The following is a 72,089-nucleotide window of genomic DNA, read 5'->3' on the forward strand; positions in this document are numbered from 1 at the left end:
AGCCAGTGGTTCAAGTGGGGAAATGCATTGCTTGTGGAGGAAAGCATGAATAGCACAACAGATCAAGGGATGAAGAGGGTTGGCAGAAATTATTTATACTTTTCTTATACTTTTGGTAAAAATGAAAGTCCTTGGCTGACGCCTGACCTATAAATTACTACAGAGATCTGACATGCCTGTTTGGCTAACCCCTTATTGGAGTTTTATATAGAAAAGCAGTCTGATTTCCAAGTTTCCCTTCTGCTTGCCTTCCCTTTGCCAATAACAGTGAATGATTACCCTTGCACAGAAAGTAGTGTGGGATAAGAAGCTGGCTCAGTTTTTGGGTCAGATATTTATTGTTAGACCCGACAGCCTTAGAGTTGTCATCCCTCAACTTTTTACCTACCTCGCTCCATTTTTCCGACCTTGTTTCGGCTTGTTTCAGGACTCTGCACATTTTATCACTGCTGTCCAGTGCTAAAGTGCATATGCTCTCCCCACTAAACATGGTAACGTTGGTTCCTACCTAATTGGCATATTTAATTTATCTGTAAGTCCCTAGTAAAGTGCACTACATGTGCTCAGAGACTGTATATTAAATGCTACAAGTGGACCTGCAGCACTAAGTGTGCCACCAACATAAATAGCCCCTTAACCATGTCTCAGGCCTGCCATTGCAAGGCCTGTTTTTGCAGGTTCACTGCCACTTTGACTTGGCATTTATGACTACTTGCCAAGCCCTAAACTTCCATTTTTCTACATATACGTCACCCTTAGGGTAGGCACTAGGTCATAGGGCAGGGTGCCATGTACGTAAAAGGCAAGACATGTACATATTTGTTTTTACGTGTCCTGGTAGTGAAAAACTCATAAATTTGTTTCCACTACTGTGAGGCTTGCTCCTTTCATAGACTAACATTAGAACTCCCCTTATATACTCTTAAGTGGAAGATTCTAATCTTGGAGGAGTAGCCATGTCTTGTCTGGTATTGCCAGAATGGTAATAGAAAATCCTGCTTACTGGTAAAGTTGGATTTAATATTACTATTTGAGAAAGTGGTCATTTCTCTGCGCTTACTGCCATCTGTGCCTTACAGCCTGTCTCCAATCCACGTTTAGTCTGTGCTGGTTGACAGCTCCCCTTGTGCATTCCACCCAGACAACCATAAGCACAGGACACTCAGTCACATCTGCAATCATCTGCATACTAAATGGTTCTTCCTGGGCAGGAAGGGTTGAGGGGCTCACAACTCACATTTCAAGGCCAGCGGCCTGCCCTCACACAAAGGACTGATAACCCCCCAAAGGGATCCTGGCAGACAGGGCTGGGCTGGAAGGGGAACTTGTGCACTCCAAAACCACTCTTTGACGTTTCCCCCACTTCAAAGGCATTTTGGGGTATATAAACTGGGTCTCTGATCCCACCAAATCAGACACTTCTGAACCTACAAACTGCATTCTGTCAGAGGAACTGCCTGGCTGCCCAAAGGACTCACCTGGACTGTTTTTCTGAGAAGGACTGCTGCCTTTATTGTTTCCCTGCTGGCCTCTGACTCTACATATATACCTATACATATACACATTTACATATATGACTCTGCTGGAAGGACCAGGCCTTCCCCCTGGAATGCTCTCCAAGGGCTTGGATTGAGCTTCCCTCCTGTTTCTGAAGTCTCAGGGCCAACAAAGACTTCACCTCTTCACTAAACTCCTTGTGCGCTGACAATTGACGCAATGCCTGCAGAAATCGAGGCAAAGGCTGCATTGCGGCTAGGAAATTGTCGTACCCCCGACCGGAATGATGCAGCATCGACTTCCCAACAGAGAGTTTGGCACAGCACCTGCCTTGCAACTAAAAATGTTATGCATTGCCTACTGAATCGATGCAGCGCCTGCTCCTTATACAAGCACATCAAGGATTTTCAAAATATCCCCTCATCACAGTGAGGAACCAAGACTCTGTGCCTGAAAAACAACGCAAACCCTTCCAGCGTGGAAAGAAACAATGCATCGTCTGTGCTGTGCCATAAAATCTGACGCAACACCTTCATTTTTCACACATCTCCTCTACGGTACCCATGTGTTGTTATTTTTGACACACTTCAGGTACTGTGTGTAACGAAGAAACAACTGTTGGTTTATAAGGATTGAGAAACCTTTTAAACGTGATATTTCAACTTGTGCTTATTGGATCTTTGTTGGTTTTACCATATTTTTATTCAGATATAATATCTTTTTCTAAACCAGTGTGGTGTGGTTTTCTGGTGTTTTCACTGTGTTACTGTATGATTTATTACACAAATACTTTACATATTGCCTTCTAAGTTAAGCCTGACTGCTCAGTGCCAAGCTCCAGAGAGTGGGCACAGGATAATTTGGATTGTGTTGTGGCTTACCCTGACTAGGGTAGTAAATAGAGCATGTACTTCTCAAGTTACAAGTAGAGTTGCTATTTGTTCACGTTTCGCTGTACTATCAGGGCGAAGTGCTGAAAATGTTTTGTATTAAATGTTTGATATTCTTTTCGAGCATTCCAATTATCTCTCTGCTTTAGCAATCAATTAAAATTATTTAGATAGCTATCAGAGTTAATGAATGGCCAAGTGGGGGAATGGGTTTTGGGTTGGGAACAGCGGGGAAGGAAACCTGTGGAAACAAGAGTTAAACAACACAATTGCAAGATTAATCACAATGATTTTCAATAAGTTTTGTTTCAAATAAACACTTATACTGAAAGCATCAATGGTCCTAAGGCTTCAATATAACTAGGCCTCAAGAATCTAGGTACCTGGAAATCAAGAAAAGGTTATACAAGGTTTTCATATGAACATTCCAGAATTACCGTATTATATTTTTGAACAATAAACGCTCTCCAAATAGTTCTTAGAGTAGTCACTGTATTGTAACAAGAATCACAGAACACATGGTTATTTCTCTGCATGAATGAACTGTACTAAATTCATGAATAACACGTCTACGTCACTCTCTGATTAAGAGTTCCAAGACTCAAATGTTCAGGAAATATTAAGCACCTTAATCAAACTTGCACTTCTAGATTTCAATGTCTAGAAATGATCGCGCATTCTGCTGATCTGTATTTCAAAGGTTAAATGCCTGTTTGATTATCAAGAACCAAATGCCATGAAGTGATCGCACACTCTGCCTATCTGAATGCCAAGAAGTAAATGCCAGGATTGAATCGTGCACACTGTTGCCGATTCGGACTTCACAATACAAATGCCATGAAATGATTGCGCACACTGCCTATCCGAATGTCAAGAAGTAAATGCCAGAATTGAATCGCGCACACTGTTGCGAAATCGGACTTCACAATACAAATGCCATGAAATGATTGCGCGCACTGCTGATCTGAATGCCAAGAAGTAAATGCCAGGAATGAATCGTGCACACTGTTGCCGATTCGGAATTCACGATACAAATGCCATGAAATGATTGCGCACCCTGCCGATCTGTATGCCAAGAAGTAAATGCCAGGAATAAATTGCGCACACTGTTGCCGATTCGGAATTCATGATATAAATGCCATGAAATGATTGTGCGCACTGCCGATCTGAATGCCAAGAAGTAAATGCCAGGAATGAATTGCGCACACTGTTGCTGATTCAGAATTCACGATACAAATGCCATGAAATGATCGCGCTCACTGCAGATCTGAAAATCAAAAATTAAATGCCAGGAAAATAATCGCACATGCAATGTCAACTTTAGGCCCAAAACTCGAGTGTCACTGGAAACGGAGTCGGGGGCCTAACCCGACCTCTGCCTTACCGCCCTGCTGGAAGATCACCAAATAAACGAGGGCAGGCCTGGAAATGACTGGATAGGCCTCCGGGACAGGAACTCTGGAAAATGCTGCTGCTCTGCACCGGGACCTCTGAATAGTGAGCACGTGGAGCTGGGCTGGCTCCCTTGTATAGAGCTAAGCTCCCCCATGAGCCACACCCAACCATGCTGCAAGAAGGACTTCTAGAAGGTCTTAGAATAAAGGACCACACCATGTAGTCCTGCAAACAAGCCTTGCAAATGAACAATGAATTACAAACAGCATTAATGACTTTTCAAGGTAGAAGCTCTGCAATGCAAAAAGTTAACCTTCTGCATAGGGACACAATACATGAAATATGCCTTTGCATAAGGACTGGGTTTTGGCATTTACGTCGCCCGTAGAGCGTGCACTGTCCTGATGTTAACATTGTGAGGTAATTTTAGCATTTACACTAGTACAGCACAACCAAGTGTGAGGGACTGAGTCTGATCCCACACCTTGTGACAGCTGTTGGCCTATCCCTTCTGGCTAGCTAGCATCACCTCAGCAGTACAAAGGGTAAGAGTGATTTGTGACAGTCTATCACATAACACTCAGACTTCTCAGGGAAGTCGTGGCGGAACAGATCGTATCCCTTTCTCGCAGAACAAAAGAAGGATCTTGGGTCAATAGTTTTTTTTTTTAAGTAACTGTGACCTATATAAAAAGGCATGAATTGCAATTATGAGGATACTGAAGCACAGCATTATTACAGCAGTGACCAAGAAAGTGAAATACAAGAAGAGCCCCACCATAGTGTCACCATAGCATGTCTAACATCCCTACCTACACTACAAATTTTTTACATGAGAGCAAGTAGCAGTAGTAGCCATAAACCGCCCATCTGGTCCCGGGAAGGAAGCCCAACACCAATACCTGCTTCAGAGGTGAAGAACAGGTCTGTTAGTCTGCCTGGAGTCCTCCGACGTAGACGAAGAGGAACCAAAGGGTTTCAGCAGAAACTGTGATGACGTGTAGCATGAGATGGCAGGCTGGCTGGAATGTTCCCTTTACCATGGTTTGGCAAAGTGATGTTTTATAATGACATATCTGTTATTTCAAGAACTGCCCTAACATTCATATTTTTCTGTGTAGGGTAGACAATATTCTTTTTGGACCGGTAATACCCAGTAAATATAGTGTAGAGTTTTGGGTTGAGCACAGGATGAAAATGTTGTGCACAGAAATTAATAACAAATTCTGTATGGTAGGGCAACTGATAAAAGAATGAAAAACATCTCTACGAAAATGAAGCTTTGCTAAAATTTAAAAAAAAGGAAAAAAACAAAATGTAACTAGGTGAGAGGACATGGACCTCAGGCCCAGGACTAAATAATGTGCCTATGGGTTCCACGGTGCAAAGGTCTACACCAAAATCAAACACCAAAATCACATTAATCACTAAAAAGAAGCTAAAATATATTGATAGAGATAAAATGTCCATGTTGACAAGCAAAACTGGCCAGATCTGACCCAAATTAAAATGGTCAGTTTAGAATTTCCAAAACTCGAACATCAGTTAAGGCCAAATGTCAGCAAATCAACAATAATCATGATCTTTCACAAAATCGCCAATATCATCAACTGTTATGGAATCCAGGAAAGACCCCACTTCAGGACATAGTAAAGTAACCAGTTACTTGACAAAGAAAACGAGAGAGCGCTCCTGTTCCGTTGCCTCAGCCATAGCTCAGGCTGAGGCAGCAGTTTCCCGTTCAGTGCCAGATGTTGTAGGACCAAGAACCAATTTATTAATAAACTGTGCCTCATAGGAGGCTTCCTGTAGCAATCGCAATCTCAATGTGATGTCTGGGGATGAACCCTCATCGAGAACACCAACAGACCAGGGTCCAAAGAGGGTATGCGCTGCATGGTAAGACACACTTCCGGTGCATGTTCGAATGGGTTCCACAAACATCGAAAGACGGGATGCACGTAATTGGATCAGTTGGATTCTGGTTCTTCCAGGAGTGGTACTCCAAAATACTGCATCTTGCGATCACAACACAGTTGGGCTGGTGAAAGCACCATCAGTCCTCCTTGAAGAGATGGGGCCGACATTGTGAATGAAAAGTTGCAACAGCAAAATGCTGCCAATTAACACCAAAGTAACAGGTAATCCCCCAAAGACACTCAAAAAAATAGAGTGTATGGCCAAAGGTTTGATTCCAAACATAGAGAAGAAGGCACTGACAAAATTAGAACCATCTATTTAGAAACACTAGGAGCCACTCAACTTAACCCTCTAAAGTCTTGATTAACTCACCATAGAAAAACTAAATACTGACTACAAAGGGATAGATCCATACTTCTTTTTGTCAATAATAATATCTCAATTATTAATCCCTTCGGTGCCAGGCCTTTTCCCCTCCAGTGCTGAGCCTTTTTTTGGCTATTTGGGGCAGTTTGCTCTTAGGCCCTCATAACTTTCTCCCCACATAAGCGAACCATGCCAAATTTGCTTCCTTTTTTTCCAAGATCGTAGGGATTCTAGAGGTACCCAGACTTTGTGGGTTCCTCTGAAGAAGACCAAGAAATTAGCCAAAAGACAACAAGAATTTCGTTTTTTTTTTTATAAATGGGAAAAAAGGGCTGCAGAAGAAGGTTTGTGATTTTCTCCCTGAAATTGGCATCAACAAAAGGTTTCTGGTGCTAAAATCACCATTTCCCCAGCTTTCAGAAAAAGGCAGACTTGAATTAGAAAACCCCATTTTTCAACACAATTTTGGCATTTTACTGGGACATCCCCAATTTTTACTATTTTTTGTGCTTTCAGCCTCCTTTCAGTTAGTAACAGAAATGGGTATGAAACCAATGCTGGATCCCAGAAATCTAAACATTTCCAAAAAGTAGACAAAATACTGAAGTCAGCAAGGGGTAATTTGTGTTGATCCTACAAGTGTTTCCTACAGAAAATAACAGCTGAAAAAAAAGAATATTGAAATTGAGGTAAAAAAACAGCCATTTTTCTCCACATTTTACGTTGTAACATTTTCCTGCCATGTCACATTTTTTAAAGCAATATACCGTTACGTCTGCTGGACTCTTCTGGTTGCGGGGATATATAGGCCTTGTAGGTTCATCAAGAACTCTAGGTACCCAGAGCCAATAAAGGAGATGCACCTTGCAACGGGTTTTCATTATATACCGGGCATACAGCAATCAGTTTGGTGAAATATAAAAAGTGAGAAATAGGTATCGAGAAAACCTTTATATTTCCAGAATGGGCACAAGATAAGGTGTTGAGAAGCAGTGGTTATTTGCACATCTCTGAATTCCGGGCTGCCCATACTACCATGTGAATTACAGGGCATTTCTCAAATAGACATCTTTTTACACATTGTCTTACATTTGGAAGGAAAATATACTGAGAAAGACAAGGGGCAATAACACTTAGGGGGTTATTCCAACTTTGGAGGAGGTGGTAATCCGTCCCAAATGTGACGGATTTACCACCAGCCGTATTACGAGTTCCATAGGATATAATGGACTCGTAATACGGCTAGTGGTATATCCGTCACTTTACCGTCACTTTTGGGACGGATTACCACTTCCTCCAAAGTTGGAATAACCCCCTTAGTTTGCTATTCTGTGTTCCCCCAAGTCTCCCAATAAAAATGGTATCTCACTTGCGTCGGTAGGCCTGATCCTCGCAACAGGAATCACAACATGGACACATCACATTTTTACATTGAAATCTGACATGTTTTTTGCAAAGTGCCTAGCTGTAGATTTTGACCTCTAACTGAGCCGGCACCTAGGGAAACCTACCAAAGCTGCGCATTTTTTAAAACAAGACACCTAGGGGAATCATGGATGGGGAGACTGGTGGGGCTCTGACCAGGTTCTCTTACCTAGAATTCTTTGCAAACCTCAAAATTTGGCCAAAAAAACACTTTTTACTCTCATTTCGGTGACAGAAAGTTCTGGAATCTGACAGGAGACACAAATTTCCTTCCACCCAGCATTCCCCCAAGTCTCCCGATAAAAAATGGTACCTCACTTTTGTGCGTAGGCCTACTGCCTGCAAAAGGAAATGCCCCAAAACACTATCTTGACACATCAAAATTATAAAATACAAAACTACCTGTTTTTGCTGGGGGGCACCTGCGTTTTTGGTCCTGGGCTCAGCAGCCATCTAGGGAAACATACCATACCCAGACATTTCTGAAAACTAGATACCCAAGGGAGACCAGGGAGGTGTGACTTGCCTGGATCCCACAATGTTTTCTTACTCAGAATCCTCAGCAAACCTCAAACTTAGCTAAAACTTAGCTAAAAAATCACACTTTCCCCACATTTCTGTGTGGGATCACTGCACCGGGACGAATTCCCGGTAAAAATGATACCTCACTTGTGTAGGTGGGCCAAGTGCTTCGGACAGGGAAGAGCCAAAAATATGTCGAAATTGAGGGGGAACCAAAGCGGGTCGAAAAGGGCAGTTTGAAAAAAAACATTTTTAGGTTGACAAGTGCAGCAGAATTTTTATCGGTATAGATGAGGCAATGCTGGGTGGTAGGAATTTTGTGGATTCCTGCAGATTCCGGAAGCTTCCATCACAATACTGTGTAAAAAATGTGTGATTTCCAGCAAAGTTAGAGGTTTGCAGGGCATTGTGGGTAAGAAAGTGGTGCTCGGTGCATGTGAAGCACACCACCCTGGAATCAACCAGATGTTTAGTTTTCAGATGTATCTAGGTCTTGTGGATTTTTCTACATGGCAGTGTCCCAAAATCCATAAAGTGCAGCCCTCACCATTCCAAGGGGGACGATTTTGAGAGTTAGCCAAGCTCTCATGGCCCAAATGTAAAACCAAAACCCAAAATAATCAAATGACCTCTTGCTTGCCATGTTATAAGATGTTTTAGAGTGCGGGGAGAGCTGAAACATTGTTACTCCCTTCAGTTGGGGTGGGGGAAAAACCAGGCCCATACTGGTTGGTAGCCACCACTCCACTATTTTGTTTTTATTCCCTGGCATCTAGTAGACTTTCTCCCCCCCCCGGGTGTGGATCAGGGGTAATTGCCCCATCTGCCCACCGGTGGGCAGAACAACTTTGGCCCCATTTATTTGGTGTGGGGGTATGGCCATACCCCCACCCTCTTCTTTTGGAGAAAAAAATCTTCCCTGGTCTCTGGTGGGGTTTCTGCCCCCCTTGGGGGCAGATGGGCCTTCCAAAAATAGGCCAACAGTAATGTGCCCCCGTGGGGAGCGACCCTTACACAAGGGGATGCCCCCTAAACAAAACACACACACACCAATCCCTGGTGCCTAAGTGGTTTCTGCCCCCCGGGGGCAGATTGGCCTAATAGAAATAGGCCGATCTGCCCCCAAGAGGAGCAGAAATGGCATAAAATATATTCCCCCCCCCCGGGGGGCAAGTCTTGCCTAAGGGGTCGCACCCCACCTCTAAAAAAAATAAAAACAAAAAAAAGGATCCCTGGCTCCTAGAGGTTTCTCCTCCCCCCGGGGGTAGATCGGCCTAATAACAATAGGCCGATCTGCCCCTGGGGGGGCAGAATTGGCCTAAAATAAATTTGCCCCCCGGGAGCAACCTTTGCCTATGGGGTCGCTCCCCTTGCATGAAATTCGCCGGAAAAAAAAAATCCTGGTGTCTAGTGGTTTCTGCCCCCCTTGGGGGCAGACTGGCCTCATAAAAATAGGCCAATCTGCCCCCAAGGGGGGCAGAAATGGCCTAAATATAATTTTCCCCTTAGGGGAGCAACCCTTGCCTAAGGGGTCTCTCCCCACCTCTAAAAAACAAAACAAAAATTATCCCTGGTGCCTAGAGGTTTCTGCAACCGCCCCCCCCCCGCCCCCGGGCAGATTGGGCTATTCACAATAGGCCGATCTGCCCCCAGAGGGGCAGAAAAGGCCTTTAAAAACATTGTCCCCCTGGGGAGCGACCCTTGCCAAAGGGGTCGCTCCCCTTATGCCAATTTCTGTTTACAAAAAAATCCCTGGTGTCTAGTGGGCATTGCAGCAACCAGATCTCTTCCGATCGCGCTGGAAGCTGGATTGGGAGGTGGCCTCTGATGAGGTCAGCGTGCGATTGTGCGCTCACGTCTTCAGACGTCACTGGGGGGGTTGGGGATGGAAGGGGAAGGGCTTCCCTTTCCATCGCTGCCTTGGGGGGTGGGAGGGAAGCCCACGGGCGGAGCTTCATGTGCGAGGACGTAATGGTTACGTCCTCTGCACAGGAGCACTGTGTCAGTGGATGTCACCATTACGTCCCCGGCACAGAAGCAGTTAATGGATCAAAGGTAGATTTATTATGCTCTGTTTTTCTTTATATACCATTTGCAAAATTATTTACAGACACTGTATGAAAAAAAGTATCAAAGCCATTACTATACTAAACATGTACTGAAAGCAACAAAACACCACTTAATTGTTTACAAACATATGATAAAATCAATGCACTTTTTCACACTATTCCTTATATTATGAACTTTCAAAGGGGGGAGGCTAAGTTTATATAGTCCAACTTGTTTGGTCCATCTGTAAGGTACTCTGTATTTTAAAGACTTTATCGACTGATGACCCAATTGTCTCACACACACTGTGGATCGCGGCTGAAGGTCTTTTTTTCTTTTTGCAATGTCTTGGCTTTTAATTAAGGACTCTTGTATAAAAGAAGGTGTCGATGCATTTTGGCCTAGTTGTTTTTAGTCTCTTCAGGTCAAGACAAAGAGCATATGTTCCTTTGATTAAAGTGAAACAATCATATACACAAACAAACATATTATCATCATAGGTCTAGTCAAAGTTCTTAGGAATTCTTTTAAAAAATAGTTTGCCATCCCTATCTGCTTAAAAACAGGATCAAAAAGGTATCTAAAACTATCTCAGAATAGAATGAACCACCTAAACCTGTACATGCAACAGAGCTGAAAAAATGCATTTGATATATACAAGCTCCACATACATATAGGGAATCACCAAAATAATCACCTAGGCCCATATTTATAGGAAAATGCCAGAGCACGATGCTGCGCCAAAATTGGCATCGTCATGCTCCATCATTTTCACAATGCAGGGATGCACCATATTTAATTGAATGTGGTGCACCCCTGCGTTGTCCCCTGCGCTGGCGGTAAATTAGCAATCAACGCAGGCGTCCTTGCACCATTGTGCACCCCTGTGGTGGAGTTAGATTTTGGTGCTGCCTCAGATTTACAAAATTACACGCCCACAGCAACACTATTGCAGGCCCCTCTGATACAGAAACCTGCGTTGGAGCAGCCCATATTTACAAGGAGGCATAACGCCTCAAAAAGTGGCATTACACCTCCTTGTAAATATGGAGCAGAGGTTAGCGCCACTGGAGCATCACGTAAAGTGACGCTCCAGTGAAGCTCTTAAATATGCCCCCTAGTGTATGTTTAGTCCACATTGTACTTCCGTGCAGCCTACTAAAGACAGTATATTGTAGAGTCCCTGAGTGGCCACTGATTATGAAAACAGAGGACACCCAAAAACCCCAAGGTACCAATGCTTTGAAAAATCTCCTACCTTTCTAGCACAGGGCATGTGAAAGTACCCAGGCGAAAGGGTGTCAAAAACAAATGCATACAGCAGAAGGACACAGATTAGAGAGGGAAGCAAAGGGAAATCAATCACCCCAAGACCCTTGTTGCAGGCTCTTATTTATAGCCAAAATCGATCTGAGTTGAAATGTGGCACAGACTGCAGCTCCACTTTATTTGCGCGTGCTCATAAGCTTGCTCTGATTGTGTCCCAACAGGTCCATGCTGGTGTGACGCTGTGCTTCACGGATGCACATCGATCACTGAAGTATTTTCTGTCTTCCCGGCATGGTGTCACAGGGCCATGTTAGAGACTCTAGTGAACTCGGGTTTTGCATTTCAAAGGGCCTAATGCCACCGCCAGAGTGCCGTGTAGGTTCTGTATGGGAAAGCTGATTCCCATGGTGATGGGTCTACAAATGTGGTGGGGGGCTAATTGATCACCCTGAAGGACTCCAATAGGCTGACCTCACCCAGCTAGTGATATATAAATGAGTTCCATCTATGTGCCACAGTGATCAAGATGCACGTATGGGCTCTCCATTAATCTAGAAGTATGGAAAGGACTGGATAACACACAGTGCCTACAATAACTTAACTCTGCCGCGTAGGTCATCCCATAGAAGCTAAGTATATGTATGACACCTTATGGAACACACTGCGAGTTTTACATGCACCAATTATAGATTGAAAATCAATGCAGAGAGGAGGGTCCAAGTCAGATGCACGTATAGGGATTCAGAGATATCTCATACATTTAACAAAACCCAAACTTCATTGTGCTCATGCAGCCCCTGGGAGACTATATGGATTCTCACTATCAATCTCGCTTGAGTTCTCAGAAGATTATTCTCTAACTGTGTTTTATGTACTGACTTGGATATTACATATAGGACAGTCCATTATATATCAATTTCACTGTGTCCTACTTCTAAATAATGCTACACCAAAGGCGCCCCTCGTGTTTTGCATTTTATATGAGGTCTAAGTTGCAGAATCCTGTTTTTCACTGGCTAGCCGAACCAACAGCCTTAAAGAAGTGTACAATCCTAGCGGTGTTAGACAACTAAAAAATGCGATCTATGAATACACCGAAATGTCTTGAAAAGTTTGGGGCTTATTTACAAAAATCTGATGCATCGCCATTGATGCCTCAGATTTCTTGCACTGCCCTATGCCCCCTAACTTCCCCATGGTAGCACTGTATTTACTATAGAGAGCTCCATCATGCACAGTGTCCACCGATGTGTCAGACATTCTGACGCATCTGTGGCGTTAAACTGACGCATTGCTGGACTAGCATAAAAAAAAATATGCTCCACCAGCAATGCCAGAGGACCCCATTCAAAAAAGCCTTGCGTCGGTTTAACACCTGCTCTGAGCAGGCATTAAAAGGTGAGGCTGTGATGGCACAGAATGATGCAGTGAATTCTTCGGGGGGATAGCATATTTCCACAATATGTAACAATTTAGCCTACTACATAGGCAATTCTGGCTTGCATTCCTCGACAGCTGATTTCATTCAGGATCACATAACTCCCATTTGAGAGCACCCTGAACGCCAGACGAATCAAAGGGACAGGCACCACATTCAGCAAGCAAGCTAAATTTGTAGCTTAAGCATTACATGCTCCTTGCAAGGACAGTTGTTTATAAATCATCAAATGATTTACAGAAGTCTCACACTTGCTTCCGCTAAGAAAGACCTCCTTTGTGCCATTAAAAAATGTGTACGTAAAGGGTAGCTCCCTCACCTCATGAATATAACTATCTTCTTGCTCTTCAAATCTGCCAACAGGAATGTGCTTCAAACACGAGGTGAATTGATGTGTTGAAATTAGCAGATTATTAACCCTGTGTATAAACCACACTGCAGATGGTATTTCCACCACAGTGAAAGGCAACTGTTCTAACTTTTCAATGTTTAACAAAATTTATGTTGCTTCTTTCTTAGCCATTATTTGTTGCTGTTGCGTCGGGTTACATGCTGCAAACAATCCTCTGGAGTTGACGTGTTGCCAGGGTGCGTGACCTCTTTTCAGAACTTGTCCTGTTGTAAAAATGACTGGTCATTTTGTAGGATGTCAATTGCAGATGAAACAATATTGTTTAGTGTGTAAATGCAGTTGGATAAAGTGTTCCATCAGAGCGGCCTGGCTCCGGCATGTAGGTAACCCCCCTTGGTATTCCCTTTGGAGTGAGTGTGACTACAAGGGAAACCCCCCCCCCCGGCACTAGCCAGACCAGAGGTAGATTGCCCCTTACCCTGGGGCCTACCCCACTGTGAACTACCCGTTCAGGTAGGCCATATACATTTTTATAAATTTTTCACTTTTTGAGCACCCCACGTACTGTGTGTGCTCTGACCCTGACGAATGCCCCTGACCTACCAGCACTGAGTGAGGGCAGAAACATGTTGGTCATCCACTTTTTCTTTTAGACTCCAAGAGACATTACTCTCCAACGAGCCTTTCCCCTTTAGTTTTAGGTTTACCAGCATGCACCTTCATTAAAATTAGCAGAAGCTATTGGCGACATGCTTGGTAATTTTAGTATTCACCCCTTCTGGATCAATGTAACTATCCAGCCAGTTTAATTTCAGCACTCCCTCGGGTTCTTTTAACCACGAGGTTGAGTCCGCCCAAGTAGTATCATCTTACTTGGGTGGGGCTAGGTGGTCATATGATGAAGCAAGACACTATTATGTGTGTGAGACCACCTAGTCCGTAAGGGAAATCCCCCATCCCCCTGTAGGCAACACAGCACCCCTTAGCTTGGACATTTTTCCAGCAATGACTTCCCGACCTGAGGATCTACAGTGACCTTACCAACACCACTGAAAAAAGACTGACCTAGTCTGACCTTCAGTTCCTACTACCCCACACCATTAGTGATGGGATAAAGTGTTCATGCCATTATCTGCCATCAACAGAGCTTTATGGAGGTTTTCCTGATCTATTTGTCTCAACCAGGCGGCGACTTCTTTTTGTGAAAGTTTCTATATTTCGCTATATATTGCATATAAGAAGTACTTTATGTGTGGTTTTCTTGGACCTAACAAGAAATCTTGTAAGCTTGTGTTTTCTGACAAGAGACCAAGGTGTTCTTTAACAGCTGTTAAAGTGGAAGATTTCAATCATTGTTGACATATTTTGCCCATGCTATATGTAGTGATAATATCAGAATGTTGTGATGTTATGTACAGAGAGTCAGGTCGGCTCGCTCTACAACTCCCTGTGCAGTTTACAAAACATGGATGACAACCATTTGTGTCCACTGGCCACAATAACCACTCGTTTGGACCTGAAAGTATCAAGTTAAATGTTTCATTTCTAACCATCCGTCAAGCTATTCTTTAGTGACATTTAAAATCCCTTGCCATTTGTTAAATATAACAGGTGACAGAATACTGGGCGCATGCAGTTCCTTACTTTTTGCTAAGCCTAAACAACTTGTCTGTTGTACAGTTTCATTTAAGAATGTAATTTGCCACGGAATAAGGCATGCTCTAAACAAAGCTTCACATCTCTGTATTTGCCAATTTCTAGTTCCCCACACACTCTTTAAGTCAATCGACTTCAACCAATATTCATAGCCTTCAATAGCCAATTAGCAAACAAAGAAATCAATAAACATTCATTTGGTATCTGTTTACAGGACATTCTGAAATTTCATAGGAGACAACTTACAATAATAAGACTCAGCATTTGTGACATCATGCCCAGAAAAATATGCAAACTTTTCTACATACATTCTAGAACTCCCACAGGTGTAGATGGACAATGTTCCCATTGTGTTTAATTGTGGATATTTTTTGGGGTGCTTGCTTTATATATAAAATATGGTTACAGAAAATATCCCATAATTTGCTGTTGTTTGGTAAACATCTTCATTTTCAAACACATTACAATATTCAAGCTCAGAAAGCATAGAATCAACTGTTTTCACATCCGAATCATCAGAAATCACCCCAGGTATTATTATATCACTCATAGAAATGTTAAATACACATGGAATTTGAATCATCTACCTCAATCTGAATATATCAAATTATACTTTATCCCAAATATTCCATCAGGAATTGGTATAGCTGAAATGTACACTAGGGACAAGTCTCTGCGGACCATATGTGAGGACACGTGAGGCTTCAAAACCTCATCCTCCAATTCATAAGCAGAGCATTCAGGAAGGTAATGACCACGTATCAGCAGAAAGAAAACAATGACAAATCCAATCCAAAGAAGGAAGGTGAGCACAGTAATAAGACCCATAGGTAATTTCATCAACAAATCAGATAGTTAGCTTAAAGCCAATTGAATAACTTACATGCTCTTGATACAGGTGCAGTTAAAGATGCTGAAGAGTTGGAAAAGAAATAGTTGATGTTGGTAAAATATCCAGAAGCAGTTCGTGCAAATTCTGGTGCCAGTGTTGGAGAAGGAGAACTTGCAGATGTATCCCTTGGTTGTTCGCAGTAAACAATTCCATCCATTTGTTTTTGAATTTGAGTAATATTGCTCAGAACTTTGGACATTTCTTGTCGTAAATGTAGAGATAGGTACTAATGAAAGTTTGTTTTCCACCCATCCGAAGCTCGGGAACTCTTATCACTATAGGTTACATTTTGGAGAGGCACATCCTGACTATCAGTGGGACGGTTTCGGGAACTGCTCAGGAGTCGTCTTGGTCTACTGTGTAGGACTGGCCACATGGTGTAACTTGACATTGTCAATTGAAAGAAAACAGTTTTCTTTAGAACCAGGCAGCGGTGGTAGAATGACAGTTCTGGTACAGTGTATTTCCAGAACTGGTACTCGATATGAAGGACCAAATTCCTTCTTCGCAGTAATTTTTCACGCACTAGATCCCAAACTTTTGGAATCAAACCAGTAAACATTGCTTGTGAATCCTTCATACCCAAGGTGGTGGCACATGCAGATGAGTTTTTATCACAGAACTGTTGTAATTCCTGCAAGACAAGGACACGTTCATTTATATTCAAAGGTGTGTCTGCCGCATTTGCGCCAGGCCCATCAAGATTTGGAACATACATAGGTATGCCAAACAGAACCTCGTATGGAGTGCACCCTGCTAAGGACTTTCTGGGCAGATTAATAAGTGCTACCACGGCTACTTACTCTCATGTAGAAACAGGGGCCTAGATTTATGGTGGGCTTGTGCATTCCAATGTCACATTAGCGTCATTTTTTTTTACACTAATGTGGTGTTGGAAGTAAAAAAATACTGCACCATATTTACAAAGTGGCGCAATGCCTGCATTGTGCCACTTTGTAACCCCTTGCACCACATTATGCCTGTGCCAGGCATAATGTATGCATGGGGAGTGTTCTGGCACTAGAGGCGGTACAAATGGAACAAAAGAATCTATGAGATTCCTTTGCACCATCTTTATCGCCATTTTTCATTTTTTAACGCTTGCTAAGTGCAGGTGTTAAAAAGAGGCTTCCATTGGTTACAATGGGCCTCTGGGTACTTTGCAGGATTAGTGTCATAATTGTGTAGACTAATCCTACAAAGCACCGGACTAGCATAAAAAATATGATGCTAGTCCCCCTGACTACAGCCATGGTGCTTTGTATTTTAAATACGGCCCACACAAAGTGGCATTAGGGAGGTGCTAAGGAGCACAAGAAAAGTGGCGCTGAACTAGGGGCAGCGCCACTTTTCATAAATCTGCCCCTCAGTAGTGTAGGTAGAGATGTTAGAAACCCTCTTGTGACAATATGGTGGGACTCTTCTTGTGTATCACTTTCTTGGTCACTGTTGTAATAACGCTGTGTTTCATTAGCCTCATGATCGCAATTCATGTCTTTTTATATAGAACGCAGTTGCTTCAATAAAAACCCATTAAACCAGATCCTGCTTCTGTTCTGTGTTTGCATGTATGAGACTTGTATAACTGAGAGGAAGGGGTGTGATCTGTTTACCACGGCTTCCCTGAGGAGTATGACTGTCATGCGATAGACTGCCACAAATCACTCTTACTCTTGGTACTGGTGAGGTGCTGCTAGCTAGCCGGAAGGGTTAGGCCAACAGCTGTCACATGGTGTGGGAGTAGACTCAGTCCCCCATACTCAGTGGTGCTGCTGCCCAGAATCCAGCAGTCTCATTACTACAACAGGAGTCCACGACAAAAGTAAAAAGTAAAAATACCAGAATTTACTGCTTGCTATAATGATGCTGATATAAGGAGGTAGATTTTACTGCTTGCTATAATGATGCTGATACCGCTGAGGCAACCGTAACAACAGATATCTTCAGAACACTAAAAAGATCAGTAAAATATGTTACTGGCTTTGAAACAAATGACAGGCAGGTTGTACAAAAATTATGTTTTGTATTACTGAGAAGGTAATGTAATGTATCATCTGCCCCTTTTGTAGTGAGTGGGAGATACGGATTACTCCCCAGTCCTTAGGCAAGGAGAGGAAAATTATCATACTGCACCCCTTTCTTTTGGCAAGGCCAAGTGGAATCCTCCCCTCCCCCTTGGCCTTGGCCATGCCAGGAGAGATTGGAGGTGAATGGTATTTGGCATTCATCCCTCCCAAACTCTGCGAGAGAAGATAATAAAAACACCTAGGCAATCTGAAAGTATCTTTGCATTTTTAATATTCCTGGTGTTTAGAAGCAGTATCTGAGTCTCTGGAAAACATATCAAAGACAAGCTTGAAATTCCTCTAGTTTTGTTGGCATTGACAACACCAAAAAGTCCTGTCAGTACTCTTCTGATTATACTTAAATACTTCTGCAGCACTAGATTTTGTGAAGTTGAGCCTTTCATATTATTAAAAACCAAGGTGAATAGAGAAGGGCTCTAGCTGAAGATAACAAGAATTCAAATCAGCTTTAGAAACCAACTTAGTCCTATAACCATGGATACAAGGACATCAACTATGAGATTCCGATGCTGCTCCCTTTTGATTGCAGCATTTGGGAGGTGCATATCCATGTAGTTGTGCACTCCTTAAGGCTGGTTAAGTTGGGTTTCTTTGAGTGAGACCGATGAAGTTGCAATGTCAGCTCGATCTATGTCAATTGCCTTGTGAAGTTGCATCAGTTTGGCTTCAACTTTGGAATTTTTGTGCTTTGTTCCAAAATGGCCAAACCAAAATTCACCAAAATCGCTAAAGACACCAAATTAGGTAGAACCATGCTTTCCTTTCTTAAATTTGGTGAATTGTCATTTAGCTGGCTTTGATGTTTTTGCTAATACACCTTTCTAAGAGAATTCACACAGTAATCAATAAAACGCTATTTTAACACTACTTTATAACTTTGCCCTACCACTAATCGAGCTGTATCAAAGTTAACAGCATCAACGTGAGTTGTCCATACTTTGCTTCTGCAAAGTTTGGTGCAGTTTAGTTAGTAGGTCAAAGTTATTAACATTACAAAAATATATTTCTTTTGGAGTGCTGTGTCAACTTTAACTGCAAAGGTGTGAATGCCACCTCTATTATTTAAATATTAGCAGGATAATGGTGTTGTTCTTTATAAGGGTGTTGAGGCACCTTGCTTTCCTGTCCTATCTTTTTATATGAGGAGTTCATCCCCCTGACAGCTAAGTCACTGCAGTCATAAACTTGCTACTCAATTGGAGTTTGTGATTAGCAAAAATACAGTAAATTTACACAAAAGTGTAAATCTACCATTGTGTATCAGGCCCAGAGCAACTATTTGTTATGTTGAGAATCATGAAAATCGTAAAGCAAAATAAGTATTGGCAAGGCCAATAGGTCTGCCATTTTCTTAGGGGAAGTGTTTGGTAACCGCTCAGCTACTTTGTATATGTTGCCCCAAAACTCAGGGACACAGTTTTGGGGGGTGGGGTTGTTGCGCCACCCCAATAAATGTATTTTTTGATAAATAGTTGGGTTCAGGTGCTTTAAGTCGGGTATTGTGAGGTGGCAGTCAGACTTCACCAGAATTGAATGCATACACAGACAAAAAGACACACACACCATCTTTGTTTTTAAAGTCCTCAAAAATGTTTGTTATTTTACAAAATATTGTCTCTTTTCTCTTACTTCTCCTACCAATCTGCATTGTTTTCCCTTTGAACTGACCCATAGGCCCCTCTCATGCACCATGCTTGGCGTGTAATATATTTAAACATTAGATGTCAGCCTGATTGTTGGAAGATCTGAGGCTCACATCCCCCTCCCAAAATCTTACTGACAAACTACACCCCTGTCTACATGTCCTCAAAAGAACATACTATTATTAAATGACATTCTGGGCTTCAGCAACATGGAAGCTGGCAGTAGGGTCCCTTTGCCGAACAGACTGGACTTGCAGAATTAGACTGTACCTACTAAGGAAAGTGTTATAAAAAGTAGTGAGAAGATTATGACTACATTGCAAGTGGTGAACTTAAAATGCACATGATACAAAATATTACACTATAGATATATTTCACAAAGCATCAGTATTCTGTATGTGTATGCACGTTTTTACTTTTTGAACAAAAACAAATTGTAATTTCAATAACATGTTGTTGTTACAGCAAAGTAATACTAATGGAAAGATCAAGGGATTAGTGATTAGTGAGAAGCCATATTTTTGTAACAGGCTCAGATATCCAAAAACCCTCAATTTATAGTCAAAATGTTATTAATCAGCAATCTAAATGTTGTGTGCAAGAAATTGGGTCATTAGTTGTGGAAAGTGAGAGCCCCACTCAAGTAATAAACACAATCTCTGTCAGAGTGAACACAAATGTTACCAATACACCTGTGATTAACCCTCTGGTAACTTGAGACAAAAGCAGTCAGGCTTAATTTAAAGGCAATATGTAAAGTACTTATTCGGCACTTGAACAGTAATAAAGTGAAAATACAACACAAGAAAAATACCAAACAAATTTTAAACAATTTAGTAACATTTCATAAATAAAATGACATCAAATTAAAAAGCTCCAATAATTAGAAACAGTGTTATAATTTTTTTAACTTTCGTGTGAAAATTTTTGCCAAAAACACAAAGTGCAACTCAAGGGTATTTGGTTGCTCTGAAACGGGTCAAAGTCACAATTTCAGGCCAACTGTGACGGAATGAGGGTCAAGTACAGTGACCAGATTTGTCCTGTTGAAGAGTTTATATTCTCTGAGTCCAACTTAATTCAAGGAGCCTTAGCTGGAGCTTTGTATTGGCAGAGGGGTACACACAGGAAATCATTTTTGGCCCATGGATCAGGTTGTCGGTGGAGAAGTAGGTAGTCACTGATGCAAAGAACAGGTCACCGACAGAACTTTGCATTGTCAGGAGGCATAGTGGTCATTCCTGATGGAAGAAGCTAGTCACTTCTGGGGACCTGGGTTAAAGGCAATGTGATCTAGTCGTCCTTCTTCAGGCAGCACAGCAGTCCTTCTTCTGAATCTTCCACAGGTCCAAGAGTGTTCCGATGAGAGGTTCTGAGAGTACCATTTTTATACCCAGGGCCCACCTGTAGGTTAGTGTGCCCCTTTCTGTATCCTTCCCCTATCCTGGGTTTGGCTCCAATCTTTCTAGGGTAACAAAGGCAGGCAGGCCTAAGTGTGATGTCAGTGGCAGGGCTACAAACCTTTGAAGTCAGAAAGGGGGGGGGTATAGCCCTCAGGCTATCCTTTGAAGCTCAGAAAGGGCAGAATACAACCCCCCCGGGCCATCTTGTTCAGAAGAGGAACACTCTTCCCTATACCCAGTCCCCTTTGTCCCCAGGAACAAATTCACACCACGCCACAGGAGAGCTATTAAGAGTCATGTGACCCAGGACACTGGCAGAAAGGATATTTTGGTTTAAATCCCTAAGGATTTAACGTACTTGCACCAAGAAAGATGACTATTTTTTGGAAGGCAAGGCTTTCATATCCAAATTGATTAAAAGAGGCTATCCATATAGACTGGTTAAAAGATCTCTGAAACGTGGCTGGTATTATGATTGACAAGCCTTACTCCAGGTCAAAGAGAAAGCTGTGCACTCTTGCATGACCTGTGTTCCAACTTTTGGTTCAGGATCAAATAGAATTTAAAAGATTATTTTGAAAAATTGGCATTTGAGAAACTATTATTTGCCTTCAAAAGGGGAAAAAACATGAAAGACAGTCTAGTGAGGGCCTACATTGAACCCAAACCACACACACAGAGTAACATATGGGGGTAACATAGAGGGTCAGACATTCCCCGTGTGGGAACTGCAGTGCATGTGCTTCCAACAGAATTGTAAAAACATGTTGTCTAAATGAGAGAGCTTGGCAGCTGAAACATTTCACTAGTTGTGCTTCTAAAAATGGTACTTATTGTATTCAATGCCCATGTTCTTTGTTTTACATTGGTAAAATAACTCAGGAGGTCAGAAAACTGATTATTCAACATCAATCATGAATACGGTGTAATGTCATGAATGCTCCTATGGTTGAACATTTCAGTCTTATGAAACATGCTCCCAACAATATGCACTGGTTTGTACTTGATGTTATAAAACCCTTGAAAGTGTAAATGTGGACTGCCTGTTGACCCTTAAAGAGAACTGATGAATTTGGCTTGCAGATACGGTGAAGAAGGGTCTAACTCAACATGTAGAATGGCAAATACTGGCAACTTCGTAGATGAACTATCTTGAACTGAACAGTTAATGTGATGTATTCCACATAGAGGGTTTTGGATCTTGACCTCCTTTCATGGTTCTGTGCCTGTAGTTGCAGATGCTGAATCGATATCTAGCAGTTCTACTAGATAGGGTATGGTCCCTTTTATGGTTACCTATTGTTTCCTTTTGTTTCTTATGGATGGTATGAGGGTTGTGATTCACTTTATCTGTACTTCCATTTCTGACATTAAGTTGTATTGGTTGTTGTGGTTGCTGGCTAATAATGCCCTGAGAATAATTGGTTGGGTCAATCTTTTTTTTTCTGTTCTGTGTATAAGTTAGGCTCTGGGGCTACCTACAGCAGGATTGTGAATGTGGATTTAGTGTCGGAGAGCATTTAGAGGTGCCATTATTACATTTAAAGATGGCCACCACAGTCATTGCTGTGGTCACGTGACACGTTGCTATTTGAATGCTCTGCATCAGGGAGACAGGCATGTGCATCTTACTAACACGAACTGAGCGGATGACCCAGATAGATGCTATATTTATTAAGTTGCTGAGGTCTACAACAGTAAACTTACCGTAATTACAACTGTTTCTAAACTATGGATATTAGTTAGGCATCTTTACCATTTCAAGATGGCCGCCATAGTCACTGGAATGGCCCCATGACCTGTCACTTCTTTATTTAAACATGCCGGTAAGAACGGCAATGTTTGATTCCGACTTGCATAGGTTGAGCGGATGCGGCTGCAGACAGATGCTAGCAGTCGCATATTTAGAAGGTATGAAAGCGCTATAGTGGAGGCAGCATTTTTCTACAGTTTAGGTTGTATGGTGATTAATCAATTTTAACATTTTAATATTTGTAGATTTGTTTACTTGAGCTTGTAAGTTGAAGTCCCATTGTGTGCTGCTATGGAGTCTTTTTTTGCAACCTGTTGTAAGTTGCCGAATGTAGATATTTTGGTAGGGAGCCGGATACAGTGTATTATATGATGCACGCTTTCTATGTTTTTGAGGTACTTTTTGAACTTTCTTTGTCATGTAGGTGGTGTCCTATACTACTATTCACACCTGTGTTTGTGGTGTTTTCTTGGGTTCAACAGGCAGTACACAAGGTGTGATTTGGCTGATTGCACGTACTGTTTTTTAGTTAATTTTCCTGATGTGTAGGTATTATTTTACAACACTGAGTCCTGATGATGGTCTAACGGACCTCTGACTGCCACTACAGACCAAAATAGCGACATTGCCTTCTCATTTGACAAGCTGAATTGAAAGTCTATGATATTGCTTGAACTGGGACTGAAAACCAGGCAATTATTGTGCAGGACTGTGTCAAGAGGAGGGTTATAACCCCTTCCTGGATCTTCTCTTGGGATACAATTGTGTGATCTAGGGGGGTTATATACAGTGTTGTTGTCTGTGGGATGGACATTTGTTGTATATTTTTTTTAACTTCCTGAATCCTATTGATTAATATATTGGATTTGAGCAGTAGGGAGTTGTCATATTCATTAATTAAAGATTGGATCTTATGTACATAAATTATATCTATACATTTCCACTAGGACCATGTTTAAGTGAGCCATCAGCTTTGTAAAAGTAGCATTTTCGGAAGAGCAACTTGAAAATCGTCTTCACCATTAAAGAAGATTTACAATTACAATTCGTACAATTCAAATGAGTGTAAGAAGTTTTTCTCTATCTGTTCCCAAACTGAAGTTATCAATGATTATGTGTAACAGGTTAACCCAGTGTTACCTCCTAGGAGAAATAGACTTGCTGCAGTGAAAAACAGCTTTAGTTTTTCACTGTCAGGACATGTAAAACCTAAGTACACAGGCCTGAGGCATGTTTTATAGGGCTGTTTTAGTGGGGCGACACAACGAGTGCTGCAGTCCCCTTGTAACATTTAATTTACAGGCCCGGGTTATATGTAATACCATGTAATAGGGGCTTATGAGTAACTAAAAGGTGCCAATTAGTTTTATATTAATTTTACCATAATTCTGAGAGTATACCATGCCAAGGGTGTGAGGTTTAACATTGTGTGGATAGAGTAGATACATCAAAAACAACTGACTGAGTTTATTTCCGTGCTACACTGTATGTCCCATCTGCAGACTTGCAAAAGGAAAGCTGAATATCCCCTCACTAAACCATAATGGGAACATTACTGGGAGAATGTACCCATCAACAGAAAGCCATGTTTTTATAAACAGACCATCCAATCAATGGCAAAACATGAAAAAACACTTTAAAGTGAATGAATGAATGTGGCTGACATATCGCCCTCTCCTCTTGTACTTCCTATGACTGCACGGTTTTGAGGAATCGATGGTATGAGAGCCATTGACAATAAAGTTTTCTATAGCCATTCTAAAAATGGTTGCCGTTTCTGAGGTATACCAAACAAGAAATCGGGAATGAACACCATGGAAAGGCGCCACCAGAGATGCCACTGCACCAAAATTAGAGGGGCAAACCAAAGTATGATTACACTACATATTTTTTACTACTTCGACCACAGGACAGGAAGTTCCATCATGTGATCTGCAAGACATATAAGCCGTGAAGATGTCTCAGAGAGCTAAGCACTAGACAGGAAGCATTTCCATCTTCACATAAAAGCAGTATCTTATCCTATTTACAGTCCTCCCCTAGACAAACACAAATACAACTCACAGATACTGTTGCCAAAATAAATGCAACTAGAATTTACAAAAGGGCTTGGTTTTTGTTATTTCTCAAGAAGACTGCGCCCACATTCAGATGTCAGAAAGGATAGACACCCTTTTCACTATTTGCAACATGCAGCATTCCTCGAGTGAACATCTGACTCATGGTGCTTTGCAAACATCCTTGCTGGCAATCCTGTGAGAGGAATGGTGCTTCTGATACAGGTACTACAAGTGCCACATGTGAGCAAACTGCACTTGGCAATATAGTAGAGACTGGGTGGAAGGCAGGTGTGTTCATGTTTTGGATTCATGCAAATGTGATGAACCTTTTCAAATTAGTTTAAAAAGACATTTTTTAGCATTTAAAGTCACTTGTGACACTATTTCCCCATCCATTAGGTTATGGTTTATAGCAATGTTATTTTACATTTTTAATTTATTTTATCACACAGCAAAGAGTGTGGCGGGATGGATGAGTCGGAGAACGGAGCAAGAGAAACTGTAGAAAAATTGGTGGACAATGCAGGGATGTTATAATCTCGATGCAGCTGGAAGAGATACATTCTGAGACATTAAAATACTTTTTAAAGTCATTTTCCATGCAGAGGGCTGAAAAGTTACAGTTCCGTACGGAGGAACTTCGAGGAGAAGAAATATGTTAGAAGGCCGTTACTGTCACAACGGTTTAGCAATCCAGCAAAACCAGATCAAGGGCATTACATCCTCATACAACATCCATCACTGCTCTTCATATAATGTTCATGTGGCACAAAAAAAATCTACTTGAAACGCTGGGACGTTTACACTTACCTTTTGGTAAACATCAATATAGGTTGCTATAATCCCATGTACACTAAATTTTATGGGTGGGTAAAATGTAAAGTTATTATTATTATTATTTGCGAAATATGAATACCTTTTCCGATTATTTTACAACACGTACTTAGCTGGGAGCTCGTGTGAAAATGTCATACACAGGCATACCTTGTTCATAAACGTCACGCAGGAGACTAGTTAGAGCAGACAATGTCTTCTGTGAAATAAGGTGCATGCACAATAGAAAACATTTTGCAAAATAGATACAATGCAAAATACGTACATTTTCCAAAATTCCGCACACATAATAGATATTTCACCAGGCCTACTAATCAGGCTGGCAGTGAGACGTTCAATAAAATGAACTGCATGCGTTTTTTTATTGTTTATATTGTGTATATTCGCTTGAACCGGCAAAATATGCACACAGGTAGTATAGTTCATTTATTTTTAGTAGCGTGAAAGTTCTCTCTTCAGAGGTGACCTATAATTGAGACATCATGCATAACGAAGATCCCTATTGAGTCATGATAATCATGTTTTCCTTAAACAAGACCTTTCCATCCCCCAAAACCTGGGATTCTAGGGTTTTGCACGAAGGACTCCGTGTCTAGCCCCACATGCACCGCATATTCTGGCATTCTGACCTGCAGGAAGTATCCCTGGGCTGCGCACTTTATCACGTCCACTAATTAACAAGCGCAGTATCCCATCACTTGTAGTTGTGATCCCTGCCGAACTGGTCTGGAGATTAGAAAAAAGAGTGCACTAATAATCGAGGCCTATGCCGCAGAGCTCGGCTGAATTGCATGAACGAGGTCGTAGAATTGATCCTTTTCAACAGTCGGCTCTTTCAATACCACCACCAGGGCCAGTTCTACCTAAAGATATATGTAGATTGAGATAAATATCTGTGCAATCAAATTTATTTTTCAATGTATTTCTGGCACCTGTGATGATGTTCTGTTTTTTAATTACACTGATGATGCCCAAATTAGATTTTTTTTTAGCTAAATGAGCTTTCGAAACAACTCAGCTTCAGCTATGCTTAATTGCTACTCATGAGCTGATGTGAATTGATACTTTGAAACTCAGTCCTACTAAAAGGAGGTCGTTGCCATTTGATTTAAGCAAATGGCTAAATCTTCTCTGGCTGGCCCTCAGGATTCGCCTTCGTTCCAATCTTGCCGCACTGCTTGAAAATCGGAGGAGAGTGCTGGGGTAAACAAACTGAAGAGGGGTAACTTCTTATTTAAATAAAATGTCATGAGGGAATTAAAACACGTCAATTAGAGAACCTGACATCGCCCACTGGCATTAGCAGTGTTAGCTGCCTAGCTATTAATAAAGAGGGCAGTTTTGCCCTAAACCCCGGAATTAACTATTTGCAACACAAAAGCTGGGCCCTAAAAAAAGGTAGGCCTGGGAATAATGACTCCGCATGCCAAATACTCTGCCACATTAAACAAAATGATCTGTTTATTGTTGTTTGCATCCTGTATATTTTCTTGCACCCTTTCTGATGGGCCTGGAAATCCAAAGTCCGTATTACAGCCAAGTTCAGCATTTTATTTCTCAGATACTTTCACAGAATCCTATCCTTTTCGCCATTTATGAGTGGTGGCAGTTACATCATTAAACTAGCTCCATCTGCATTAAGTTAATGAGGCATTACTTCCCAGTTAAATTGCAAACAATACAGAATGCTGTTAACTTGGTTTTACTGGGGCAACGGGATTGGGACCAGATGTACTAAAACATTTGGCGGTCCTAAACTCTGACTACTATAAATTTGTGACTCTGCGACTACTAAATACTATTGAACTATCTATTAAACCCATTTCAGGAAGCAGTAAAGTTTTATTGACTTCTAAAATCGATTTGTAAATGTATTAGGGCTCACCACTTGAAAGGGCAATTTGTGGGCGTCTCTTACAAACCGATTCAGCACCCATAATAGATTGCACACGGAAAACGTTGAAGAGCTACCAACACCCAAGTCGAAGTTTGGACCCATTCTGCCATGTGAATTGGAGTCAAAGTTCTAGGGAGAGTAGACAATGGTTCCGCTACCAACTCTCACTAAATCTTTTAAAAATATATATATATTTTTTTTTAAACGAGCGTGCTTCCTCTAAGGAAGTCAGGTTCTTTAAAAACAGTTTTTCTTTGCATAAATGCAACCACAAGCGTGGTGGTTTAATGACCCTTGCAGGCCAGAGTGAGCCACAATTTACAACCTACTTAATGACGACTGCGACCCACTCTGATTTTTGGGTCGAGCTCAAAGCGCTCTGTCCCTGCTGTAATCTCTATATGGGCTTTTAACAACGCCCATCAGTTTGGTTGGTTCATGGGCTTGCCTTTTAAAATTCGCTACATTTAATTAGTGAAAGGCATGCATACCTCATGCCTTTTCCAGTGTTTAGCCGCCTCAAGTGCACCAGCCAAGTACTGAAAACATACGAGGCTCCATGTTTTCCATATGGTTTCTGGACTACTTTTTCCTCTTTATTTCACAGGCAGTGCAATCTCGCTGGGCAGTAGGTGAGTGTTTTGCATGACATCGACCCTGTTACATGGCTAATTGCACCTTTGCCAGTTACATGGCTAATTGCATTTTTGCCGGTTACATGAATAATTGCACTTTTGCTGGTACGTTTCACTGCGAGCGAACTTCTGTTTCCTTTTGTGTGTCTCTGTCACACTTCTTGGTGGCTGTGTGCTCGCATATGTGAAACTGTTTTACTTTTCAGTTTATGTGGCAAGAAAAGTCTGGTTAGGAGTTTAAAAAGCGAAATTCTCTCACTCGAGCAAACGCGAGACCCCATTGTTCACACTCTCACCCTCATGCCCTCGGTACTGCTCGTCTCTCTTCCCCCAGCTCTTTCATTGTTTCCCTAGCCCCTCTCAGCTCGGCTAGACTTTTATTTCATACCTTGGTTCCCAGCTTTTCTGTGGCACTCTAGCTCTTACCCATCCTGCTTTTTTATTTTAAATTCTTTTTACTTTTTAAGAAGGTCTGGTAGCTTCATGACAGAAAAGTCTTGGATCTATTACAGTAACATTTTTCTGGCTACTTCTTTTACTAAATAAGATTTTTCTCACATTTTACGCTTCTCTGTTTGCCGTTCTATGATGTCAGTCCACCATCCTGGAAATGTTTATTAAATGAAAAAACAGACATTGCATCATGACTTATGACACGCATTTATGGAGAAACACATGCGCGCGTATGTCGTTAGCCTGGGACCAGGAAGCAATATGGCTTCCACAGCTAGGCATTAACGCACGCTTACGTAATCACACTAAAGCTGGATTTCGGCTTTACTTTGCCCAGACTCTGTTCAGCATTGGCAGTAAGCTTTTTTTCACTGTTTGCTGATGCTAACAAGCATCAGCAACAAGAACTGGCAAAAGCCCGGCTAACATCTGTTAGAAGCAAGTCCTATTGGCTTTGACAATTCTTGTGTGTGGTTGTGTCATTGTTTAGAATATCAAGTGTAAGATACTTTTAAGATAAATTCTAACTTGTCGCAATTTACTGCAGGTTGAAAAAAAATTCAGCAAATGTAAAATATTTTCTGAGTGAACTTTTTATATTTTTCACATCTTCTGAGAAATAAATCTATGATATCCACACATTTTCTTGGTGTACTTAATGAAATACAGGGTCGACATTCCTCTTATATCTGGCAAATAGCACTGATATTTTCTTTTCTTTTTTTTTTTAGTGCTCGTGATGGAATTGTTTGTCAAGCTTTGTGTAAGAGGTGTATCTACACACTGATTATTAATCAGTGGCGGCATTTGTTAAAAACACCTTCATAACTGGACACTTTAAAAACAATTATTTAACTATTGTGCAATAGTATCTAGGACAATGTAGAACGTGGGGTCCAGGTGGGTTCCGAGAAAGGCGGTTGGAAGGGACAGAAGGAGCTGGCAAGAAACGAAGAAGTTAGGTGGCTGAGGCGTTTGTAACTCTGAACCTGAATAAATAACATTTGAAACACATCAGTTTCAGAGTGTTTTTTCCCACATGCCTATAGTGCAGGTATTAAATAACACAAAGAAGAGTGAGCGATTTATTTTTGTGAGGAATATAGGAAAGTTCTGATATGGATCGGAGACTTTTATGTCCTACAGCACTTGTTTCCGGTTTCTTTACACTGGAAACAGGCACTTGCAAACGGAGCACCTCATTGATTTGTGAGTTCATAAAGCCATTTTGGTGTAAATGGAAATATAAAAAATTCTGCACAAGCAGATAATTTGTGTTCCCTCTCCTTTTAGGTCGAGGGTGTAAGTGCTCTGATGTAATCTATCTGTGGGCTTTTAACCACGCCCACCGCACGCCCATCACTATAACTTGTTCATGGGCTTGCCTTTCAAAAATCCTTAATCATCATTGGTAAATGTCTTACCTTTGTCCCTCCATAGGGCGATTTTGTTACCACCTTGGCCATCGACCCTGTTATGTGAAAAATTGCATGCTTTCAGACACATTTGACTGCAAGCGAATTTATTTTTCCTTTTGTGTCTCTCCTTTGCCCTCATGCTCATTGCGGCCATGGCGCTTTGGATTGGCTTCTCGCTTGTGTCAACTGGTTTACTTTCATTTTCAATTTATGTGGTAAGAAAAGTCTAGTTAAAAATTTATAACGCTAATATTTCTAAGTTCAGCAAAAGCGAGTCCCATTGCATTGCAAATGCTTGTTTATATTGCAAACTGACCTATTCGTACATATGTAGGTCCGCAAAATCAGTTTCTGGTCCAAAAAGCAAAGTTTTCAATTCTGACTGCCCTTTGTTACTAGAAAGTTAATGTATCTGGCCCTCGGATCGAACCATATCCACCTCTGTTTATTGCACCGTCCTTTGAAACATTTGAGAGGATGGAATGCTTTATAAATGGTCCAGTAATTAATACTTAGGGGTTTTCCTCATATCGTTAAAAGAAAGCAATGACTTCCAGTCCTAATCTGCCTTTGAGCTTCTCAAGTTTTAATTTTTTATCGCCCCTGCACACATAAATCTCATACATTCATATTGGTAACCCTCATGATTTAAAATGTCGTTCAGTTTCTCCCGTTTATCCAAAGCTCATCCTACATTATTTAAATAATGGGAATATTTTACATGGGCTTATATCATGAAGTGCATTGAAGGCATAGATATATGTACTTATTTAATATAAACCTGAAAGATATTAATTTACCAAATTGTAGGCAGTTAATTGTACATAAAAAAAATTAATCAAATTAACCAAGTACATTATGTATGGGGGGAAAGACAAGCAAAAACAACAGATTATGTTGCGTTCATTTATCCAATAAATTAATAAAACACCTAAATCCTAAAAAAATAACATTGATAGACAAAAGAATCACTCAATTTCATAACCACTGGAACATAGACCGACTCGCTCCTTTACAACACTATAAAATTTTCTAGCTGTCGCGTCTAGAATTTTCAATTCTATTAAGGACACGGAGGCGAGGATTATGCTTCTCTTTCCATGCTTTTAGTATTCAGCAGCCAATAGGAAAGGTTATACAAACAAAACTACAAATCCCATGAACCCCAAGGGACACAACTACAACCATAGAGACCAACCCTATAAAACCCTCATGACTCAGTGTCTCTTCCTCTTTCTTTGCAAATATATACAGTTAATTCACTGATGCTCAAGGTTATACAAACGAAAAACCTCAAGTCCAGAATCATGAACAAAAACATCCAACCGGAACGAAGCAGAAGATCACAGAGGAAGGAGGAAAAACGGGTTCCAAGGAGAAAATCCTGGGAGAAATCCTGACGAAGCTCACAGCATCATTTTTCTTCTTGACCTAAGACAAGCACAGAACACATAGCCATAAAAACTGTCTTATCGTTATAAAAACATTATCATCTAAAAGAAATATTACATTTTTTTTTATTTTTTTTAATGCATTTTTAAAACAACTTGAAATTCAGGGAGGGTAGAAACAAATAGTCAATTCAAACAGCACATTGTATAATATACTTTGTATAATTGAACTTTTCTGCCAGGGAGGGATAATCCTCGCCTCCGTGTCATTAATAGAATTGAAAATTCTAGACGCGACAGCTAGAAAATTTTATATTCTATGTCAGGACCGGAGGCTCTGATTATGCTAGTTTAAAGTTTAGACATTACCACAGAAGCTACATCCAAAATGGGTTTGTAATAAAACCTCTTAAATGTGGAATCCGAAGACCAGTCTGCAGCGTTTAAAATGTCCTCAAGACGAGAACCTAAAGAGAAAGATTTTGATGCCATAGCACCTCTCACTGAGTGAGCACCAAATTTGGAGACATCAATACCTGCCTCTGCTAAAATCCATTTTACCCACCGAGCCAAGGTTGCAGATGCAACTGGTCGAAAAGGCTTTTGAAGGGAAATAAGCAATTGACCTGTCATATCAGTACGAAATTCTGCCGTACTCACCTCGTAGTCCTTCAGACATTGCACAACACAGAGTTTCTGATTATCGGGGAAGGCTGGGTAAGATACTACCCTTGTATTGCATTTAGTTCTTCTGGAAATAATAAAGGAGACACCCTCCGGAGAAAAACTTCTCCCTGCCAAATCTAAGGCTCTAACATCAGACACTCGTTTACATGATACAAGACAGAGTAAAAAGGTAAGTTTTGCCGACAGCTGTTTTCTGGAAAGATACTTATTGGAAGGCCAGGAATCTAGAAATTGTAGAACACCGTTAACATCCCAAAGATGAGAATACTTGGGGCGAGGAGGATTCAACATTCTGATACCTCGAAGCAGTTTACAAACCATAGGCAACTGACCGATAGGTCAACCTTCGACAAACACATGACCAGCCGAAATGGCCGAACGAAAATTGTTGATGGAGTTATAAGCCATACCTGAGGCGGCTAATGAAGCTAGAAAATTCAAAATCATGGTGCAATCGGCAGTAAGGGGATCTGAACCCCGTGAAGAACACCAACTACACCAACGTCGCCAGGCTGAGGTATAGCGTTTATGAGTGTTGGGGGCCCAGGCCTGGTTGATGAATTCCTGAGCTTCGCTCGAAAGGCCTGGGAGGTTCCAATTTTGCCTGAAAGACGCCAGGCCAGGAGAGACAGTTGGCCCGATAAGATCAAGGGATGGGGCGATCTCCCTGGGTCTAGAAGGAGGTCCCAAGACCAAGGTAAGAGGAAGGGGGGAGCACAAGTCAGCTCCATGATGATGGGAAACCAAGGTTGCGCTCTCCAAAAAGGAGCAATCAACACTAATTCCGCCTCTTGTCTCCGGAGATGTGCTAGGACCCTGCGGATCATTACAAAGGGAGGAAACGCATAATTCAGAGAGGGAGACCAATCCTGGAGAAAAGCGTCTGACGCTCTCGCTCCCGGGTCCGGACGCCAACTGAAATAAGACGGAAGTTGTGTGTTCAGTCGGGAGGCAAATAGGTCTATTGAACAAGGGCCCCACATCCGCATAATCGTCTTGAAGACTCGAGGATGTAATCTCCAATCGCTGGCATCCCTCAGATGACGGGAATGCCAATCCGCTATAACATTCCGTTGACCCGGAAGGTACTCTGCTGTCACCGAAATTTGGTTCTGGAGACAGAAGTGCCAAAAATCCGTGGCGATCTCCGTCAGGATCTGAGACCGGGTTCCCCCTAGTTTGTTCACATATCGTACTGCTGATACATTGTCCATCCGAAGAAGGATGCAACATTTCGCTCTGCCTGCAGAAAAACTGCGGATGGCAAAGGAACCCGCTAAGAGCTCCAGGCAGTTGATATGCATTGAAAGTTCCTCCTGGGACCAACGACCCCCGGTGGAGAGGGGACCGCAGCGAGCACCCCAACCCCAACGGCTGGCATCCGCCTCTATGGTCAGGTCTGGAGAACATGGAAAAATGTCTCTGCCGTTCCATGCCTCCATGTGGTTTAACCACCAAGAGATCTCGAGTCTCGCTTCTTCTGATAGAGGAACTAATTGGGAGTAGGCCAGACCTTTGTTCAAGTGAAGGCTCTTCAGACGCTGGAGGGCTCTGTAATGCAGAGGACCCGGAAAGATCGCCTGGATAGAAGACGCTAGCAGACCCACTATATGGGCTAGGAATCTCAATGATACAGTCATTTTGGACAATGCAAGTCTCAATTCTTTCTTGATCCTCTTCACTTTCACTTGTGGGAGAATCAGTTGAGCAGAGGGAGAGTCCACCAGGAATCCTAGGAATTCTATTGATTGAGACGGGGACAGTATGGATTTCTGGACATTGATCACAAAACCCAGATCTTGAAGGAGAGAAATCGCCCATTCGAGATGTAACATGAGCGTCTGATGGCATTGGGACATGATTATGATGTCGTCCAGGTAGATGATGAGACGAACACCCCTGGCTCTCAGATATTCCACCACCGGTCTCATCAACTTCGTGAAGCACCACGGAGCCGACGATAGGCCAAAAGGGAGAACTTTGAATTTGAATATCCTCCCCTCCCAGCGGAATTGTAGGAAACGTCTGTGAGGGGGAAAGATGGGGATGGACAAGTAAGCATCTTTGAGGTCCAAGCGGACCATCCAATCTCCTGTTCGAAGGATGTCTCGAAGTAAATGGATCCCCTCCATTTTGAAATGTCGGTAGAGGATCCATTGGTTGAATTCTTTCAAGTTGAGGACCAATCTTGATCCGCCTCCCTTTTTGTCTACCAAAAAGATGGGGCTTACAAAACCCCTGGGATGTAAAGTGGCTTCTTCTATCGCCTCTTTTGACAGGAGAGCAATAATTTCTTTGTGTATAAAAGACCGATCTGAGAGGGAAAAATACATTGTGTTTGTGGGAAGATTCTGGATGGGGGATTGAAAAAATTCTATCTTGAAACCGAGAATGGTCTCTAGTATCCACGGATCGTTTGATATCTTTAGCCAATTGTGATAGAAAAATCGAGTGCGCCCCCCCAAAGAAATTTCCTCCCAAGGAATGATTCTCACCTGTAGAGGAGGAGTCTTGAATGGCGGCAGCTGCCCCTCTGAATCTTCCTCTGCGGAAGCGGCCGCGGAAGGACCTTCTTGAGGGATAGAAGGTGGAGGGCTGATCTTGGTAACCACCTCTGCCTTGATGGCCCTGGAAGCCATCTCCAGTGGGGTTGTGAAATCTCCGGCCGAACGATCGCCCTCTGAAGCGTCCGGCCCGGGAAAAAAGAGGGCGAAGAGCTTTCCTAATAGAGCCCTGTGCTTTATCCAGGCTGGAAAAGGTAGCAACGAATTTGGAGAGTTCTTTTAAGAAGGGGGCTCCAAATAAAAGACCTTGGGCCGCTGGGCCCGCTTCCGAAGATGCCAGGTCGGCTAACTTGGGGTCCATTTTCATCAGAATGGATCTACGGCGTTCATTGGAAATGGCGCAATTGGTATTGCCCAGAATGCAGATTGCTCTTTGAGACCATCCAATGAGAGTATCCGAGTCTATCGGGACATTGGATTCTTTCGCTTGGTAAGCGAGTTCCAGGATCTTGGTCAAGGGGCCTGTTAAATCCAAAAGTTTATCCTGACAGGATTTCCAGGCCCTGTCGATTCCCTTCTTAGGGTCTTTAGTGTACCTTTTGAGGTAAGTAATCATGGAGGGGTCTATTTCTGGAGTTTCTGATATTTTGTCTGGGAGGTCAGGTCTTGGGCACTCAGAGCGAAGGCGAGCTCTTACCTCCTTATCAAATTCTTGGCGCAGGTGATTTTTTACGTAATCTGAGACCTCCGGGGGAGGAATCCAAGCAGAGGATATGGGGTGAATGATCTCCCCCGGTCCAAATGTTAAGAGTTTAGGTTGTTTAGCCCCGGAGGTATGGTGGGATTTAGCTTTGCGCTTACGAGGTTGTGAATCCTCCATAGGAGGGCTGTGAGATGAGCTACCCTCCGAGTCCTCCGAAGGGTCTGAGGGAGGATCAGTTGACATGCTATAAGGGTGCTCTGTCATTAAAGATGACGTTAATTTCTCGAATGCCTCGGCGTGAATGGATTTTGCGGGAGGATTGGGTTGTCCTTCAAACCTGCTTCCTTTGGGGGGAAGCCATCCCTGCTGTTGTGCAAACCCGAAAAGGTGGTGTTTCAGAGGGGTGATTGCCTTGGCTAGGGCATCATTCACTGTCTGGCGCACGCCTGCGTCCAGAGCTTGGGCCAGATCTTGTTCGAAGGAGCCTGGATGGACTTCCTCATAGAAGTAATTTTCATCACCCTCAAGCTCTTCTTCATACATAATACCTTCAAGGTAAAGGACCCACCAAAGCACTGGTGAAGAGGGGGAGCTTATCAGTGTATGTAATATATAAATATATAAAAGAGTATACACATACACTAATCTGACCCCAATGCAGGTGAGAACAAAAAGAGATTTTAAATGTGGAGGGAGCACCTGCACCAAGCTCTAGGTGAAAACACCTGAATTATAATTTTACAACCCTGCAGACACTTTCTGACAGGGCGTTCAGGGGGAGCACAGGGCTATGACATAGAAATGCCCAAACTTTCTAAAAAACGAAGTTTTCAGTGCCCAGAAGAGGGTTTTGGGGCACTCACAGCCCAACAGCAAGCGTGCGAGTCGATCGGCAAGTCCTTGAAATAGAAGGAGAAATGCCGGTCGGCTCGCGCGCCCTTCGTTCGAATTAGAAATAGAAATAGAAATAGGACTGCGCGACGAGGTCGCGCAGTCCCGCTCCCCGATACCGGCTCCCACTCCACAGCAACTGCGGGCGGCAAGCCGCCCTTCGGCAGTAAGGTGCGCGTTAGTGCGCGTTAGTAAATTATGTATAAACAACTTCAATCAACAATATTATAAGTAACAAATCGCGCTAAGGCAAAAAGCGACTTAACTGGCTGCGCAGCAGCAAAGAAAGAGGAAGAGACACTGAGTCATGAGGGTTTTATAGGGTTGGTCTCTATGGTTGTAGTTGTGTCCCTTGGGGTTCATGGGATTTGTAGTTTTGTTTGCATAACCTTTCCTATTGGCTGCTGAATATTAAAAGCATGGAAAGAGAAGCATAATCAGAGCCTCCGGTCCTGACATAGAATTTGGTTGATCACAGCATAACGGTGTGATAAAAAAACCGTGTCATACCAGTGACCAAAACATGTACACCAAAAACTGACACCAGTAGTTTAAAAAAACTAACATGTGGGTATCTATAATGTAATTTATAGGCACGCTTTTCACATATACCACAGATAACCGCACATCAAAATCATATTTACATAGCCGGTGCATAAAGCTGATCATATGACTTTTATTAGGACAGAAAACAATATATCTTCCATGCAAGTATGCAAATATTACATAGCAGTACTCCTACCTAGTGTATGGGGCTGTCTTATAAGTGATGTGCAGGGTCAAACGTACACACTATAGGACCAATTGGGAAAAAAGGGCTGATTACCAAAGGCATATAGAAAGACGTACTCCTGTAGTACTCACTCCCTTACTTACTCTTACATGCCTTTGTTATTCAGCCCCAAAATCTCAAATGGGACAAGTAGGGTCATATTCAAGCACAACTAGCACGAACAGAAATGACAGGTTCTGTTTGCACTTTTACTAATAGGGAATTAGAAGTTTTGTGATTTATTAATAAAGGCATGTAAGAATATATGAGTACTCCTCAAGTGGTGCTACTTCCCGCACCCATAAAAGATTTGGAGAATCTCCCCAGAGGCTTTTTGAAGTACATAAAGTGGTAGTCCTCCTATTGTACTTTCTCTGTATTCTTACATGCCCTTGTAAATTGCCCAAAGCACCTAAATGGAAAATGGAAATATTCAAGGAATGTTGATGTACAGTTAGTGTAAGGAGAAAGCGATGTGCTTCTGCACTTTTTTTTAAAAAGGGATTTGGATGTTTGCCTATTATACTCAGTCACCTACGAATGCTGGACAGGCCAGTTGGGAATGGATACTTTCATAATTAGCCACTTTTGTGAAGCTAAAACTTCACCAGGAAGATAGGTAGAGAAACCTATTGTTTGAGTGGCACATAACATCAGACATTCTGATCAGTTTATTGAGCTGAGCAGAAAAAAACAGGACGGAAAGGCTCCAGCTGGAAAATTCCATTTTGGAACCTCTGTCCCGTTCTGCAGATGCGTTTTTAAGACCGATAGTCTAAAACACAGATACCTACCTTAAAGATACAAAGCACGTACTGTGTCTTTTGAAAGACAGACATTTTGATCCAGAAAATGAGATACTAATAGAACTGGATGTGGAAAGCCTATACTCGAGTTTTCCTCACCCTGACACATTACACATAATTGAGGAGGTTATCTTTGACTTAGATTGAGACTACCAAGAACAATGAAATATGGTTACCTAATGTTGTTTCTGGGTCCTAACCAAAAAATGTTTGAGTTTGAGAAAAATCTGTACCTTCAGAAGCATGGGACCAGCATGGGAAGCACCTTTGCTCCAAGCCTGGCCGGTAACTATGTCCATCATCTAGAGAAAGAGAGAATCTTAAACCCCACTAATCCATACAGAGACAACATAGTATTGTGGAAAAGATACATGGATGAAATACTGGTTATCTCGAAAGGGGATGAGACACAAATGGTGACATTTTTATAGTGGTTAAACAGACAGGACCAGTTCTTGCAAATTCACTCACACAATGAGCAAGGAACATTTGGGCTTCCTGGATCTGAACATTATAGCTACCAATGGTGCTCTTAAAACAGCTACCCACGAAAACCCAACAGCCAAAAACTGTTTACTCAAGTTTGATAGTGCTCCACCCTGCCATTTGAGAGAGAACCTACCATTTGGACAATTTCTCAGATTGTGAAGGAATTGCTCAGAGATATCAGATTACAAAAAACAAGCCCAGAGTCTACCATATAAACTGGAAGCTAGGAAATACCCCCCAAGAATAATCAACAGAGCCATGAAGCGAGCTCTCAATGACAACAGAGAAGCCCTTCTCTCCCCAAAAAGAGAAGGAGGAAAGACCGATATGTATCATAACACTTAACATAGCCTCCAATCAAGTAAGCAAGATCATCAACAAACATTGTTGCATCCTCAATAGTGGCTCATTAAATATCCATGTTTTCACATAAATGGGGAAAGAATCTTAGATACATGCTTGTACATACCCGCCCACGCCACCTTTGTAAAAAAACAGAAGATATCAACATACCAGTACCCAATACACATTAACCATGTAGGAACTGTAGTGTGTGCCATCTAACAAAGGTCATTAAACAGGTCACCTTTAACGACAGCACAACATGGGACATTAGAGACTCCTCCAATTGCAACACTGAGCGAGCAGTGTACACGATCACTTGTCCATGCAACCTACATTATGTGGGGATGACCATCCACAATTTTGACTCTCATCTGCGTAGTAACCTGAGATGTGGACGGGCTACGACTAAGATGTCTACTCATTTCAAAGAGAAAGCACACACAGTGAATGATTACAAGTGGGTTATCCTAGAACACTACAAAGAGATTAATTGTGAGTCTACACTGTTCGAAAAAGAACAACTATGGATCTATAAAATACGCACACACCAAATTGGCCTCAATGAGTACATACCTTGGAGCCAGCTGACAAAGTAATAACATCACATTAATCATTAGTGGGATACATATCTCCTAAAAAGAATGTGCGCCTAGGCAGGGCAAAAGGTCCTATGTCCATCCCATTCCTTTACATTCATAGTGTCACAAAGAGCAAACCTTCATCAATAAGTATTAGCCACTCTCATATGTGTCACCATTACTGCAAGAAGGGAAGAAGTAACCCTTCATTAAACACAAGAAAGAAACTCCCAAATAATTATAAAAACGATATGGGAATCCCCAATTTTGCCTCTGTACGCCCATGAAGCCCCAATGACCTCCATGCAAGAACAGACACCCACAAGGGATACCTACTTTTAGGGTCCTAGCAGACCCCCCTTTGTTCCACGTGAGGCCGCCATCTTGGGGAAGGGAGCGGTCTAGTGCTGCACGCTTTAGCGAGCTGGGATGCAAGGGCTGCTGAACATTTAAACTCAAATCCCATGTGAGCTTTCAAGATTCAGACCCCGGGGAGGTGAGCATTAGGTACAGAACAGGAGTGTTGGTTTGAGGAAGTAAGTGCTTTTTGAACATTGTTTACATCGAGCTAAGATGAATTGATTCTAAAACTTTGCCAAACCTTTAAAGTGCGATTGCAAACACACACCCCTCCCGGAGGAGCTATGCTATGTGAGTCCAAATACTACTGAGTGGTTTACGCATTTACCACTTGTGTGCTGTTTGGTGTGTTTTACGTCTTTACATGTTTAAAAGTTTTAAATGTACCATGTCTTGTATTATTTATTGTGAGAGTACTTTGGTCTCTATTCCTGATATTCACGAGTGCCGTTTCCCACGAGTGGGGTGCAGTTTGCAAATAGGTGGCACCACACCCACAAACAACATATATAGTGGCCCATTACAAATGGGGGCTATGATAACTATGCCTCTCTTGTATTTCCACAGGTATCAATGACAGACACCATAAACAATAGGTATCATTTTATGACACCACGTTAGTTAGGTGAAGTGCACCATATCACAAGGCCTGCATGTTTATGCTTTCACTAGAGGTAGTCAAACAAGGAGAGCCACCAGGGAGTCCACCTTGGTCCTGAAGAGGAGCCAGGGGTAAGGGTCAGAAACATGTTGACTAGGAAGTCAGGTACATTATATCCCCACTTCCGCAGCCCCGTTTTTAATCATACCGCCTCTAACAGATCTATTAAACCATTTGATTTACTAGGAGACAGGTATTTTTAACTCACCCAAGACCCCACCACTTGTATCCCTCCTATGAGATACATTGACAAAACTACATCAGTGCTCCCACGTATCTTGTAGGTTGTAGCACACCCGCTCCCTAGTGGAAACGGGAAGAAACCCAATGATGAAGCATGTTGCTAAGGGGTAACCCTGGAGGGTGAGGGTTTTTCTAACAGGAAAATCCTTTTTCCTATCCATCCTGTGGTAGTTCTCTTTAGTTGGGCCTCTTTTGTACTGTTATATAGGCTATAAGGAGGAGAGACCCAGACCCACAACCTCCTTCTCCCTGTTTGTTTTTGGATGCCTGTAAGAAGGCAACAGTTGTGTGTCCTCTTGTCCCCTTAAACTTGCTGTTCTTTTCTCATATACCTGCAAGCATCTTACTACGCACAATTTCCTGTTTTCCTCCAGAATGGGATAACACATTATCTTGAACATAGTCTTAGTTGTTTTCCTAATATTAAAAACACATCTCCTCTGATAGTTATTTCTATGACAAAACATCTAGCACCCTAATATCTGATACATTCCTATAAGAAATCAAACAAAAAAGCATGGCCAGTTTAAACTACAAATTCTTTAAATCAAAGAATTAATTCTCAATCCAACTTGCTATTTCCCTCAAAACCAAATTAACATCCCAAAGCGAAGAATACTTAGGTCCTAGGGGTGTTTTCAAATGCACACTCCTAATCAATCTTTTCACTACATCATGTTGCCCCACAGGCAAACCATCCACCAAATCATGTCCTGCCAAAATTGCTGATCTGCTAAAACTCACTGAACTACCCCTAAGAACACCTCTGTCAAAAAATTAACCACACTTACCACAGGTGCTGAAATGGGATCCTAATCCCATGTAGAACACCAACATAGCCATGTCTTCCATGCCAACCTGTATGCCTTTATTGTCCCTGGAGCCCAGGAATCTTAATAAACTTCATAGCCTCTGGCAATAGGCCCAACACCTGCCAGAATCTCCGAAATCATCTACCCCATCAACTGCAACTGACCTTGCATCACCAGTTTGTGATGCTCTTCCACAGGATTCACTTACAAATTCGAAGAACCTGGCAGAAGCACTGGGGACATCGATTAACAATTCCATGACATGTGAAAACCACACTTGGGATGCAAAAAAGGTGCTACCAGCACTACATCTGCTTACTCTCTTCTCACTTTCAACAATAATCTCTAAATCAACGTAAAAGGTGGGAAAGCATAACTGCAATCTACTCCCCATTGTTGCAGGAACACATCCACTGCCTCTGCCCTCCAAATATAAAACCTGTATATTTAAGCATTCAACCTGCTTGCAAACAAACCCACTTTCAACAGACCCCATCTGCTCTCCAATGCCTTGAACACTTCTCTGTTCAACATCCAATCGCTGGAATCTCTCATACGTCCTGGAATTCAGGCCTGCCACTGTATTGCTCAGACCCAGTATATGTTGAGCCTGTACCATGGTATTCTGGCCTAGACAAAAATGCCAAAACCATTTGCTAAATTTGCTAAAGCCTTTGACCGTGGACTTCCTAACTTGTTCACGTACCTCACCACAGACACATTGTCCATCTTCAACAACACACAACATCTTACATGGTCCTTGCCAAAACTCCAACAACCACTTCCCCCTGCTGTAAGCAAACCACATCTCACTCTCAACCCCAGAAAACTGGCATCGGGCTCGATTACCTTGTCCGGGACCTTGCAAAAAATTGTTCTTCCATTCCACACTTCCAAATTTCCTAACCATCATTCCAGCTCTTCCTTGCTATCTGCCATCAAAAGACCCAATTGCAGTTCAACATCCTTTTTATCTCGCTGCAAATTTTCTTCATCTTCTTCATTGGTAACATTTCGATGCCTGAATCTGAAACCCTAAAAACATCATCTCCTGACATGGTTCTAAACACAACTTCTTCCTGGACACCACCAATCGAAGGTCCTCCAATGCTTGTACTGCTATGTCCATTTGTTCCTGAGCTAGCTCCTAGCTTTTCAACATAAGAATGTAATCTAAATAAGCTATCAAACTGATCCCTCTCGACCTCAGCAAAGCCAAAATTGGTCTTTCACCTTTGTGAATCACCATGGTGCTGATGTACGACCAAATGGGAAACTTGAACCTCTACATTGTTCCTTTCCACTGAAATGTCAGAAAACCTCTCTAGTCCTGATACACCAGGGCTGTTAAATATGCAAATCCAGCTGTGTCAGCTAATCCCCTTTCCTTAACAGTGCCCTTAACAAATATATACATTCTATCTTGAAATGATTGTATTGCACCCAACCGTTCAACTCTTACACAACCTACCGAATCGCTGAGTGGCCTTTCTCTTACTCCCTTTTTGAAAAGCTCCTCCACGTCCTGAATTAGCAGCCTCATGTGTTTCTCTGTAAACCTTAACACCCTTGGCTACTTCACCAGTACCCCCACAAAATCTATAAGGTAACCTTGTACTGTTTCCAAAACCCAAGGATCTGCAGTTCTCTCCTTCCATCTTTCCAAAAAGTGAGTACGTCTGCCACCCAGATTTATAGGGGTACACAAAGGGTCTTTTCCCAAACATACCTTGTTGTGCTTTTGTCCTTCTGTCTGCCCCAGCTCTTCCTCTTCCACTCTGCCTTTGAGGAAAAAATCATATTGATTGATATCCAGAGAGTCTATATCCTCGCAAAAAAGAAGCTCATGTAATTCCAAATCCTTGGCAGAGACATCTACTCAGCATTCTCCCAGCCCCTCCAACAACCTTTCTCATATCCTTTTGAACCTTTTGAATAGAATTTAAGGTTCCAACATACTGTATTTTGCCAATTTCCTTTACAAATTCTTCCCCAAAGAGGATACCATTGGCCTCTTGCACTGATTCTTTACTTGCAAGCTATGGCAGCTTCGGGTATATTTTCATAATAATACTTTTCCTTCGCTCGACACGTAAGGCTGCTTTGGAATTACCCAAAAAACATACAGCTCACAGTGCCCATTGGCAAAGCTCTTGTACATCAATAGATGTTTCCAGCAAACATGCCTCCTCAGACATGTAAAAAATCTTCGTTAAGGCCCAAATACATGTAACAATCTGTCCTGACAGCCCTTTAAACCCTTGTCCAAACATCTCCTAGGGTCACACCCAGACATGTTTAGGAAAATCATCTTTTTTGGATCCAATTCAGGAGCTTAAGCCACTTTATTGGCTAAAGACGGTCTGGGACTCTCTGAATGTAATCTATTTCTCAACTCTTTGAGCATCTTACATTTAACCCAAAACTCTTCCTACTCCACCACATGGCCACCTAGAACCCACTGTAAGGAAAAGGGATGTTGACTTGTGTGAGAATAAGACATGTACTCCCCAAGAGGATCCTTCACATCTTTTACTTGTTCCTTACCTTGCAAATATTTCTTCCTTTCAATTTCACCATCATCATCATCAGTATACCCCTTATCAGAGGATGATGAATTACTATGGCACCACTGATTAATGACTTGTAACAAACCACTGCTCTGTGACTCCTTTTTGTCACCTTTATAGACTTTATTTCCAACTCCAACTGAGTTGCCCTCTTTTTTCTTCCCTGAGGGTCGTAATGTCCTTTCAATGTAGTGATTTTATCTTTCTGGGTCAGTAAACTTCGTACTTGTATAGCGCACTACTCACCCGTTAGGGTCTGAAGGCGCTGTACACATACCGCTGTGGAAACCCTCCTGGCTTTTCCTGTGAGGCGCCCACTCCTGGATAGCCCCAGGGTGAAGCCAGGCATCCAAGCGCTGTGAGGGCCGTTGTGGAGATTAAGCAAGCTATTGCCCAGAGTTACAGAGTGGGACCCATTAATTAGATTAGGCACTGAGGCGAGAATTATCTGGTCCAAGGGAATTGAGCCCAAGACCCACTGAGGTGGGAATTTAACCCTGGTCCCGGGCCAGATCTCTGCATCAGGGTCTGCCACACTTCTCCGCTCAGTAAATGTTTCCATTTTTTATTCACTTTCAACCCTCATTTGAACCACATGCCATAACAGCAACCTCCTCCACTGACCAAAAATGCTCATACTCATCACTATTAATTTTCCCTTCTATAACAGGAATAAACCTGAAGCCTCATTAACACACTCCTGTACTTTGTCATCCAAAGTCTCCTCAACTGCCATATTCCCTTCCATAGTGAATTTCCACTATTTCAAAATACTGACATAGTTCTATTATTATTGTTTGAAATGCTGCTTCAGTAATGTTAGCAAATACTGTTCTACTGTTTTCTCATAAAGACCTCAACACCCAACTTTCAGCACCTGCACCTCCGCTCAGCTATCCTCGTGAAGAAAGCTGGCAGGGAAAAAACGGCTTTCCTTAAGCCAAAATATGATTGCTGTAAAACCGATATCACTGCCTAGGATATCTCGAATCTAAAATGACCACTGGCATCAAAAGACACCCACGGCAAGCTCAACAGGGCAAACCCCAGCACCGGTCCATTGAAAGAACACTAGCCGCATCCTCCATGAAGCGTGAGACACTTGACTAGAAGGTATTTGCATGCGCCCCCATTCCAGCGCTCAAGCCGGCAATTATCAAAGCACCAACAAAGCGCTCCTCCTGGGAGACCTCTCAATATTAAAAATACCTTATTTAGAGTTCCGCCTAGGAATGCTTTAATAAATATCAAGTATAAGCTGCGACCGATTCAACTAAATTCACACATCTGCATTTGAGCCGTTGCAGGTACTTATTACATCATATGCCTTCAATAAGCCTACTAATTACATCATGCACTTTCCACGCACCTACCATTGAAATCCATGCCTAATCAAAAACAAATACTAATGTTCACCAAAATGTAACAATAATTAAATCCAAAAGAGACTGTTAACAACTCAGGGCCTGATTTAGATAATGGTGGATGGTTTACTCTATACCAAAGGTGATGGACAAAAACTAAAACCCATAGAATATAATAGGATTTAGATTTACGCCAATATCTAAATCAGGTATCAAAAACATTCTTACTTATTACTTTTCCCAACAGAAAAGAATCTCTCCTCAACAAACCATAACCTTTATTCACACCTATTTCAAACATATTCTCTTAATATATCATAGATAAAACAGCAGACAATCCAACCATGCAATCTTAAATTTCAATCTGAGTAGTTATCTGTGCATAAGCAGCAACAAAGAAGGAATATGGCTGCCTGGTTCAGGAAAATATACTTGATTTTTAAGATTCCTATTCTAAGTTCTAAATGTAATGTTCTAGTTGATGCTATCGGAGGGCAATAAAGAGGAATGCATAATATTGGCCTCCGAGCCTTGCCATAAAATATATAGTTACCTTAGGACACAGGTTCTAGTTACTAGAGCAACCCATACCTGGTGCATTCAGTGTTTTTTTTGTTTAAACGTTATGTTGTCACTGAAACTTTCACATAGGTATAACACAATTTTAGCCTTTGTTTTGTTTAGTTAATTTCTATATTTTCTAATGTAATGTAATATTTTATTACCATACACTAAGCCAATCCCACACCATGCACTGCCTTGGGAAGTGCACGGAGGGGGGGGGTGACAAAAGAGCCTGGCCAGTGACAAGGCCTAGCATCCAAGCCCTCGAGTGAACCCCTACCAAAGGCCATGCACGGCATGCAGGTACACACAGAGCCTAACCTGCACCCATGCTCTGCATTCAACCCCCAGCCGACAGCCAAACCTCCACTGGGGGATGGCATCACATGGCCCCCACCCCCTTGGAAAGGGGGGGTGTGTCACCCCCCTACCTGAGCCTCTAGTGGCCCTGGAGATCACCATCCTGGAGGGACTTCTTTTTAATGAAGAGAATGGGGGCACAGAGTCCCATCTCCAAGCCACTATTGTCACTGGATCCCATCTCCCAGAGCCTTTTTTAAAAAGAAAGTAGAGGGTGCATGGCATCCCTCCAAAAGCCACTATTGGCATCAAGGATACAATCTGATGGGACCAAAAATATATTATTAGGGGAGAGGGTGTATGGCTCCCTGCCAGAGCAAAATAGGTCCAGGGAACCCCATCCCCCATGGTCATACTGTAAATGTAGGGGAGGGAAGAGTGGCCCCCTCCTTGAACCATAAGAGGCCCTGCGGACCCCATCCCCCAGATCCAAATAGTTTAACATTAGGGGAGAGAGATGCATGGGCCATATCCCCCGGGTAATATTTTAATTATAGGAGAGGGGAGTTATGGGGCCCGCCTCTCCGAGCCTTAAGAGGCACTGGGGACCCCATCCTCTAGGGCCAAATTTGTTATTATTTGGGGAGAGGGGCATTTGCCCCCTCCTCAATCCTCAATGGGCCCAAGGGCTCGCTTCACCAAGACCAAACATAATATTGGGGCTGTGAGGGAGCTCCTGGGCCCCTGCGACCCCAGTTGGCTCCTACATTGCTCCAGCCCGGCAGAAGCAGGAACTTCTGCTTGCTCCCCAGGGCAGGAGTGATCACAATTTCTCTGCCCTCAAGAACACAGACAGGAAAGCAGAAGTGTGCTCCCACTGAGCAGGAGCTTTCTCAAAGTTCCCCTTGGGTGGGAGCACACATCTTTCTTTGTCTGCAGTCCTGCGGGAAGGAAACAGTACTGTGTCCTGAGATTGGGCTCCCTAGGACACAGTTCAAAAGCTGGCCCCAGGGGATGGGGTCCCGAGACCTTGCAAGGCTTGGGGAGGTAGGCTGCATGCCTCTCTCCCCTGAAGTTATTGTTTGGCCCTGAGGAATGAGGTCCCCGGAAACTACATACTTCAGTTCTGGAGAATGGTGTCCCTGGGGTACATCTTGGCTTAAGGAGAGGGCGTGCAGATAATTATCCATATTTTGATAATATTCAGCGCTGGGAGGCCATAAAGAGATAAGGCCTGATGCCATGTTATGCAGCTCCATTTTCTGTAGAATCATCAGTATGTCCAGCTGTGACTCAGACGTTGTCTGTCCTTTCCAAGAACTGCAAAAGTGGCAAGACATTTAGATACAGACATCAAGAAAACAGCTGATGCAATATCAGTCTGGAATCTCAGCCTTTTTATCTCAGTTTCAAGGTCAAATAAGGAGCAATAATCAAACCAGTGTGGTCTGAATAATTCTACTTTTGCCTTATATAATTAAAGTGTCATGAGGCCTGTGCATGGACTCACTATAGTTATGCCTCATTTTTAGCACTCCAGAAGTGTCTGTGCCTTGCATTGTTGTACATTGTACATTTCTTCTTTCATGTGATTGTTTTGAAATACACTGTAATTTCACTTGCTTTGCAGCCACCTTCTTAGGATTCAGCCTGTACATTGTTTGGCTGCTCAGTGGGCACAAGTGCCAGGTATTGTTCCTGTGTGAGTGACAGCAGCGGGTGTACTGCAGTTGCCTGCTGCGACCATAATTAGTCATGTGATTATCAATGCAAATATGGGTAAAGTACCCACAGTTCATGACAAAATTTCCTTTTTCTATTGCCAAAAAAATAGACCAAATTGAGGCTGTGTTTCCCTTTACGGGACCACAGGACAAACATAGAATTTTAACTATGTGTTTACCGCATGGAATGGTACCCACATAGCAGACTGTAACACATGGGGCACAATCTTTGTAGCTGTCTATACTCTGACTCATAGCACAAAGTCTTTGGCAGTGTTACTGGATGTACTGAATCAAGTGCAGGATGAGTATGGGGCTGGTCCGGCCTTAGATCTGGGTGTGAAATTAATGGGACATTTTCCTGTTGTTTCTGAGATGTTTCTCTCTAACATCAGAGGTGAAGCTGCATCTCTGGCTATATATCCAAGGCTCACTGCAATCTCTGCTGCCTGCTGGGAACGTGAGCTACCGACTTTTATAGCTGAAGGTTCTACTTCACTTGGTTGCATTAATTTGGAGATCAGACCCCCTAAACCACAACATGGTAAACCTAGCTCAAGCAAGGACACTGCTAAACAGAACCCGGAGTTTGTTGAAAAAACTATTGGACAAATCTAAGCCTAAAGAAAAGGCTAAATCTCGAGGCAGTTCTCCTTCATCGGAGACCTCTGAGAGAAAATATAATTTGCGTGATCACACACAACTTAAACCACTTGAGAGATATCAGCTGTCTGATACTCGTCCTTCTCATTCTTTCAGGGACTTGTCTGACCGACAATATGAGAGAGGAGGGTGTTCTGACCGCAGACAAGAAGAGTATGTGAAACCAAGAAAGGACTCAAAAAGCTTATCTAATGTGAAGATCAAGCAGGAATTCAAACCTCCACAATTCAAATTCCAATTTCAAAAGAAGGCGGCTGTGGCCATAACTGCCAAACATGCCAAAAATCCTGAGAACCCTTCTCATGGACGGAAAAATGGGTGGTCACTCTCCTCGACAGTGTGGTAGAGGTCACCATAGTGACTCTCCAGGAGCTTTTGGCAGTGAAAGCAACAGATCAATATGTAACAGTTGAGACCACAGATAGATGTGTCCCCTCCAGATCAGCTTAACGATTTAGACATCCAAATTGATGGTTATATACCACGCACTATTTGCGTAATTTTTTGGGACAACTTAACGGTGTCCTATGACATTCTCTTAGTGGTGGTCGACTGGCCCCCGGAGAAATGGACTCTTGCTCAAGCCCCAGCATTATACCGCAATAATGAAGGCTGGGAAAAGGCCTCTCCTTATCACATACTACCCTTAAGGTCCAACCCACAAGCGCAACCACAATATCCTATTAAACAGGATGCTTAAGTACCCGTTAGGGACATCCTATCCCAGTTGGAGTACCAGGGAGTAATTGAACCCTGTACCTCCCAAATTAACAATCCACTTTTTCCTATTTTGAAACCAGATCATTCCTATAGAATAGTCTTAGACTATAGACATTTGAATAGTTATTCACACACTTCCTAAATCAATAAAAAAAAGTGCATGGTACAGCTTGTATTAATATATTGTCTGTAAAAATTACAAAACAACATTGGATATTTCCAACTTTTTTTTGCCAAAATCTAGCACCCAAAAGTAGGGACTTAGCTGCCTTCTCCACGCTTGGCTTCCAGGGTCGCTTTGCACGTCTGGCCATGCAAACAAGATCAATCCAAGATCAGTCCAGGACTGTTTGCTGCCCGCATAGTTTCATTTCCTCATGATATTGACCCAGAGGCATTGTCTTATGTAGTTAATATCTGTCTAATGGACGATGAGTTAAACGCACACTTAGCCAGAGGAGATCACATAATTTTGTGGTTTGCGGCTATTGGCTACAAATTTTATTTTAATACATCTCACATCACATTTTCCAGTGTCATATTATTGAGATATGAACTCACAAATGAAGGCAAAAGCCTTGCACCTCACTTCTTAGAGAAGTGCGCACACCTACAACCACCTAATACTCTTCTGAAGCTTCAGTCACTTTTGGGTTTCCTTATTTTGGCAGGAAATAAATTCCTGAATATGCTCAATGCATAAAACCATTGCATGAATGAATACATCCTGATTTCTCAGTTCATATTGGACATCTGAACGCACTGACATATTCAGATCACTACAGTCTGACTTACTTGCTACACATCGTATACATACACGTGTAAATACCACAACGCTTGTCATCTGTTTAATTGCAGGTGCCATTAGGTTTACTTACATATCCTTCAGCGAGGGTGACACAGTGAAGACTGCATATAAATCGCATTTATATTCAAATGTTGAAATGCATCTTGCATCCACTGAGAAAATACTGACTGTGGTGCAAAAGGCCATCCGAAAAGAATAGCCTCTTGCGTAAGGAAATCGCATAACTGTTGTTACACCAATTCCAGCCTTAGAGGCTGTAACACAAGCTAGCGTTCCAGACACAAAAGCCCTGCCTCCTAGATTAATTCAGTGGGCAACATCCTTAACAGCCACTGATGTACACTTTGTTTTTGACCCATCTCTGCAGATGTAAGAATTTTTGCAAAATGAGCATGTTTACCCATGCCCACTGACATTTTGCCTCTTGAACAGTATAAATGTATAATTTATACTGATGGTTCGGCTCAACCTGCTATAGGGACTAAACACCAATATTCGGTGGCATGCACCTCCATTCATGGTGTTATGTTGGACGGTAAGTTCCAACTCCAGAAAACTCATACACAAACCCTAGGGGACTGTACTGTGCAGTTAGCTGGATTGAAAGCTTTTATGTTGGCACTAAAAAATACAGATCCTAACTTCCCCCAACCTATTGTATGTGATTCCTCCTATTGTGTCCAATCCTTTAATGACAATTTGCATTATTGGTGTCAGAACGGTTTCAAAGACTCTAAAGATAACACTATAAACCATAAAAGCTCTGGGTGAAGGTGGCAGGCACCAAAGACAGGTTGCCACAGACTCATGTTGTATAAACTTTGGGTCATCAATGTGTGGGAACACATGCGCTAGGGAATTTATTTGCTGAGGAAGCGTCCAAATCAGTAGTTGCGACCACTACTGTAACTGCAATTACACGTTCACAAACACATATTGACAAAGATATACTGGCCACTGTAAATGCTACAAGTGATGGCACTCCCTTACCTAAGGGCTTTCCAGCTAAACATACATACTGTTTAAGTGAGCATAATATACCCTATGTTCCACTCCCTGGGGGTTGGTGATCGGCTGATCGCAGGCTAGCTTTAGTGAAAACTGTGCATGAAGGTATTGCTTCTGCTGATCCTATTGTGGTGTCTACGATTTCTCTGCTACAGCATAATTATTGGTAGCATGGCTTATACATGCAGGCCAAGAAATATGTCCTTTGTTATGACATCTGTCAACAAATTAAGTGCTCCACAGTAGCATGCCCACTGCAGACACATCCGTTCATTTCAAACAAACCTTTCAGCTACATTCATTTGGACCATGCAGGTCCTCTTAATTCCGATGAGGTGTTTAAATGTATCCTTCGTGCAGTTGTTTCTTGTCTAGATTCCTCTGGGTGTTGCTATAGCGTTCGGCTGACTCTCGAACTTCCATTAAAGTTTGGCAAGTCTCTGTCAGGACTAATGCTTGCAGTATTTTCCACTCAGACCAGGGCCCTGCTTTTGTTTTTAATGCCTACAGGGGCTTTATGGCTTAGTTAAGGGTACAGGTGCAGTATTCTTCACCATACAGGCCTGAGGGCAACTCTGTTGTCGAAAGAATGAATCATGACTTAAAGCAGTCCTTGACAGCTAGAGTTTTAGGCTCAGGATGTAGTTGGATCCACCACCTCTCTGGGGTCCAACACACACTTAATACTCTCCCTAAATGATCTCTTGGGGCACAGACTTCATACCAGGTCCTCTTTGGCATAAATATGTATGTTCCAGACCTTGATCGTCCGGACAATGTGGTGGCAGCCAAGGTCTTTGACATAAATGTTAATTTCTTGACTCGCACGCAAGTGACTAGTTGAGGACGTCTGCCTCTGCTGGAATCAAGAAGAAGCTAGAGCCTCCCAGCTGGATCCCATAAATCAGAGACCTCGTCAGAGAGAAGATTGTGATGAAGAAGGAGTTTGGCCCAGCATCCTATTCTCCTGTGCCAGTTTTTGGCATGCAAGGTACAAGAACTGTAATTTTGTCGCAGTTTACTGGTTTCAAAGATAATCGTTTTGTCTCCATTGAACACGTCAAATTGTGATACCGATTCTAAGTAACAGGCCACAAGGAGTCCTTGTTAGTTCCCCAACTCCTCACGCTACCATACAGAAAATTCTTCTTCAGCATGTGAGCACCACCGGAGGTCCCAGAATCACATTCTTCACTTCCAATTTCCTCTGCAAATACCAGCCAGAATGCATTCATGAGTACTGTACTTCCTGAAATATCTTGATAATTTGGTTTCTACAGATCCACCCCTCAGTGATTCCACCAGTTCTCATTTTTCAGCAGACCAATTCTGAATATTTTGTGGGTGCGGATCACTTTTTATCACATTCTTTTGACTCTTCCACCGTCTCAGAGATTCGACCTATGAAAATTTGTGTTTTCTTTTCATGGCTAAAACGTACTTATTTGGTTCCACCTTGTACATATATTGGGATTATCATAGCCTTGACCATCTTTTTTTCTTTGGATTGGATTTGTGACTGGCTTTTTCTTGTTAATCAACAGCCACTATCTGCTAGAACGTTCAGCCACAGAACTGGTTGAGGAGGTGCTGATGCTTAATTCTTCTTCCCATAGACTGACAAGAGATTCATCCCATGTTAACATTTCAGCTGTGCCGGTAATGAATGGAATTGTTTGGGGTAAAGTCGTCTTTCATGTCTCCGGTGCCACCGAGATTCTGCAGATTCCATATGTATTCAAAACATCCATGGGTGACGTCATTGTACCTAGGTTACATTCTGATGATTGGGATATTGATACTGTTAATGCAATGTTGTCTGAGTTAGAATACTATACTGTCTTCAAAGATGAGAATCTTTATTTAAATTCAGGCAATTACAGAAACAAGTTCTGTTACCACCATTATGTACATCACAATTTACATTAAGCACCCAATTTTCAATTGTACACAGTGGAAACATTGTACAAGTGCCCCACAGGACAGTTCTCAAAAATACCAAGCTAAATTTACATCTTTCCAGTCACAATATCAGTGACTCAACATCCTTCTATTTTAAATTTGTCACTACACAAGCAAATAAATAATGGGCACAAACTAAACTCATATAGACAGACTCTTTTGTTAACACATTAGCTGTACAAGGCTATGTGTATTGGATAGGAACCACAGATACGAAATCTGTTTGGGGAACCAAACTCTGGCAGATTCAGGGAAAAGACACTTTGTTTAGATCCTGTTTAATCAATGCAAAAATGTTTTTTTCTGAAGGTGACAGTTCAACAGACTACATGCCTGGTGTTAGACCTGACAGCCTTCGGGTGGCCATCCCCCAACTTTTTGCCTGCCTTCCTTCACTTTTCTGACACTGTTTTGTCTGGTTTTAGCATTTTGCGCACTTTACCACTGCTAACCTGTGCATATACTCTCTCCCTTAAACATGGTAACGTAGGTTCATACCCAATTGGCATATTTGATCTACTTGTAAGTCCCTAGTGAAGTGCATTACATGTGGCAAGGGCCTGTAGATTGAATGCTACTAGTGGGCCTGCAGCACTGGTTGTGCCACCCACATAAGTAGCCCATTAACCATGTCTCAGGCCTGCCATTGCAAGGCCTGTGTGAGCACTTTCACTGCCACTTCGACTTGGCATTTAAAAAGTACTTACCAAGCCTTAAACCCCCCCTTTTTCTACATATAAGTCACCCCTAAGGTAGGCACTAGGTAACCCATAGGACAGGGTGCTATGTGGGTAAAAGGCAGGACATGTACATGTGTGGTTTTATATGTCCTAGTAGTGGAAAGCTCCTCAATTCGTTTTCCACTACTGTGAGGCTTGCTCCTTTCATAAGATAACATAAGGGCTACCCTCATATACTGTTTGAGTGGTAAATTCTGATCAGAAAGAGGTAACCAGGTCATATTTAGTATGGCCAGAATGGTAATACAAAATCCTGCTTATTTTTTAGGTTGGATTTTATATTACTATTTTAGAAATGCCACTTTTAGAAAGTGAGCATTTCTCTGCACTTAAAATCCATCTGTGCCTTATAGCCTGTCTCCAATCCACATCTGGGCTGGTTGACAGCATTTCACCCAGAGAACCACAAACACAGGATGCTCAGTCACACCTGCACTCATCTGCATACTGAATGGGTCTTCCTGGTCTGGGAGGGTGGAGAGCTGACACTTACATTTCAAAGGCCAGTGGTCTGCCCTCACACAACGGACTGCCAAACCCCCTACTGGGACCCTGGCAGACAGACCTGTACTGAAAGGGCACCTTGTGCACTACAAAACCACTCTTTGAAGTCTCCCCCACTTCAAAGGCATTTTGGGGTATATAAACTGGGTCTCTGACCCCACCAAATCAGACACTTCTTGACCTGAACCTGCAACCTGACAAAAGAAACTGCCTGGCTGCCCAAAGGACTCATCTGGACTGCTTTGTTGTGAAGGACTGCTGCCCTGCTGTAGCCCCGCTGCCCTGCTGCCCTCTGACTTTGCTGAGAAGTGCTCCCCAAGGGCTTGGATTGAACTTGCCTCCTGTTTTCTGAAGTTTCAGGGCCAAAAAGACTTTGGCCCTCATTACAACCCTGGCGGTCGGTGTTAAAGCGGCAGTAATACCACCAACAGGCCGGCGGAAAAAAAAAATTGAATCATGATTACGGCGGAAACCGCCATCACATACAGCCACTTTAACACTCCGATCACCACAGCGGTAGCAACAAACACCGCGGCGGTAACCGCCAACAGACAGGCGGAAGACAATGTACCGCCCACTGCATTACAACCCGCCCATCCACCAGCTTTTCTGGGGCAGTACCAACGCCATCAAAAGCACGGTGGAAACAGTACTTGGAAGGGAAACCACTCACCTCTCAACACTCAACGAACAACCAGGACGCCATGGAGCCCGAGTTGCAGGTCCTGCCCATGCTGGTCTACCTTCTCATACACGACCACTGTGAGTACAGCACCTAGCAGACGGGGGGAGGAAAAAGAGAGTGAGACACAGACACCATACACACAAACACATGCAACAACATTACATATACACCCCGTAACCCTCTGGAATAACGCAAGGACAAAAGGAATTGAGTCAAATTAGTGTTATATTAGAAAGACTCAGAAATACGTTAATATCTCAGAAACTGTATTTACAAAATATACAATATGTACAAAAGGCAAGACAATGTCCACACAAAAATAGTCCGTGGGCCACTGGGCCAAAACACATAGGCCAAGCCCACACTTGACTCCTGCCTCAAAACCGAGAGAACACTGAAGGGGCATCAGATCGAAAACACACAGGCAACTCAAGGGGAAGGTGAAAGGGGGGTACCTCAGCCAGAAGATGGTACTACGCCACTGCTCCTGGAGGGGGCTAAATGACCAAAGCGATGTTCAGAGGAGTGCAAAGCCACAGTCTCTCAAGTGGGTGGTTTGCCGACTTCTTTGTCCTGGGGAGTGCAAGGCCACACTCTCTCAAGTGGGTGGTTTGCCCACTGCTTTGTCCTGGGGAGTACAAAGCCAAAGCCTCTCAAGTGGGTGGTTTGCCCAATGCTTGGTCCTAGGGAGTGCAAAGTCACAGTCTCTCTAGTGGGTGGTTTGCCCACTGCTTGGTCCTGGGGAGTGCAAGGCCACAGTCTCTCAAGTGGGTGGCTTCTTCCACTGGTCCTGGAGGGGGCTTTGTGCCCAGTGTGCTTCATCCTGCCAAGGATAGGGTGAGTGGATGCCTTTCTCCACTGGTTCTGGAGGGGGCTTTGTGCCCAGTCTGCTTCATCCTGCCAAGGATAGGGTGAGTGGATGCCTTTCTCCACTGGTTCTGGTGGGGGCTTTGTGTCCAGTGATGCAGCAATGTGGGGGGGGGGGCAGGTCACAGTCCCTCACCTGGGTGTCAGAGCCACGAGATTTGCAGTGGTCAGGATGCATGATAGTCCATGGAGGCAGGGCTACAGTCCATCCGCCGGTGGCTACGGCTGCACAGTGGTGGTAGTGACAGTGCTGGTGGGGGTGCTGCCAGTGGTGGGGGGAGACTCCAGCCGTTCTCCTGCAGCCTCGGACGGCTGCCCACTGTGGCTGCTGCTACTGCCAGTGGTGTTACTGTCAGCGTTGCAGGTGGCGGTGCTTGCAGCAGTGCAGGTGGCGGTGCTGGTCGTGGTGTAGGTGCTAGTGCTGCCAGTGGTGGGGGAGGCTCCAGCCCTTCCCCTGCAGCCTTGGATGGCTGCCCACTAGGGCTGCTGCTGCTGACAGTAGTGATGCTTGCAGCGGGGCAGGTGGCGGTGCAGGTGGCAGTGTTTGTGGCGGTGCTTGCGGCGGTGCTGGCCGCAGTGCAGGTGGCAGTGCTGGCTGTTGTGCTGGTAGCCACCAGGCCTTCACCTGCAGGCTCGGACAGCTGAAGTGCCTTGGCTGGTGTTTTCTGCCCCTTCCTGGCCTTGGCAGATGGTGGTGTCACCTTGGGTCTGGCAGCTGGAATCTTTGACAAGGCCTTGCTGGGTGGTTGTGGCCCCTTCCCCTTACTGGATGCTGTCCCCTTCTTCACCTTGCCAGGAGGCGGAATGTTCTTTGCCTTCGCAGGGGTTGGTGGCACACTGGCTGGCCTGACGGGTGCCCCCTTTGAGCCTATGACAGCTGCAGGAACCACAGCGGACGTGGACTTGGTGGCTGAGGTGCTGGGCTGGGTTCTGGCCACCCTGGCCCGAGGGGAAGGATGGAGGGGAGGGGTAGGGAACAGGTCAATGTTGGCTAGGAAAAGCTTATTAGGGACATTGGGGCGGGAAGGGGGTGAAGGTTTTGGAGTGGAGGGAGAGGGAATGGTTGTAGGAGGTGTCCGTCTGCTGTGTTTGGGTGCAGGTGCATGAGCTGGATGCTGTTGTGAGGTGGCTGGCTGTTGGTTGTGTGTGGATGGCTGTTGGGTGGGTGTGTGCTTGCGTTTGTGTACTTTGGGAGGAGGGGTCACAGACAAAGTGGGAGAGGACACAGGGGACGTGTGCATGATTGTGGGGATGGTGACTGCCAGTGAGGGGTGTGTAGTGATGGGCGTGCTGGTGATGGAGGTAGTCGATGAGGATGTAGTGTATGCAGGTGTGGCTGGAGACGCTACTGGAAGGGAGGTGGAGGACGAGGAGGAGGGGGACACAGTGGAGGCAGTGGATGTTGGAGTATCTGCATGGGGATGGTGCTTGTGTGAGTGCCTGTGAGATGAAGCGTGGTGCTTGTGTTTGCCTGAGCCACTTCTGTGTGTTCATTTGGGTGAATGCTTGTCTGAAGGTGTGCTTGGGATAGGTTGGGGTTGAGGGGATTGGGACTGGGTAGATGAAGGTGGAGGAGGGAGGCTATAGACAGGGACAATGGCTGCCATCAGTGCAGAGGCCAGAGCCTGAAATGCTCTCTGTTGGGCCGCCACGCCAGAGTGAATGCCCTCCAGTTATGCATTTGTTTGTTGCAAATGCCTCTTGACACCCTGGATGGCATTCAGTATGGTTGACTGCCCAACAGTGAGGGATCTCAGGAGGTCAATAGCCTCCTCACTGAGGGCAGCAGGGCTGACTGGGGCAGGGCCTGAGGGGCCTGGGGCGAAGGAGATGCTCACCCTCCTGCGCAGCCACATCGTATTTCCCCAGGTGGAGAATTTGGCCACAGTGAAAGCTGACTTTTATGCCCTGGGACATACCTCCAACATCATTGGTGCCATTGATGGTACACATGTAGCATTTGTCCCCGCTCCCAGGGAAATGAACAGGTGTTCAGCAATAGAAAAAGCTATCACTCTATGAATGTGCAGATGGTGTGTTTGCCTGACCAGTAAATCTCCCATGTGAATGCCAAGTATCCTGGCTCTGTGCATGACACCTATATCCTGAGGAATAGCAGCCTCCTATATGTGATGGCTCAACATCAGAGGCACCGGGTGTGGCTAATAGGTGAGCCCAAGGTCCCAACCCAGTATATGTTGGTGTCTGGGTATGGGGTTGTCCTTAAGGGTTAGTGTGTGGCTAACAGTTGTCCCTCGATATTTGTAGGTGACTCTGGTTACCCCAACTTCTCATGGCTACTGAACCCAGTGAGGAATGCCAGGACAAGGGCAGAGAAACGTTACAATGAGACACATGGGCGAACAAGGAGATAATTGAGCGAACCTTCGGCCTCCTGAAGGCCAGGTTCCGGTGCCTCCATTTGACAGGTGGATCCCTATACTACTCACCCAAGAAGGTGTGCCAGATCATCGTTGCATGTTGCATGTTGCACAACCTGGCCTTGAGACGCCAGGTGCCTTTTCTGCAGAAGGATGAGCCTGGAGATGGTCTCATGACAGCGGTGGAGCCTGTGGACAGTGAGGAAGAGGAGGCAGAGGAAGATGATGTGGACAACAGAAGTAATATCATACAGCAGTATTTCCAGTGACACACAGGTAAGACACTGTAACTTCACTTTACTTTTCAGTTTTCTGTTGGACATTGTACATGGCAGCCTGATTTCCCTACGTCTATGGCCGCTTACTGTACCCTTTGGCATCTCTATTTTGAGATCTCTGTGTCCCACTCTGGCTCCTGGTATGTTTACTGCTGCCCACTAAAGGTCATACCAATGTATTCATTACTGTACATATGAATTGCAATGTTTTCAGAATGTTGTACTAATACATAGTTCAATCAATTGACAGACTCGAGAATTGCATTTGTTCCAAGGGTGTTTATTTAAGTGCTAATAAGTAGAGGGGGATGTGCAATGGGATGGAGTGATGGTGGAGGAATTTCCAGTTAGAGTCCAGTCTCTTGGTATCACAGGTGCATTGTCCAATGGGGCATAGGAAGGGGAGTAATGGCAGTTCAAGATGGACAGGGTGATAGAGTGGGACACAAGGGTGACATTCAGGAGAGTCCTATTTCCTGGCGGTGGTCTTGGCAATGTTCTCTGTCTTCTGTCTGGATCGCAGGGACCGTTTGTGGGGTGGTTCTCCTTCTGCAGGGGGTGGGGTGCTGGTGGCCTGTTGGTCCTATGGCGGGCCTCCTGTCCACTAGCGTCGGCAGAGGTGGAGGGCTGTTCATCTGTGTGGCTAGTGTCAGGGGCCTGTTGGTGTGCCACTGCCTCCCTCATGGTGCTGGCCATGTCAGCCAGCACCCCTGCAATGGTGACCAGGATGGTGTAGATGTGTTTGAGGTCCTCCCTGATCCCCAGGTACTGTCCCTCCTGCAGCCGCTGGGTCTCCTGCAACTTGGACAGTATCTGGACCATCGTCTCCTGGGAATGGTGGTATGCTCCCAGGATGTTTGTGAGAACCTCGTGGAGAGTGGGTTCCCTCTGCCTGTCCTTCCCCTGTTTCACAGCAGTCCTCCCAGCTTCCCTGTTGTCCTGTGCCTCTGTCCCCTGTACCGTGTGCCCACTGCCACTGACCCCAGGTCCCTGATTTCCTTGGGTTTGTGGGGTTGCCTGGGGTCCCTGTAGTGGTGGACACACTGCTGATTGACATGTCCTGGGAACAGTGGCATGGGCCTGCTGGGTGGGTGCTGTGGTGGTGTTTCCTGAGAGGGGAGGCTCTGTGGTGGTATGGGACTGTAGCAGGGTAACCGACTGTCCAGAGGTCCCTTATGGGCCAGGTTGGTCATCGTGATCCAGGCGTGCAGAGCTGCTGTCATCACTGTGGGCCTCTTCTGGGGGGGGACTGGATGTAACTGGCAACTCTTCTCCGGTGACATTGAGTAGGGGTCCTGTGGGGATGCAAATGCAGTGTTATTGTATCTGCGTGTGCCATCTTGTGCATGGGTGTGGTTCCCTGTATGGTTGTGATTGCCCTGTCAGCTTTGCCTTGTGTAAGTGGTGATTTTGTGGGCTAGGTGATTCTCTCTAATGGGCATGCTGTGGTAATGGGTGTCCATGCAGGTCTGTGATGGGGGTCCATGGATTGGTGTGGCATGCAGGGCTTGGTATTGGGTTGGGTGGGGTTGTGATAGTGGGGTACTTGTGAGGTGGTGGAGTGATGGGGTGAGGGAAGGGGTGGAAGTTTGTGATAGCATGCAAGTAGGGTGGGGAATATAATAGTAAAGATTTGACTTACCAGAGTCCAGTCCTCCTGCTACTCCTGCGAGGCCCTCAGGATGCATGATCCCCAAGACTTACTCCTCCCATGTTGTTAGTTGTTGGGGAGGAGGTGGGGGTCCACCGCCAGTCCTTTGTACGGCTACCTGGTGTCTAGCAACCACGGAACGCACCTTCTCCGTAGGTCATTCCACCTCTTCCTGATGTCGTCCCTTGTTCTGGGGTGCTGTCCCACGGCTTCGACCCTGTCTACGATTCTCCGCCATAGCTCCATCTTCCTTGCAATGGATGTCTGCTGCACCTGTGATCCTAATAGCTGTGGCTCTACCCGGATGATTCCCTCCACCATGACCATTAGCTCCTCCTCTGAAAACCTGGAGTGTCTTTGGGGTGCCATGGGTGTAGTGTGAGTGGGGTATGTGAGGGTGTGTGGGGTGATGTATTGTGGTGTGTGCTGTGAGGTGTGTGGATGGTGTATGGGTGATGGTGTTCTGTGGCTCAGATTGAGTGGGTGCTCTTGGTTTGTCTCTCTCTCTCTCTGTTGGCAATCTTTTTTTTTTATTGAAAGAGTTGTGGGTAATGTGGGTGTGTGTTTTATAGTGGTGTGCGTGTGTGGGTGTGATGTGTGTATGTGTGTCAGGTGTGTGTAGTTTGAATTGTCCAATGTGGTGTTGCTTTGTTGTTGTGTGTGTATTATGAGCGCAGCAGTGTGTACCGCCAATAGTTTACTGCAGCTGAAAGACCGCCGCGGTGATTCGTGGGTCCTGATACTGTGAAGGTATTCCTGTTGGCGTAACGGTGTGGGTTTTGATACCTCCAATTTATCACTGACCTTTGGTCTCGCAGACTTTTGTGGGTGTCTGTATAGTGGTGGATTTCTCTGTGTGGGTCATAATACCCGTAGCAGTATACCGCCGTGGTCACGTTATGTTGGCAGCCGTCAGCACGGCGGTAGGGGGCATTTACTGCCACGGTTGTAATGAGGACCTTTGTCTCTTCAAGGAAACTTCTTGTGCACTGAAAATCGCTGCACAGCCTGCCCTGCGATGAGAAAATCGCTGCACAGCCAAACCAGAACAACTCAGTCTGACTTCCCGAGCGAAGATCGACGCAGTGCCTGCATTGTGACCGGAAATTTGAAGCACAGCTCTACCGGATCAACGCACAGCCGAGCCGAAACAACGCAGCCCGACTTCCTGAGTGAAGAATCGATGCAGCGCCTGTCGTGCGACAGAAAATTCAACACATCACCTATCGGTCTGACGCAATGCCTGTGACTTCTTCCAGCATGCCAAGGATTTTCCCTGCATCATCCCTGGGTGTCCAAAGATCCCTGCATCGCAGTGAGGAACCAAGACTGCATGCCAAAAAATCGTCAGAAAATCCGAGACACTCCTTATTTTTCCATGCATCTCCTCCTCTGCAGTCTCTGTGCGTGGTAATTTAGACGCAACCCAGGTACTTTGTGCAAGCAAGAGACAACTGTTGATTTCTAAGATTTAAGATTCTTTTTAATCTTGCAAAAGTGATATCTCAACTTGGACTTATTGAATCTTTATCATTTTGACCTTAATTTAATCAGATAAATATCTCATTTTTTAAACCTGTGTGGTGTATTCTGTGGAGTTTTCAGTGTGCTACTGTATGATTTATTGCATAAATACTTTACACATTGCCTTCTAAGTTAAGCCTGACTGCTCAGTGCCAAGGTACCAGAGGATGGGCACAGGATAATTTGAATTGTGAGTGACTTACCCTGACTAGGATTGCAGTCCCTATTTGGACAAACGTGAATACCTCTGCCAACTAGAGACTCCATCCTAACACCTGGGATTTGTGAAGATTAACTACATAAATGGCACCAATATTTTCTCTATTGCTGTCTTCGACAATTGGCAGAATATATTAAATTACACTAAAGAACAGCTCAATGAATTGATTGAAATCTCACCTTTAACTCTACACTTGCAGGTCCAAATGGAACCTTATTTTGGCCACAGGACACAAATGGCTGTCATGCTTGTTTTTTTATTTCCTCACAGGGATTCAAGTCAAGCACGCCAGACCCTTGTTATTCCTCATTGCAACACTCAGATGTAGTCACCACATATTCAGTGGGAATGTTATGTCAACAATGGTTAGAACATTCTACACAGTCTTCAGTAAAACAACATCTTTCTCTTCTATCGGAGGACATGGGTCCCAGGTCTCCATGTTCAAAAAGATTTATTTATGCAACCTCTAATTACATTTTGAAATTGTCGCAAATGGAAGCCACTGCACGTTTAAGACAAATTAATCAAGATCATTTGGATAAAGTACTTGCTGCTATTGATTATAGCATTAACACAGTGTCTTCTCAAATATACAGTTTGAATAATGTTGTGTCATCTGTCATTGATATTATGCAAAATGATATGTTTGTATTGTACCATGGGCAAAATCAGCTTAGAACAATTATGCAATTTACAGTACAGGTCCTTAAAAATGGTTGCATACCTTGGCGATACCTCAATTTGAGTCACTGATTTCTCGCATTTAATCTGACTTGTAAACAATGACTCATGGCTCAAAAAGATGCTGCATACACAATGTTACATATCGAGAAGTTAGACAGGCTACCCTTTACCATTGTAGAAACACCATCTGCAGTTTGGCTAATACATGGCGTAATATCGCTCCTATTTCAACATTCCAGTTCACTTCTCGCAAGAAACATTTCCCTGTGGGTAGATACGAGGCCCTGGGAGGGAGCTTTATACATGAGATAAGGTCACTCCCCTTTGAATATCATTGTGAACAGTGCATCAGGAGGTGTTCCTTACTGGAAAGGAGTGTGGCTCCTCTGTTGGCCACTCACTTGTGTGCAAACATGTTAGCATTCATGGCTCCTGGAATGCATCTGTCCCAAATTTGGCTTGTTTTTTTAAAGGCATTCCAGTTCCTGCTAATTTACCCACTCCTATTGTTCTTTCCAATGGCAGTTATTTAGTTTTAAATGATCAATACTGTTGCAGAATGAAATCTGGGGTCGCTTATATTGTTTCGGTTTCCCAGCTAGTGAAATATTATAATTACGTCCTTTTCCCTCCTACACATGCAGTTCTTGATAGTTTGTTATGGCCTTCCATTCCAACTCTGAAGGCAGATTTCAATAAGCTAAGCAGCCTCAAAGCCTTATTGTTACAAAAGGAGGCCGCGTTAACTTCAGCTAGAGAAACGTTTTAACTTCAAGCTGCAAGGACATCTAGCGAAATACAGTAACTCCTTCCTTTACATTTTGGCAAATTAGTAAAACGCACCTTTGATGTTTCCAATGCTGCTGGCATAACCCATTTTTTTAAAAACCATAGGCACTGACTTGGTCAATACCTTCCAGCATATTTCTGAAATGATACCTTCTTTTATTCATTCGTTATTTTCCAATATTTTTGGAGGCATTCTCTTGGTGTTATTCCTCATTTGTGGCATTTTGGTCCTATTTTTGTTACTCTGCAATAGATGTGCCTGCCCAAAGCCCACTAGTGCTGGACCTGCTAATACTCCAGAAGTGCTGTAAGCACATGATCCAGCAAATTGGAGCCCTGTTACTCCTGGTTTTGTCTGTGTTCAACCCATGTTCTGCTGCTGTGTTGTCCCTTTTTGTTGGCACTGGATATCTGCCTTGCTCTATAACCTCTTGTTCCTATGGACATAAATAGGTTGATGGGTCCAGTAAAGACCCATTTCCGAAGTTGTCCAATGAACTTGAGCATGTTCAAAATGCTTAGTACGAGTTTCTTCCCACCAGGTAAACAAGTGCATTGGCACCAGGATTATTCAACTCAGATTTACCTATCACAGAGGCAGCACAACCGGCCATTTCCTCAGCATCAGTTGATAATGAGGATCATATCTGTTCTCTTAAGGGACTGAATGGGGCTGTTCAGCAACCATCTGCAGAAATGGAATCTATCCGAGATTCACTAACCAATGACTTGGTGGAAGAGATCTTGGGGGCTTCCAACCCCAACTAATTTGGCCCATTTTTCGGAATTATCATGGGTCCTTTGTAAGTATTTTTTTAATGTTTTTATGTTACACTTTTATTATTGCTTTGAGTTTGTTTGGCTTATACATTTGTGTATAAGATTGCCATCCCGTCCATGGGTGGGGTGTCATGAGGCCTTTGCATGGACTCACTATAGTTACGCCTAATTTTCTACACTCTAGAAATCACAATGCCTTTGCCTTGCATTGTTGTACATTGCACATTTTTTCTTTTTTGACGTTGTTTTGAAACACACTTCCTTGGGATTCCATTTGTACATTGTTCAACTGCTCAGTCGGAACAGTAAGTGCCAGGTGTTGTTTTCTGTCCATTCACCGATCGTTCTCAGGCTTTTATAGACATAACAAAGTAGGTTTTCACTGTATCAAGTTAATGTTATAAATTAGGCTCCATAGTGTTTATTTTTACAGAGGAAGATTCCAGCATAGCTGACAGATCTGGGGAACAGATGCTCTCTGGTGCATGCATCCTGTGTTTTATGGGATTACACTTCCCTATGAGGACCACTTGACTACGCAAACAGGTTCTCCACTCCCAGAGATCATAAATAATAATAATAATAAGCCTTCCTGCGCATACAATTATAGGTAGGCTCAGGCCACCAGATTTGCATGATGGTGGCATTATTTGTGTTATACAGTTTTCTAACTGCTATTCTGATTTTCATAACTATTGCCTGTATTGTAATTGCATCTGATGTGCTTCATAATAGACTTTGTTAGTTGCAATAAATATATTGTGTACTTTCATTATGTATTTTTTACTGTTGCTATGGATATGTATGGCTGAGATAATGTATAAAAAGGACTGACCTGTTTTCCACTGTTCCCTGAGAAAGGGGGCTAAAGTGTCGAGCCTTTTGGGTTGCCACAATTACTTGTCACTCTGTAAGGTTAGGAGGGCAAGTAAGGTGCTGTGAGCTAGTCAGGTAGTTTGTTGTGATAGCACTGATTTGGCAAGTGGTGCAGCCCCTGCATTCTGACATTCTGTTGTCCCAAGGAACAGTTCTGTAGAAGCAGACTCCCTACGACAAAAGGAATGTGTCCTAAACTAGCATCTTGATGCTTATTGGTTATATCAAACATTCCTAAGGTGACATTTCAAATTCCATCTTAGATAAGTTACCACATGAAAGAACTGCTACTTGTCAGGAGACGTCCTTTGCCCCATATTATTGTGCGGAAAACACTGCCAGACCAGAAGATGATCCTGCCTGCCAGAGATGCTGTCAATGTACCTCACTTTCTACTGAAAGCTGATACTGGGCTAGAGTCCAGAGGAGCTGATGCTGAAAGCATGTTTGCTATTTGTAGGAACATGGCCTTCATGATTCCTGATAAGTAGAGCATTTTTCTGTAATTAAGTTATGGAATGCACTCATCCTTCATAAAAATAAAAAAAATATAGATGCAAGTTATTCTACTCTCCATACTCTCCTAGCGTAGTGCACATAATTAGGTCTTAGGGTGTTAGTTTTTTAGATTATATTTTAACCATGTTAGCAATGTTCATTTTATTTTCATTCTTTGCAATGTTAATTTATTCTGTTTTAATCATATTCTGTGTGGTAATTTTGGACGTGTTGAGCAATAGGGTGACCTTTTGAAAAAACTCACTTTTTAGTTAATGTGTCTTTTTCTTAGCACATCTTGTGTGTGTGTTATAGTGTTAGTGCATTGAACTAAGTTTACTTATGTCACAGGTGGGTGGAAAAAGAATCCTTGTCGAGCTGAGCCAGGAACTCTGTTTATGCAACAGGGAGATGGGGTCCCCAGGTCCTTCTAAAGCTCTGAAAGAGGGGGCTGCACTTCCCCTCCCTATTTTATTGACATGACCCTGATAAAAAGGATCTTGAGGCCTGCCTGTAGCATGGGGGTACATACTTCCTCCCCAATTAATTCTTACTAGAAAACACGAACGGGATCTTTGAGTTCTATTTCAGACTCATGAATACAACCAAGTCTTCTATATATCCCATTGCACAGTGCCCTTCTACTATGCAATGGGAACCTGAGTTACGAGTGCTCCTGCTGGGTTTTAAATATCTCTGAGTCTTCATTTCTGATAACAGGCTCTGGGCATATGAATATAACCTCCAACCCCAACTCGATTGTCTCACCACTGATGTAAAGGGGCATATTTACAAGCCCCTAGCGGCACAAGAGCGGCACTTTTTGTGATGGTTCACTGTCACTGTGCACTGCACCATATTTACTAGGTGGCACTAAGCCACTTTTTGTGGCTTAATGCTGCCTTGTAAACACAGCCCCCTCTGGTGCAGTTTTCTGCGGCAGAGGACTGTGCAATGGGTGTTGCTGTGGGCGTTCCACCGCAACACCCATTGCTTTTGACACTGCCCCAGATTTACAAGGAATCTCCAATCTGTGGCAGCGCTAAACACTAGGACCACCCGATGGGTGGCGTTAGCATGGCACAATGAAGAGAAATAGTTTTATTTCTCCCCGTTTTTGGTTTTTCCATGTCTGTTGCATTCTGCAGCACACGTAAAAAGAGCAAAACACCATGAATGTTTACGTGCAGGAAGGTTTCCATTCCTGTACATAAAAATGTTTACGTGCAGGAAGGTTTCCATTCCTGTACAGAAACAATCATTCAGTAATGATGATTTGCTACTTCTATGTGTGCTGCATTCTGGAATTGATTATGAGGGAAGTTGCCTACAGAGTGATTGACTCCACTGGTGATTTAACACACACATTGTGGCACTTCCCTGTCCTTTCATCCCTTTGTAGCAGAGTGCTTTCTGCAGCACACTTAGAAGTGCCAAATCAACTAAAATGCTACCTCACACATATTTCACTAGGTCATATGTGTTCAAAATGGGATTGATTCTGATGGAAGCTGCCTACGGAGTGATTAACCCCACTGATGATTTAACGCACACACTGCAGCACTTCCTTGTCCTTTCACCCTTTTGGAGCAGAGTGCATTCTGCAGCACACATAGAAGTGCCAAACTGCCATTGAGGTTGTTTAAATGCAGGAAGGGATACTTTCCTGCACATAAACAATAATTCCTTTAAACGCAGGGGTGCACCGTATTTTTGTAAATACAGTGCATCCCTACATTTCAGAACTGACGCAGCATGGCGCTGCCCATTTTGACCCAGTGCTGAGCCAGTTCCTTATAAATGCGGCCCAAAGTTTTGGTCCACTCCCATGCTGTCCCTAATGGGGCGTTTGGCCATCTTTAAGATGGTCTCCCTGGCATGACTTCTTTATCAGATCCAAAACTACCTATTCCCCATGAGCTACACCCTCTTAGTCAAAGTTTACGTCCTGATTCGTAACTTGCTGTGGGGTGGGGGCATCCCACAGATCTCCCTCGACAAATGTTGCCATCCTGTCTTTGGCGGTGGGATAGCCACCCTCAACATACTCCTCTATTACATGGCCCCACACCTTCTTATACTGAACAATTGGTGGTTCAAAGGGTTTGATGACCTGGCTTATGAGACTGAGGGATGGATCATGGGCCACAGCAATCTCCCACACTTCCTGTAAGAAGGAGACACCCCAACCTCCTTAACAACCACAAGAATGATGCTGACAATATGGGTGGAAGCTGCAGCAATCCTGAGCTGGGTGGCCCGGCTTACCATGGAGACTACATTGAGGAAAGGGAATAGTCTCCTGCGGGTCATGGCCCTCTGAGGTTTTTCCACCTAGAACAACATAGGCATTTCATTATTCGTCATTGTGCTTTATCATGGGCCCATGAAGTCCCTTCAGGACTTACAAGCGGAATATCAAATGCACCGCACTGTGTGGCATATTTATACTCTGTTTGCGCTGAATGTGCGTCAAAAATTTTGACGCACATTCAGCGCAAACCTTGCCCCATATTTAAACACTGATGCCCGACCCCGCGGACGTCAAAATTCCACCGCATGTGTAATTTATTTGGAGCGGGAAACTGCCTTGCGTTAATGATATGCAAGGTAGACGTTCCCGCCCAAAAAATTACTTTAAGGCCTGTGCACCTTATTTATACCCCAGTGTCATTTTGACGCACAGGAGGGGGTGGGCCTTAAAAAACGGCGCACAGCCTGTTGTGCGCCGTTTTTTAACGCCTGGGTCAGGGCAGGCATTAAGGAATCTGTGGGCTCGGAAGGAGTCCAGAGGTGCCCTCCCCTGCCCCCAGGGATACCCCCTGCCACCCTCGCCCACGCCTGGAGGACACCCATGGATGGGGGGACCCATCCCAGGTAAGTAAAGGTAAGTTCAGGTAAGTATTTTTTAAAGTTTTTTTAAAGTGGCATAGGGGGGCCTAATTTGGGCCCCCCTACATGTCACTATGCCCAATGACCATGCCCAGGGGACAGAAGTCTCCTGGGCATGGCCACTGGGCAAGGGGGCATGACTCCTGTCTTTGCTAAGACAGGAGTCATGTCAATGGGGATTGTACGTCAAAACAAATGGCGCAAGTCCGGTTTGAGGCATAATTTTTGCCTCAGACCTGAATTGCACCATTTTTTACCGCTCAACCTCCATTTTCCCCTACGCCGGCGCTGCCTGGTGTGAGTCATTTTTTTTTACTCAGACCAGTCCGCAGCGCCGGCTAACGTCATTCCTTAAATAAGGTGCCCGCATGGCGCGTTGGAATGGTGTTAGCTGGCGGTAAAATGTTTGATGCACAACTGCGTTGGCGCAGTTGTGCGTCAAAAAGTATAAATATGCCCCTTTGTTTTTCAGTTATCTCCAGCTCCAACATGTGCTAGTGCCCTACTAACAGTCTGCTGAAGTAATTCCTGAATTCTTTCCCTTGGAAGCTAAGATCCTACTCACTAATATCAAAGCACACAAATTATCTGCCATATATCAGATGCTGCGTTGTAATTAGCCTGAGCCACTGGCTTGAGTAAGGGACTTGTGGGAGCGAGATCTGGGATCACTAGAGGACCAGGACCGGATTGAGGTGGTGACAGCCCCAGGGAATCAGTGATAGCCTCTCATTTCCGATTAATTCAACTAAAAATGCTACATTCCACATATTTCACTAGGACACATGTGTCCAAAAGAGGATTGATTATGAGGGAAGTTCCCTACGGAGTTATTGACCCCGCTGGTGATTTAACACACACATTGTGAAATTTCCCTGTCCTTTCGTCCTTTTGGAGCAGAGTGCTGGTACCTTGGAGACATTAATGGGTTGGGAAATACCTAGAGACCTGAAATTAATTTCCTTACATATTAACAGAAGGCACAGAGGGAAATTGGTACCAGCCGACGTTGCTCTGGTAAGGCCTGATGATCGTCAAGCGAGACATAGCACAAGTTTGGAAAGACCCAGAGGCCCCATCTTTTAGTAAATGAGCCAAGGGCATGGATCTTTGCATTGGTTTGGAGTGCTCAATTAATTTGGCAAGAGGTTGCCCCCAGAAACATCACAAGATATGGAGGGAGTGTCTCAGTCATAGAGGGATATTGCTAAAACCTTGCCTAGCTAGACCTTGGTCCATGGACAGAGACGCACATCCTTGAGGAGTGGATTAGGATAGCTTTTTTGCTGGTGCATTTTATGTCATGGACAGTTGATTATTTGTCTGGTGTATATTGTCATGCCTATACATTGCCTTCTTATTTGTTTTGTACCAGCCATGGGAGATTTGTGGTTGAAATCAATACCTTTAAAAAAAAAAAGAGAAGACGCGGATGGGCCTCCTGCAGGATCACAAATATATATATATATATATATTTTATTTATTTATTTATTTTTAAATATTTTTATTGATTTTATATTTCAATATATAATACAAATTGTCCAATTTGCAACCTCAGGATAAATCAATACAATAACTAATTCTAAATCATGTAACAATCACACCCCCCCCCCAAAATGCACTACACGGGACACTTCTAGTTTTGCATTATCATTTCTGGCTGCACCCTCCATGGGTTTATCCTTTATTGTTTATTTTATAAAGGCATACGCTTGAAACCAGTGTGGGCCTTATTTACATGCATGAGTTCCCTTGGTGCCCGACGAGGGCATCATCCGAATTATTATATGAAGACATCTACCCTAATTCTCCACTCCTCCCATGGCACTGAAGCTATGATGAAGAAGATCTAAGGGCAGCTATTCCTAAAGAGATAGGAAGAATTTATGTGTACGCACTCTGGTACCTAGGTGCCCTGTGAGTTTATTTCGGATTGGGGGATGCAGGGGAGTTTATGCTGTGTTTATCACGTTAATGTGTGCCCCTTTTCAGGGAGGCTTCTCGTCGTTTTTAGCCTCCAGTTTTGTTACCAAATCCTCCCAAGTAGAGCATCCTGTGTGTTGCAGCCCCTCACGCACCATTCTTTTAAGTACCTGGTATTCAGTGCGAGCCCAGCGGATAATTAAAGGGTACCAGGATTTCAGCTCGGGAGCTTTAGGGGCCTTCCAGTGCATTGCTATTAATCTTTTATACATTAAAAAGGCCAAATCTACAAATTTGTGCAGGTGTCTTTGTTTCTTTGGTCTTTTCCTCAATCCCAGCAGGCAAGACCCGGGTTCTGCCACCAATAGAAGTCCCGTTAGCCCAGATACCTCCCCCACCACCTCCGCCCAGGCCATTTGTATATTGGGGCAATCCCATACCATGTGGTAAAAGGGTGCTGACGGTGTTCTGCATCTAGGGCATGTTGGTGCTGAGTCAGGAAACATGCGCTTTATTCTGGCTGGAGAAAGATATGTTTGGTGCGTGTAATTAAATTGGGTATATCTAAATCTTGGATTCCTTGACACGCCTCTGATATGGGACAAGGCCTTGGACCAGTCCTCCAATGGGATAGGGTTGGGGAGTACTGCACTCCATCTACCCCATGCTTTCCCTGCCTGTGTATCAGGAGCCTTGTTGAGGATTCTATATAAATTGGATATTATTTTTGTTTGATCGCTGTGTTGTAGAAGTTGATGAATTACTGGGGAGATCTCTGGTTCCGAGGAGCCTGTTCCCCATATTTTCCTGATTTCATGGCATACGGCATGATATGTCAGGAACTGGCCCGGATTTATCTCCGTGAGGGCCTGGAGAGCCTCGAACGTCATTAATTTGCCGTCTTCAAAACAGTCTCCTACTACTTGTATTCCTGCTTCATTCCACAGCTTCCCAACTTGCATGCCAGCAACAGTCCCTGCCAATAGATAATTTAGTGGTACATGTGGGGAGTAGGGGAGCGTATCCGCTCCTTTTTGCACATATTTAACCCAGCACATGTGTGCAGTTGCAAGTAATGGATTAACCAGTACCAGCTTGGAGGGTTTTGACGTCAGCCAATTTAAAAGAGGGGTCCCGTTCAGCTGGTGCTCTAGGCTCATAGGTTCCGCTTGTTCTGGACTATGGATCCAATATTGGACCCACTGTAGTTGTGCAGCAGCATAATATCTTTCAAAATTCGGGGTTCCTAGGCCACCGTTGTCTAGCGGACATTGCATCGCGGATAGCGCCACTCGCGCTCTACCACCTCCCCAGATAAGCCGCACTAATGCTGAGTTTAAGTTGCCAAAGAAGCTTTTGGGAATGGTTATCGGCAAGGCCGCAAAGTAATATGAGCCTAGGTAGAATCAACATATTAGCAATCGCCACCATGCCGGGTGGCGAGAGCGGAAGCCTGTTCCAGAATTGTAGTGAGCCTTTTATGGAAGTTAGCGCCTTCCCCAGGTTCCCATCCCTTAAGTCCTCTGTGGCAGGATATATGTTTATCCCAAGATATTTAAACGTTGTCGGGCACCACTTTAGGCGCCCTACCTTTGGAGGGTCTTGGTTATTGGGAGCCCTTTCTGCCAGGGGGAACACACAGGACTTCTCCCAGTTTACCACAAGGCCAGATAAGCCTCCGAATTCAGCCAATAGTGATATTACAGGCGGGATAACTGCGCAGCCATTCCTAACATATATCAAAGCATCATCTGCATATAATGAAATCGCATGGTGCCTCCCATTTCTAATAATTCCCCATTCTTGCTCCATAAGGCGTACTTTTGCCGCTAACGGCTCCATTGCTATAGCAAACAGTAGTGGGGATAAAGGACATCCCTGCCGCGTACCCCTGGATATCTGGAAACCATCGGAAATCACCCCACCTGATTTCACCCTTGCACTTGGATTAGAATACAATGTCCGGACCCACCGAATATAGTTAGGGCCTATCCCAATGCGGGCCATCGTGACCA

The sequence above is a fragment of the Pleurodeles waltl genome, chromosome 1_2 (genome assembly GCF_031143425.1).
Source record: "Pleurodeles waltl isolate 20211129_DDA chromosome 1_2, aPleWal1.hap1.20221129, whole genome shotgun sequence".
NCBI lineage: Eukaryota > Metazoa > Chordata > Amphibia > Caudata > Salamandridae > Pleurodeles > Pleurodeles waltl.